This window comes from Castor canadensis, chromosome 5 (assembly GCF_047511655.1).
Source record: "Castor canadensis chromosome 5, mCasCan1.hap1v2, whole genome shotgun sequence".
NCBI lineage: Eukaryota > Metazoa > Chordata > Mammalia > Rodentia > Castoridae > Castor > Castor canadensis.
This window is the reverse complement of record NC_133390.1, coordinates 58,263,154-58,334,770: the sequence shown is the minus strand read 5'-3', so window position 1 is coordinate 58,334,770 and position 71,617 is coordinate 58,263,154. Positions and strand designations below refer to the sequence as shown.

Sequence of the window (71,617 nt, the reverse complement as noted above, 5' to 3'; positions counted from 1 at the left end):
AAGAGCTCTACCCTCCCCTTCCTCTGTCCAAAGCAAAGGCATAAATTTCCCTGGTGAAACTGTCTCCCTAGCCTGCCCTGTACTCAGAAAAGGAAGCAGTTATTCATACTGAAGATGGCACCAACTTCTAAATAACCAACATTACTGAAATAAACCTTACTTTTGATTAGTTCTCCCTATATATTTATCCTTCTGTAATTTACCACTCTTAGAAGCCCAAAACCTTAGTCCTGTCATACTGGATCCTTATCACATGCCATACACAAAAAATAACTCAAAACAGATTAAGAACTTTAATGTAATCATAGAAAACAAAACTCCTAAAAGAAAACATATGGGAAAAGGACCTTGACATTGGTCTTAGCAATGAGATTTTTGTGCATGACTCCAAAAGCACAGACAACAAAAGGAAAAAGATATAACTGGAGTGTGGTTTCCTAACATTTTCAAGTCCCTGGAGCCTATCCCCAACACTGCAAAATTAATAAAGTAAAGTAAGATATGTGTACACACAAATGGGATTATATTGAATTTAAAAAGTTTCTGTACAGCAAAGGAAGTGATCAACAAAATGAAAAGGCAGCCTAAGCTGGGCACCAATAGCTCAGGCTTGTAATCCTAGCTACTCAGAAGACAGAGTAAGAGGACTGAGGTTGGAAGCCAGCCCAGGCAAATAGTTCATGAGAACCTATCTCAAAAAACCCTTCACAAAAAAGGACTGGTGGAGTGGCTCAAGGTGTAGGCCCTGAGTTCAAACCCCAGTACTGCAAAAAAAAAAAAAAAAAAAAAAGGCAGCCTGATACAAAGGGATAAAATTTTCAAAACATGTATCAGAATTGGATGCTCTTTGAAAGACTTGAGGGACTAGAGGAGTGGCTCAAGTGTAGAGTGCTTGCCTAGCAAGCACGAGGCCCTGAGTTCAAACCCCAGTTCTGCCAAAATGAGAAAGCAGTGAGAATAAAATACCATCCTGCATTTAAAAAAAAAAAAAAAAACTTGAGTCCATAGTCCTTCCAATCTCTGCTAGATAGTGGCCAGTCCCCTGGAGAGCCTGCTCTTAGGGGAGTAAGAGATCACCCACTCTCACCTTTATGCCCTCCTTTCCACTCTGAGCTGCTGCTCCCAGCTCACCATGTTCAGTTTCTTTGGGAGCCACATCTCCATGGCCGCCCTGGAGAACTCACTGAGGCACACTTACAGGCTGAGCCCGTGAGGCGGGGAACTATATCTGCCCCTATGAAGAGCTATAACCCCAAAAGGGAATATGGACTGTGAGAGACTTGCCCAGGTTCTAGAGAAGTTGAGGCAGGTACTGAGGGACATAAGGCCACTCCGTGAGGTCCAGATCAATACCTTTGTCTATCCTTTTTGTAAAAGGTACCAATGTTATAGCCTGGAGCCCAGTGGCACCTGGGTAGACAGAGGAGTATCACCCTCCCTCTATTTTTGCTTGTTCTCTTTGTTGGCAAACTTATTGAACAGACTGAGACTTGGGAGAAGGAGTAAAAAATGCTTTAATTTAAATTTACTTGTTTTTCAGTGCTTAGGATCAAACCCAGGGCCTGGTGAGTGTTAAACAGGAGCTCTACCACTGAGCTCCATCCTAGCTTGAGGTTTGTATTTTAAAACCAAAGTGTTAGAAACTGTCACCCAGCCTTCCTTCCAGTCTTCCTAAAGAAGACTCATTTGTCAGAAATAGAATTTGAATCCCACTATTCATTATAAACCAAGTTTGCATTCCTATGTTAATCTGCACCATAACTAGAATTTTTATGTGAAATCTGTAAAAAGAAAAAAAGAATTGGAGTTAATACCCAAAATGTGTAAGGAACCCAAACAACTCAACTGGGAAACACACACACATGCGCAAAAGGAGCTGAATAAATATTTTTATTTAACGAACATAAAAATGAGCAAGAGTGTAAGAAAATGTGCAGCAGAACGAACCATCAGGAAGATGCCAATCAAAACCACAGTGACTTTCTCCTGAGTGCTCTCTTGTCATGTGATGCATCAAGTTATGATGCAACCTCTCCATTTGTACTTCCCCTCTTCCAGAACCAGAAGCCAAATAAACTTCTATTGCTTATTCAAACACATACACGGGCTGGAGGAGTGGCTCGAGTAATAGAGCCGCTGCCTAGCAGGTGTGAGATCCTGAGTTCAAGCCCCAGTACTGCCAAAAAAACCCACAAAACAAAGCAGTTAGTCAAACACACACACACACACACACACACACACACACACACACACACACACTGAGATCTCATCAGACCCTTGTTACGATGGCTATTATCAAAAAGACTAAAGGTGGCAAGTGTTGTTGAAAGGCAAAAATGCATATGCTGTTGGTGGGAATGTAAATTATACTGCAAGCATTATAGAAAACTATAGATTCCTCAAGAAAATAAAAATAGAACCTCTGGATAATCTAGCAATCCAACCACTGGTTAGATATACAAAGGAAATAAAATTTGAATGTCTAAGAAATGATCTGTACTCTTTGTCTCTGCACCTGTTTTTGCAACACTATTCACAATAGACAAAAAATGGAAACACTAAATGTATCACTGGATGGATGGACAAAGAAATTGCAGATCTGCTTAAATCTATAGCCCGTGTCTGCACCCTGAAGACCCCTTGGTTTTCCTTCTCATGCTGATAACTGGCCCATGTGTATTTAACTGCATGTCTCACTTTATCTCCTAAAGTTACATTCCTTTATACAGATCGCCACTGCAAACCATGTCCACAACATATTCAGGCTTCAACAGGAAGAATGCTGCGTTTATATCAAACAGTCCAGGATCATCAGCAACACCATTAAGAGACTTCAGGAACGTGCTGCTGAGCTCCAACAACAAACAATGGACCGCCGGAAGCAGTTGTCTTCCTGGGCTAAGTGGATGTCATGGGTCCTTGTTCTGCTGGACCCTTAATCTCTTTTCCTCATTTTGCTGGGAAAATATATATATGTATGTATGTGTATATATATATATATTTCAAAAGGCAGGAATGTCAGAGTGAACATAGGGCTGCCACTTTAGGACCAAACCCCCTTCCCCTCACAAGTGGCTTACTGGAAACTCTCCACCTGACCCTAAAGAAAAATAAACACCTTTAGCCATTTACTAGAAACCCCCTACCTGGCCTGGAAAAATGATGGGCTCTTAATCCATTATTGTGGGAGGGTGAGAGAGCCGATTGTGACCTCCTCTAACTATCCCACTTTGTAAGGCAATGGGCTCTGGCTCTCTTGCTGGAGACTCCTTCCACAGGTTCCTTCTCCCGAATAAAACCTATACTGACATTAATAAAAAGAAAACGGAAAAGAAAGAGAGATCTTGCTTTTTACAACAACGTGGAGAAAGCTGGAGAACGCTATGCTATGTGAAGTATGCCAGATGCAGAAAGACAAATAGAAATGAACTCATTTATATGTGGAATCTAAAAGCTTAAACTCATGGAATCAGAGAGAGCAATGATAGTTGCAGGGAGGGGGGTGGATATTTGCTGAAGGATGCAAATTTTCAGTTATAAGGTGACCAAATTTTGGAGCTCTGGCTATAGTTGATTATCATAATGTGTGCTTGAAATTTACTAAGAGAATACTGTGTTTTTATGGTAAAGGGTTGAACCCAGGGCTTTGAACTTACCTAGTACGTGCTCTGACTCACTTTGATCTTTAGATTGTTCTGTTGGGGCTCAATGCAGGAACTTAGTCTAAAACAGTGGTCTCCTTATAATCTTTATTTAATAATCTTAAAGCTGTATTTTCAAAATTGCCACAGAAGCTGGGGGTACAGTCAGTGATAGAGTGGGTACTTAGCATTCACAAGGTCTTGAATTCAATCCCCAATACCAAAAGTAAACAAATGAAAATAAAATTTTAAAAATAAAAATCATAATAAAGGATGTCATTGGGACAATGGACAAAATTGAAATATGGACTACAAATGAGGAAAATTATGTCAGCATTTGAATTCGATGACTACATTATATAACGATATGCGATTATATCTAAGAGAACACTCTTAGGAAATACTCCCTGAGAGTAAGGGAGGAAGGGGACATGATCTGTGCATCCTCCCCTCAAATGATTAGGAAGACAATTGCTACATGGGGGCAGAAGAGTAAGAAAGCAAATACAGAGAAATGTTAAAAATTAATGACTCTGAGTAAACAGTGACTATTTGCAATATTTCTGTAAGTTTAAAATTATTCCAAAGTAAAAATGGAGAATACACTTTCTACACTGAAGAAAACATATTTGCTGTGTTCCTTGAAGGGTGCGGTGGCAGATGGAAGCAATTTAAGAACAGATTACATAGGACCTTAGCCAAGGAGTTCACTTAGTTCCATAGGAAATAGGGAATAGCAAATATTTTTCAGCAAGGGAGTGGCTATAGTAAATCTGTGTTTCAGACGGGTGAACGGGAGAGAGTGGGGATGACTGGGTGAGGGGAAGGCAGGAGACCTGATCAGTCAGTGAGCAAAAGCAGTAACTTAGAAGAAAAAGTAGTAAACAGTCTGAATTGAGAAAAAGAGGAAACATATTTACAAATTAAGGGCTGGCCAGGCACTGGTGGCTCACATCTGTAATCCTAGCTGTTCCAGAGGCAGAGATCAGGAGCTTCGAAGACAGCCTAGGCAGATATAATAGTTCATGAGACCCTATCTTGAAACAACCCATCACTTAAAAGAGCTGGTAGAATGGCTCAAATGGTAAGAGTGCCTTTCTAGCAAGTGTGACTCCCTGAGTTCAAGCCCCAGTACTGGAAGGAAGGAGAGAGGGAAGGAAGGAAGCAAGGAAGCAAGCAAGCAAGGAAGCAATCAATTAAGGGCTGGGGGACAGACATGGTTGTTCATGCTTGTGTTCTCAACACTTGGGAGTCTGAGACTCCCAAAAGTTGAGGCAAGCCTAGTACACAGTGAGACTGTCTCAAAACACAAAAGCCAAAACAAGGAAAATAATTATGGATTCGTAATGTAGCTGAGTGGTGCAGTGCTCACCTATTATGTGTGGGGGCTAAATCAGCAGTGCTGCAAGAAAAAAAAGTGGAGCATTATGGTACATGCCTATAATCTCAGCTACATGAGAGGCTGAGCTGGGGAGGATCATGGTTCAAGGCCAGCCCAGGCAAATAGTTTAAGAGACCCCAGCTCCAAAATAACCTAGCAAAATAGACCTGAGGTATGGTTTAAGCGGTAGTGTGCCTGCTTTCCAAGTGTAAAGCCTTGAGTTCAAACCTTAGTCCTTCAAAAAAATCATGCACATAGTAAATTGTTTAACAAAAACTTCCATGTTATTACCTTGTAGGATGTGCTGGGAAGTAATTCAGTTTCCCAAACAGTTTTTGGGTACCTGGCACCATTGAACCCTAGGGCTGTATGGACAGTTGATTCCTGGCTCAGGAATCAACCTCATGTACCTAGGTGAGCCCCACCCTGCCTAGCTGCATCTCAAGCCCTACTGATGTCCACAGCCACCTACATAGCCACCAATCTGGACTCAGTGAATTCCTCTTCTGAATTTAGCTAATAATGTCCTGACTTCTCCCTGATTTCCTACTCCTGCCTTCTCCAATCCTTTCTCTTCACAGTCATTTTATTAAAACCCATTCATAGACTCAGCCTCTAAAGTGTGGCCAACCTACACTTCTTATCTAATCTGCCTTCTTATCCACTCTGCCTTCTTATCTAACCTCAGCTCCTTCTCTCTCTCCTCTCATCTAGCCATAAAAACAAGCCCTTTTTCTTTCTGGGGTCTAGCTTGCTGTTTCTTCTGCTGAGAACTCTTCTTCTACACAAGGAAGAGCTAAAGAGGTAATGGAGATGTCTGAGCTGAATGAAGAGGGAGCAAGCCATGAGGCAATGGAGGAGAAAGGACTCCAAGAAGAAGGAATAGCAGGAAGGAGGCCCTGAAGGAAGGAAGAGTGTGGCTGACATAAGGAGCAGTCAGAATAACTGAATAACTATGCCCTGAAGCAGGATGAGTGGACCAGTGAAAGGTACATGCTAAAATCCATGTAAAATTAGAAGATTTGTAATGTGTTTAGATTTTACTTTAATTTTTTTTTTTTTTTCTGTTCTGGGGATTGAACTCAGGGCCTACACCTTGAGCCATTCTGCCAGCCATTTTTGTGATTTTTTTTTCCAGACAGGGTCTCGCAAACTGTTTGCCGGGGCTGGCTTCAAACCTCAATCCTCCTCCTCCTGATCTCTGCCTCCTGAGTAGCTAGGATTATAAGCATGAGTCACAGGTGTCTGACTTTTACTTTAAATTTTAATGGGGCTTTTTAGAATCTGTATTTTGAAATGTTGGGTGGTTAAATGTTAAGTACTTGCTTAAAATGGTAGACATTGAAACTATCATGAAGACTCAGCTGGTGCACAGAGCTGATAACTGTGCTAGAACTTCTCCCAGAAACACAGACAATTCCCCAGAACTGGGGCGGAAATGCAGAATCCCAAGCTTACATTGGACTTAGGGTATAGCTCCGGGTAAAGTACTTGCCTGACCTGTGAAAGGCCCCAGGTTTGATCACCAGCAGAAAAAAAAAATGATAAGAGAAAAAAGAAAGAAAAGATGCTGTCTTCGGTAGCACATATACTAAAATTATAACAATACAGACAATATTAGCAAGGCCCCTGACAAAGGATGACATAAAAATTTGCGAAGCATTCCATATTTTTAAAAAAGAGAAGGGAAGGGGAAAGGGGAGAGGGAATAAGGGAAGGGACAACCTGTATCTTGATAAATTCCCCAGGTGATTTGTGAACACTAAAGCTTGAGAAGTGCTACCTAAGGCAGGGGGTTGAATTGGCTGCATTCTGGGGAACAATTTAAACAATTTAAAAACAAACAAACAAATGTTAGAAATGCCCTTCCTAAACATTGATCAAAGAAACACGTGGGAGTCGCTCAGCAAGGAAAAAGAGAAGTTTTACTTCTGCAAAAGGGTGCAGCCACAGTCCAGAGTTTGACAGGCAGAACACACTGAGAGTGGAGTCAGCTCAGTTTATCTTTCTCTGTCCCTAACCCTGATGGACGGGTTTGGGTTCACAATCTTTGCAATTGGTTACTTAGAAAAGGGGGCAAGTGGGGTAAGGGGGACCTCAAAGCAGGGATAACAAGAAAATTCTTTTGAGAAATATTCATCTTCAAGCAAGCAGTTTGAAATTAGGACATCTGGTGATAAACAGCTCTTTGTTTGACAGCAAGAATCTTGCAAGGTCAAGCAACGTTTCACAAAACATGTAGACAGCAATTTGGTGAGGTTGGCTGGCATCTACACGGTGATAGTTTTACATTAACTCCTTTGACAGAAAAGACCTAACTTTAGTTGAGTCTCACACAAACAACAGCAATAAGTACAGCCAAGGCAATACTCAGTCAAAAGAACAATACTGGAGATATCACGATGCCCAACTTCAAACTATATTACAAAGCAATAACAATAAAAACAGCATGGTACTGGCACAAAAACAGACATGAAGACCAGTGGAACAGAATAGAGGACCCAGATTTGAAGCCACACAACTATAACCAACTTGCCTTTGACAAAGGAGCTAAAAATATACAATGGAGAAATAGCAGCCTCTTCAACAAAAACTGCTGGGAAAACTGGTTAGCAGTCTGCAAAAAACTGAAACTAGATCCATGTATATTACCCTATACCAAGATTAACTCAAAACGGATCAAGGATCTTAATATCAGATCACAAACTCTAAAGTTGATGCAGGAAAGAGTAGGAAATACTCTGGAATTAGTAGGTATAGGTAAGAACTTTCTCAATGAAACCCCAGCAGCACAGCAACTAAGAGATAGCATAGATAAATGGGACCTCATAAAACTAAAAAAGCTTCTGTTCATCAAAAGAAATGGTCTCTAAACTGAAGAGAACACCCACAGAGTGGGAGAAAATATTTGCCAGCTATACATCAGACAAAGGACTGATAACCAGAATATATAGGGAACTTAAACTAAATTCTCCCAAAACTAATGAACCAATAAAGAAATGGGCAAGTGAACTAAACAGAACTTTCTCAAAAGAAGAAATTCAAATGGCCAAAAAACACATGAAAAAATGCTCACCATCTCTAGCAATAAAGGAAATGCAAATTAAAACCACACTAAGATTCCACCTCACCCCTGTTAGAATAGCCATCATCAGCAACACCACCAACAACAGGTGTTGGCGAGGATGCGGGGAAAAAGGAACCCTCTTACACTGCTGGTGGGAATGTAAACTAGTACAACCACTCTGGAAAAAAATTTGGAGGCTACTTAAAAAGCTAGACATTGATCTACCATTTGATCCAGCAATACCACTCTTGGGAATATACCCAAAAGACTGTGACACAGGTTACTCCAGAGGCACCATGTTTATTGCGGCACTATTCACAATAGCCAAGTTATGGAAACAGCCAAGATGCCCCACCACTGACGAATGGATAAAGAAAATGTGGTATCTACACACAATGGAATTTTATGCAGCCATGAAGAAGAACCAAATGTTATCATTCGCTGGTAAATGAATGGAATTGGAGAACATCATTCTGAGTGAGGTTAGCCTGGCCCAAAAGACCAAAAATCATATGTTCTCCCTCATATGTGGACATTAGATCAAGGGCAAACACAACAAGGGGATTGGACTTTGAGCACATGATAAAAGCTTTAGCACACAAGGGAGGGGTGAGGATGGTAAGACACCTAAAAAACTAGCTAGCATTTGTTGCCCTTAATGCAGAGAAACTAAAGCAGATACCTTAAAAGCAACTGAGGCCAATAGGAAAAGGGGACCAGGAACTAGAGGAAAGGTGAGATCAAAAAGAATTAACCTAGAAGGTAACACCCATGCACAGGAAATTAATGTGAGTCAACTGCCTGTATAGCTATCCTTATCTCAACCAGCAAAAACCCTTGTTCCTTCCTATTATGGCTTATACTCTCTCTACAACAAAATTAGAAATAAGGACAAAATAGTTTCTGCTGGGTATTGAGGGGGTGGGAGGGAGAGGGAGGGGGCGGAGTGGGTGGTAAGGGAGGGGGTGGGGGCAGGGAGGAGAAATGACCCAAGCCTTGTATGCACATATGAATAAAAAAAAAAAATTCCTGTCCAACACCTATGGCTCATGTCCTAGTTTCCTGGCTACTCAGGAGGCAGAAATCAGGAGGAACGAGGTTCAAAGCGAGCCCATGCAAATAGTTCCAGAGACCCTATCTCGAACACAAATATCCAACATGCAAAAGGGCTGATGAGGTGATGCGTGATGAAGCACCTATCTAGCAAGCATGAAGCCCTAAATTCAAACCCCAGTACCACAAAAGGAAAAAAAACCGAAAACAAAAACAACTGCCCCCTGTTGCCTGGGTCACCCCAGGGAGGTTGGCATAGTTTGTTTGTTGTGAGACCTAGTTATCAGGAACTTGGGAAACCACTTCTCTCCCAAAGGTTGGAGAGAACTGTCCTGAAGCTGCAGCAGGTGACTGCTTATTTTCCACATGGCTGTCTTTTTATCCCCTTGCAGTAGTTCCCAGGGACTATCCTTGTTTTCCTTTAGCCACTACAAAAGAGCGCCTCTCCCCAGGGATTCTCTCAGGACTGACCTGCTGAGAAACATTGACTGATTGGCCCTGAAGACAGACACACTGGCTTTTAACGTTGAGCAACAGGCTCTTAGTGCTTGGAAAAATGATATCAAGTAACACCCAACAAGTTACAAAACCCACAGTGTGGGTACTTCATTGACATCCTTTGGGTTTGTTTTATTTGTTTTTTGGATTGTTTAGTTGGCTTTTTGTGGAGCTTGGGATGGAACCCATCACCTTGGTCATGCTAGGCAAGCTTTCTGCCACCCCCCCACCCCCCCACCCCCACCATTGACCTGCATCCCCAGCCCTCCACTGACACCTTCTGGGCAACCTACACTCAGGATGGCTGGAAGAAGACTAAACTTCTTCTCTGGTAAGAACAGTAAACAACATGGAAAGGAAGAGGGAGGGCCGATCAGTTTGGGGGGCAGTCTTACCCCACTTTTAAAAACTACATTCTAGAAATTTTTGAAAAAGAAAGAAGAGAAGGAGGCGAAGGAGAAGAAGGGAAATAAATGAAGGGGAAGGGAGGGGGAGGGGAGGGGAGGGGAGGGAAGGGCCAGATGTGGTCGTGTTTATCTGTAATCCTAGCATTCAGAAAGCTAAAGGCCGAAGAATCATCTGTTTGAGGCCACCCTGGGGAGTGGAGGAGCAAGAACAGTGTTCTTACAGACATCATACAGAGTCTAAATTTCATATTTCCCTATCAAGCAAAGCTTAGAATTAAGGACTCAACTTCTCTGTCAGTCCCAGCTCTTTAAAAATCCATTTGACTTACATTCTGGAAAGACCTGTTCTTCAAACTTACTCTGTAACTGTGGTAGAAAAGTAGGTTGCATGCTGCAGTTAATTTTCGTCTCTGAGGACTTGATTTCTCCCGGGTCCCACCCAGGAGAAGAGCCCCTGAGTGTTTCCGCACTGTATGTCACTTCCTTGGCTGTCTTCTGAAGCAGACAGTAAGGGTCCCATGGGTTCTATGTTCCCTAAATTGCAGGGGGGAAAGTCTATGACAGCTGTTCTTCCCTTAATAAAGTAATTTCTTTTCACATTACACTCCTGATATTGGGGTGAAATGGTGTAGGGGAAAAGGAGACACTCAAATCATCACACTACTATTCTGTGTAGTGCTGCAAAGCTTTTAGTTTAAGGAAAAAACTGAAAATAGCACTTCATTTTCTTTAGGTTTTTCTAAACTTCAGGTTTAGAAACAAGCATTTATTTTAAATCTGCAGCTTGACAACTTGTAAGCAAAAACATGGAAACTATCCAAAAATGATCAGAGTACAATAATAAATAATTTCATGGAAATGCAAACTTCATTCAAAGCTAATCTAAAAATCATTAGATTGGGAGGGAATATAAATTTAAAATTCATTTCTTTTTCTGGGACTGAGGTTTGGACTCAGGGTTTCATGCTTGCAAAGCAGGCGTTTTACTGCTTGAGCCACACCTCCAGCCTCATTTCTTTCATTGTTGATAAGTATTGATATTTACTGGTCAAGGGTGCAGGGTGTTGCTGAGTGGCAAGGGGGATGGCCTAACATGTGTAGGATCTGGGGTTGATCTCCAGCACCACAAAATTATCTTTTGAAAAAAAAAAAAAAAAAAGTCTGGTGCCAGTGGTTCAGGTCTGTTATACCAGCTATTTGGGAGGCTGAAGTCAGGAGGATAACAGTTCAAGACCAGCCAAGGCAAATAGTTTGCAAGACCTCATCTCCAAAATAACCAGAGCAAAATGGACTGGAAAAGTGAACCAAGTAGTACAGAGCCTGCTTTGCAAGCATGAAGCCGTGAGTTCAAACTCCAGTTCCAACAACAAAAAAAAGTATTCACTGATGAATACTGCAAAAGAACTAAGCTGATACTTTATTTCTCTATTTATTTTCACTGTATTCGGGTTTGAACTCTACACCTTGAGCCACTCTACTAGCCCTTTTTTGAAGTGGGTATTTTCAAGATAGGGTCTCGCAGAACTATTTGCCCAGGCTGGCTTTGAACTACAAGTCTCCTGATCTCTGAGTCTTGAATAGCTAAGATTATAGGTGTAAGCCACCTGCACCTTGCTCTAAACTGATACTTTATGAAACAAGTTTGCAGTGCCAAATCATAAAGAGGAGTTTGGAAGCGGACTGGGGTGAGAATTGGATTTTCTACAGCCTATTACCTCTAAACAATGGTGATTTTATTCCTAATGTTCAAACTGTATAAGAATATCCACTGTTTGAGTCCCTTCATGTGATATTCGTATGATGACTTTGTATCCAGGCCAAAGGCTAAGGATATATCTCAGTGGTAGAGCACTTGTGAAAAGGTCCTGAGTTCAATATTCACCCTGCAAAACCAAAATTAAACACACACACACACACAAATGTGAGCAAGTCTAGGCCAAGAGTTGACTCAAGAATTAAGCTCACCCACCCTATAACATCTGGACTTTTGGGAGACTTGCTCTTTTGGTGGTCACATGACAATCATCACCCATTTTTGGAGAGTCTGAATTTAGTCCTGTCCTCAGGATTGTTAGCTTATCTGCTATCCTTGCTATCAGGGCAAGCATATTTAATATGATCAATACCTTCATTACATAGCGATTATATTTTCCATGCCTTGTTCCTAATCAAGTTTACTCCTGCCTTAGGGAGTAAGAGACAGAGTCTGTCCTCTGCTTAGAATCTTGCCTCAGTTCTTAATGTAATTGCCTCCTTGTCATTCAGTTCTTCTTTCATGTTTTCTCCTCGGAAAGTCTTTGCCTAACTTTCCAATCTAATCAGCCCCTAGGACACTCTCTATCAGTCTGTGTTATTTTCCTCCAGCACTGATTCTCTGTAAAATGATTTAGTTTATTTCGTTGTCTCTGCTTCCACTAGAATGAAGTTTCCTGTGCTAGGAGTCCATGTTTGCCTAAGTCTAACATCTATGACTATATCTGAGACAGAGTATGTGCTCAATGAATAGTGCTTTTCAGAGAAATTTTGTGAATTTGCCTTTACCGCCTGATCCTGATTCAATCATTGAAATAAAATCTAAATCTCTATATCTAGTACACTAAAGACAACAGAAATTTTTAGTGTATTATTACTTTCCAAAAAACTTGAGAATTACAATTCTTCAATAATGAAAAATCAGTTATTAAGGTCAATTTGCAAAATGAGGATTTATTTTCCCCCAAAGTCAAAGAATATCAAATAATAGACTGTATCTTTGATACCATTTTAATTTCTATCTCTGTGACTAAAACTCAGATTGGATTCATTGTATCAGAAGATATCCCAGGCACGGTGATATAGAATATAGAGAGTAGATCGGGAAGAGAAATCTTGACATGAAAGTATCCCCAAAATATTGATAACTCATAGAACATTTTACAACTGAGTTTACTTCAAAGTTTTTTTATAGTCACGGATCTATAATTGATTACCAATATCTCTCTGTGTTTTGCATTAGAAAAAGACTTTTTGTTTGGCTTTAGAAGCATGACTGATAATCTGATAAATCATAGCAATTTTAGGAAGAGAACAAATTTGCCATACTTTATGCTAGAATCCAATGGAGTTAATTCATCATTTAGGTTTTCTCTAATACACCTTCTCACATTTCCAATTGCCTCAATTACAACTGCATACTCCACATCTGTTTAAAGGAGGGTTTTATTTTCTAAACTGTGTCTCTTGTTTTCACGTAGAACATGACTCATTTTGGAGCTGTTATGTTCCTGCTCCTTGCAGAGAAATGAAGAAATCATCTGTTACTTGAACTTTTGCTTAGCTTGTTAGGTATTTAAGTTGACTTGAATGTGCCAGATGTTATCCAGTTGGCAAAACAGTGTTTTCTTACCCATCTGTGTGCTGATCTCTTCATTTAATTCTCCAGCTGGATTGCTTTGTGCCTCTTTGTATAAATAACAATATTGAAATTTCCCAAGAAATGTGCTGCTTCTTCTTAGCTTTTACTTCCTGTCCACAAGGACCATGGAGTCCTCTGCACTTGCCTCCCAGGATCTCGTTATTTTTCTCATGTTATTAAAAGCATAACAGTTGCAATACTGATATCCCATCTGTAAGATTAAGACAGTTCTGAAGCTAAATCAACTGGGATGATAGTTTATTTCTAAATTCAGCTAGACATCATGAAGAGCTTTAGCACAGGTGTTTACCTTTCCTGAAGTATGTGCATAGATGAATCGTGCAAACTAAGAGCAAGGCATGTTATTCTGGCATCGGTGAGTGATGAATGTACTTTGCTTTTAAAATTACTTTCCCAAGCCCGCAAGCCTGCTGACTGTATGTCAATTTCATTAATATTCTTTTAAGTATACAAATAAGCTATTGTTTAGACAGTACTCTTACTATTCATTAATATCCCTTCTATAAATGCTTAAACTGAGAGAAAGAAAAAGTAAATAATTCTTGAATCTCTAGAAAAATAGAGAAACAATTACTTATACAATAATAAAAGCTAAAATTTATTGAATGGTTACTATGTATCAGAGATTTTCACTCATTATCCTATTTAATTCTCATATGGGCCCTAAGAAAGGTACTGTTATTAATTCCATTTAACAGAAAAGAAACCTGGATAAGCAATGCAGCCAAGATTATAAAAAGAATTTCAGGACAATAAAACTTCACCTTGGATTCTGTTTTTTGGTTTTTGGTTTTTTTGGCGGGGGAGTGTTGTGGTGCTCTGACCCAGGGCTTCACACATGCTAGGCTGGTGATTTACTACTGAGCTATACCCCCAACTTTACCTCAGATTCTTAAAATTATCATAAATTAGGATTAATAAAAGGACAGCTATAAAAGCTGGGTTACTTTTTCCAGTTTTTTTTTTAATGATATTAACTCTTTTTTTGCTTGTTTTTTTGTTTGCTTGTTTGTATACTGGGGATTGGACTCAGAGTGTCATGCTTGCTAGGTAAGCATTCTACCCCTTGAGTCACATCCTGGGTTATGATGTTTACTCTTAAACACAAACAAACTAGAATATTCTAGCTCGTTATCCAAACACTATGTGTTACTTTCCTTCATTCATCTTCTATCTCTTAGCAAAACTACTTTAAAGCAGATCCTAGATATCATGCTATATCATAGCTACACGTCAGCAAGCATCTCTTAAAAAGGTGGTCATTTGCTCCTTGATTGTAATGTCAACCTAACAAACCCAAGAACAAATGGCACCCAGGCCATGTATTTTTGTTTTAGGAAAGTGTTTTTTTTACATGTGGCTTGTTCACACCGGAATCTGGATAGGGTCCACGTTTCACACGCAGTTGTTACATCTGTTAAGCTCTAAAGCTAGGGTACTCAACTCTAACCCTCCCTCCACGTCACTGATTTGTCCTAGAGAGCATTCCATATTCTTGGATTGTCTGCTTCCTTCCCCATGCCACATCATTTCTTCTCATATTTGCTGCGAGTGAAAATCATCCCTGAAGACTTGATTAGATGTGACTTTTATAGCTTTCCTTTTATCAGCCCTAATTTATGATAATTTCTAATTTCTGAAGAGAATTTTCCTACACTTGTTGAGACTATTGTTTCACCTGACGCATTGTACAATAAAGTTTAATTCTTTCCATTTAATTGTAAGATGTAGAATTAAAAGTTGACGGCTCCAGGCACAGTGTGGCAAGCTTGTAGTTCAACCTAATTGGACAGCTGTGGTAGGAGGATGGCTTGAGCATAGGAGTCCAGGGCAGCCTGGGCAACATAGCAAGACCTTGCCTTTAGGGGTGAATTTAGTTAAAATACACTGTACACATTTTTGGCTTTATCACAGTGAACCCCCTGTCACTATTAATATATAATAATAAAAAATATTTTTTAAAAAGTCCTGTCTCTTAAAAAAGCAAAATGAAATTTAAATTTAAAATTTGAAATTAAATTTTTTAAAATGCTAATGGATTAGCAACTATCAAAGTTTAGTTCTTGAAATGCGATCCCTGCATCAGCAGCCTCAGCCTAACCTGGGAACTTATTAGAAATACAACAAATACTTGCCGGGCGCCAGTGGCTCACAGCTATAATCCTAGCTACTCAGGAGGCAGAGATCAGGATGATCGTGGTTCCAAGCCAGCCCAGGCAAACAGTTAGCGAGACCCTACCCCAAAAAAAACCATCACAAAAAAAGGGCTGGTGGAGTAACTCGAAGTGTAGGTCCTGAGTTCAAGTCCCAGTACTGCAAAAAAATAAAAGAAAAGAAAAAGAAAGGAAGGAAAAACAAAAGACAAATATTCCAGCTCCACTCCACACCTAATAAGTCAGAAGTTCTGGGGATGGGGTAGCAAGGTATGTTTTATAGGCCTTTAAGGAGAACCACAGGGCTAGAGCATACGATCGGGCACTCATTAATTGCTGCTATTATAACTGCATCTCATGCCTTTCCAGCTCCTCTGCTTCACTTTGGAATGGAGAACTTGTTTCATATCCCTTTTCCAGTGGGCCCATGTACTGACTGTGGGAAATAAGTTTTGTTTCTGTCTTCAACTTCAGTGAGTTCATCACAAGGTTAGCAAATCTCAAGGGGTGTTTTTATTATTATTTTTCTTGCATAATTTCTAAGAAATTGGCAGTAACTTATTAACAGTTTATATAACAATAATATATTAGCAGTAAACTATTCAAAAGAACCATAAAATATAAGGACCCAGGCTGGAGATGTGGCTTAATAGTATAAGAACTTATTTAGTATAGGTGAGGCCCAGGCTTTATTTCCCAGCAACACACACACACACACACACACACACACACACACACACACACAAATGAAGATAAAAGTGATACATTTCTTTCTCAAACAGAAAGACATTGATAAGGGACAAGAAAGATGAAGAGAGTTTATTTGTGACTACTGCTTTATTTATCAGTGTGTTTTAAAAAAATATTGCTCCTCCAAGCAACAAGAATAGTGCATGCACTATATATATACACACATATATACATATATATACATACATATATAGATATATACACAGGAAATCAATACACATATATAGATATATGCACAGGAAGTCAATGTGAGTCAGTGCCCTGTATAGCTATCCTTATCTCAACCAGCAAAAACCCTTGTTCCTTCCTATTATTGCTTATACTCTCTCTACAACAAAATTAGAAATAAGGGCAAAATAGTTTCTGCTGGGTATTGAGGGGGGGGAGAGGGAGGGGGGAGTGGGTGGTAAGGGAGGGGGTGGGGGCAGGGGGGAGAAATGACCCAAGCCTTGTATGCACATATGCATAGTAAAAGAAAAAGGAAAAAATAAAACAAAAACCAAAAACCAAACAAACAAAAAAAATATTGCTCCTCCAAGCAACAAGAATAGTGCACGCACTATATATATACACACATATATACATATATATACATACATATATAGATATATACACATACACATAATTTTTGTGGTGCCTGGGCTCAAACCAGAGCCTTGCATGTACAAAAAGTATTCTACCAGAATTTGAGATCATCACCATATCCAGAGCAGATACTGGTCAGCATTAGAATCACTGAGTCTTACTTTAAAAAATTAAACATTAGCTGGGCGTCTGTGGCTCACACTTGTTAGCCTAGCTACTTGGAAGCTGAAAATGGGAGGATGGTGGTTCAAAGCCATCCTGGGAAAATAATTCATAAGATTCACTCGCCAAAATAACCAGAGCAAAATAGACTTGAGGTGTGGCTCAAGCGTCACCTTCTTTATAAGCATGAAGCCATGAGTTTCAATCTCACTCCCACAAAAAAAGAGAAAGAGAGAGAGAGAGAGAGAGAGAGAGTTGGGATCAGCTTTTCCCAAAACAGTTGGAACAGCTCTCTATCCTAGTGAGACTCCTGTTCTCTTTCCCCTTCCTGCTTATGCGCTTATGCATACCTCATTCTCTTGGCAGGATGGCACTACAGTTAGCATTTCACAATCAGTAGCTTCTGTGGGTATGCTAAAGAGCATCTGATCTGTCATGTTAAACCCAAATCTTTTTTTTTTTTTTTTTTTTTGGCAGTACTGGGGTTTAAACTCAGGGTCTTGCATTGCCAAGCAGGTGATCTACCACTTGAGCCATGCACTTAGCCCTATTAGCTTTAGTTATTTTGGGGATAGGGTCTTGCTTTTGGCCCAGGCCAGCCTGGGCAATAATCTTCCTACTTAAGCTTCCCACATAGCTGAGATTGGGCTGGGTGCTTAGCTCAGTGGTAGAACTTTTGTCTAGGATGTGTGAAGCCTTGGATTCAACTTCCAGTACTGCAAAAAAAAAAAAGAACACAGGGCACTGGTGGCTCACACTTGTAATTCTAGCTACTTGAGAGATAGAGATCAAAAGGAGTAAAGTTCAGGACAAATAGTTCACAAGACTCTATCTAGAGTGGCTTAAGTGGTAGAGTGCCTGCCTTACAAGTTTGAGGCCTAGGTTCAAACCCCACTACTGTCAAAAGAAAAAATTGTACAAGTTTTAAAAGTACTCTGCAAAAACCAAGGATGGAGTTATTTAGTGGGGCTGAAATAATTTCTCAGATCAAAGAAATATATACATATTATGACTCTTTTCTGTGCTGTCATGAAAAACTTGGCAAAAGCCTTAAAGATTCTCTTTTCTTTCCTTTTTCTAATTACACATCTTTGGACTCATTTTGTGTCAGGGTGAGTCATGGTGGAAACAATACCCACCAATAGTTGTTAGTGCTGTGATCACTGAAGCACATCTCCACATCTCTGATTCAAATGTGGTATTATAATCTTCCTAGTACCCAAACTTAACAATCACTCTAGTAACAATGTTCAATCCCTTATAACTAGTAAATTGTTTCCCTTGGGATTTTACCTGTGCAATGCTTCACATACCCTTTTCTGTTTTTGCAGTCCCTAGCAGGGAATCTCATTCTGATAGCCCTTTATCAGACTGAATTTCCTAACTGCAACTTCCACCATGCATCTTGGGAACACAGCTGTGCTCATCATTAAATTCCCATCAGCGCTGGCCCATAGGAGCCAGTGTATGTTTGTTGGAGATGACCCTGGCTCCTGCTAATGGACTTCTCCACATAGTGCTTGGGGAGAGAGGGGTTGATATGCTTAGTGTCTGTTTCACTGTGGTATCAAGAATGTGAATGCAGGGCATTCACATGCCCTGCTACTTGAGAAGCTGAGATCAGGAGGATCAAGGTTCAAGGCCAGCCCAAATATAAGAGTTCTCAAGACCCCATCTTCAAAATAACCAGAGCATGACATCCACTAACTGGAGTTTCTCTCTTCTTTAGATTGTCGTAAGCGAAGTAAAACAGAATATACAGCAGACCCTTGGTTTATCTGTGGGTGTGTGGTTGCAAGGAGCCTGCCATTAAGGGAAAACCACAAATGCTTTGGATGCACAGAGTTCAGTACTCTAAAATTACTCAAATTTACCTCCACTGTATGAACAGCAGGTCTGAGTAGCATAAGTTGAAATCTCATGGAGTTGTTGCAGGAGGGCTCAGACAGAGACTGAGAGGACACCAAAGCTTTCAGGAAGCAAGTTTATTAAGCAGGCCTGCAGCGACTCAGCAGACTCTCCAGTCCAAAGGCTGAGCCCTGAGAACAAAGGGGGCTTCCTTACACACCATTTAGAGCAGGTCACAGAAATGGCAAAGGTGGGGTGGGGAGGGACGGTTTGTCCCGTACATAATCACATGTCATTTCATTGGCCACTCTGACCTCTGGGGCGAAATGACCCTTCCTCTGGTCTCCAGGTAACATTCCCCAACTCTGGTTTTTCTTTGTTTCTCTGTAGCACTCATCTCCCTTCCCCCTCCCTGCTTTCCTGCTACAGAGTAGCATTTTGTGACATTACTGTCACAAAAATTACTCTTCTACATATAATACTGCTCACCCAAAACTAGATCTTATTTCATGCTCTTAATTTAAATACAACCCATGATAACAGGGGCCTGACTGAGAACTTCTGCACATCAACTTGCTAAAAAAGAAAAAAAAAAAATTCTTTTTTTGTATTTATTATGTTTTTGTCAGCCTTGGTCAAAACTATGTATAATAAATCTATGGGTAAGGCAGGCTTACTGTACCCTTTTTCTCCACCTATTGTTCAGTTTATACTTTTCTTCATTTCCATCTGTTTATGTCAATCTTATTACCTGTTTATTTATTTTAAGTGGACAATGAAAGTTGTATGTATTTATGGTATACAAAGTGATGTTTGATATATTTATACATTGCGTCTCTACATCTTTCAAACCAGTTTATATTTATGAAGTCTTAGTCTTTTATATTCACAGAATTTCAGTAGCAAAAAGGGCCAAATTTTGTCAGAAAATTGCCTCCAAATCACATCAAATGAGTTATGACACCTGTATATCTTTACATGCTTTAAAAAATGTATTCCATGGGTGGAGAGGGGGAGGTGGCACAAACAATGTATGCACATGTAAGTAAATGTAAAACAATAAAAGAAAAAGGAGAAAAGAAAAAATATATATATCCCTCAGCTGGACACAGGGTTGAAATGGCAGTGAGCCCGCCTAGCAAGTGGGAAGCCCAGCACCACCACCACCAAAAAAATGTATTCCGTGAGCTATTTGACCTTTTACCTAGTCGTCTTTACCAAAACATGGTATTTGTGGAGTTCATTTTACTTGTGCATCACAAGCATTTTTCACCATCTATATAGGATGTTCAGTCTGTGTAAATGACTTGATCACTACGTCTAGTGCTGTGTAGACTGATGTAAGTGTCATACGGATTCATGATGTCTCGCTTTGAATGTGTCCCCAAAATTCATGTGTTGGAAACTTAATCCCTATTGCAAAAGTACAGAGGGGTGAGCTTTAGAGGAGATGTTTATCTCTCCTCCAATGCCATTTGTCAAAGGGCTTGATGGAGAGCATTTTTCTACATTTTGTCCCCTCTCCCACGTGAGAGCACAGTGATCCTCCTTTTTTAGAGGATGTGGCAACAAGGTGCCATCTTGGAAGCAGAGAAACTAGGTCCTTGGCATCTAGTGTCCTGATTTTGGACTTCCCAGTATACTAAGAAAAAAGTTTCTGTTATTTAAAAATTACTGAGAGCCTGGAAGTGTAGCTCAGTGGGAGAGTGGGGTGCTTAGCACGTATGAGGCCCTAGGTCCAATCTCTAGCACCGAAAGAAAAGTTTAAAATTACCCAGTGTGAGGCATTTTGTGACAGAAACACAAACTGACTAAGACAAATGGTCTCATCTTTTCCTTTGAAAACGCACTCCACCCATGGACAAGCTGCAAAGCTTCCTGGATAATGAATTCTACACAAGACCGCACTTATTCCAGTATCATTTCAACAACCACCCTTTATTGTGGTCAATGGATTACATTAGTAGTGCTCCTTAGGGTTGAGAGATGATCTAAAAAGAATCATAAACCACAAGCAGGTGGCTCAGACCAGTAATACTTAGCCACTCAGGAGGCTGACATCAGGAGGATCAAGGTTCAAAGCCACCCTGGGCAAATAGTTCACAAGACCCTGTTTTAAAAAATACTCAACACAAGGGCTGGAGGAGTGGCTCAAGGGTAGATTGCCTGCTTTGCAAGTGTGAAGCCCTGAGTTCAAACCCAGTACCAAAATACATATATATATATATATATATATATATATATCCAACACAAAACAGGGCTGGAGGAGTGGCTCAAGTGGTAGAGCAACTGCCTAGAGTTCAAACCCCAGTACCAAAAAAAAAAAAACAAATGAAATCTTTTATCACAGGAAAAAGCTAATTCTTTTTAATGTCTTTTTCCTCAATTACAAAAAAATGATGCATGCTAATTGCAAAACTGTCACATATTGCAGAAATATCTGACATAGTGCTGGAATGTCCTTCAGTGGTAAAATGCTCAAGTAGCATATGTAGTCACAGCACCAAAAGAAACCAAAAATCTGACACAGAATAATTATACCTAACACTCAATAATCCCTTTGTCCATTCTCCATAACATTAGTGTACAAAATAGTTTAATAGCACACACTGCTAAAAACACACCTAGCATTTCTTTATCGTGTGAGGATACAGCTTTCTATTTCATTATGTTTAGGAGCTGAAAAGCATTGCACTCTAAGTAGCTAACTCTAATTTACCTACCACATATTTACCTATCCAGTTATCTATGGCTGACTATCTGGAATAATTGAAATTTTTCTTTCTTTCAAACAACAGGTTTTATTTCATATTTTCTAAAGAATTTTCATGTTCTAGAACATTTTTATATATTGTAACTTATTTTCTTTCACTAAAGCACTTTGTTTTACTCTTATTACATTTTATATCTTGGTGGTGTATTACATTGAAAATACACTAATTTTCTTAGATACATTCTGTTCTTAAGACATTGGTCCATTAAACTGATGTTGGTCAATAATTCTAAGCAAATGTGTGAGAAGTGGGAAGGAGAGTGAGGAAAGGGAGGTTGGACTTTCACACAATGGCAGATTTCTAGACCTTAACTCTAGCTTGCCAACTTAGAGATCTATGCCCTTTGCCACTACATAAATAATTTTTTTGAGGTCCTGGGATTTGAACTCAAGGCCTTGTGCTTCCTAAGCAGATATGCTACCTTTTGAACCATGCCCCAAGCCCCCCTTTTTAAAATTAATTTCATTATTCTGTTTTCATACTTGCATAGTACTTCAATGATATTCATCACCCTCTCCTTTCATCCTTTCCTTCTCCCCCTTCTACTGGTCCTCCCCTCAGTAGTCCCACTTTTAAATTCATGTCTTCTTTTCCCTCTCTCTTTTTTTTTAGGCCTAGATTCTGCATATGAAAAAAAATGTAATATTTTTCTCTCTGGGTCTGGATTATTTCACTTTATTTTCTTTTCTTTTGATGGTACTGGGATTTGAATTCACAATTTTGCACTTACTAAGCAGATACTCTATTGCTTGAGCCACATCTCCAGCCCAAACTTTTTTTTTTTGACAAAAGTTCTTACTGGATAATCCAGGCTGGCCTGGAACTTGCAATTCTCCTACCTCAGCCTCCCAAGTAGCAAGGGTTATAGGCATGTACCACCATGCCCAGCTGCTACTGGAATTTTCAGTGTATACATTAAGGAAGTCAAACAATACAGAAATATTTATAAGTTAATGCTGGAGTCTTTTGTCACTATTCCTCTTTTTCTTGTGGGTGTTTCCTTGTTCTCTGCTCTTTTTGTGTTTACATTCCTCCTTGAAATTTTCATTTTGGGCCTCTTTTTTTTTCCTATTTTGTTTCTCTTGCTCACCACTTCTTCTCTTTATCTTTCCCTCCCCTCTTTTTAGTCACAACATACCATTGAAGTATATCTTGTAATAATGGTTGTACTCAAGAATCCTCAGAGTTTGAAAATGAGAAAATACTTTCATTTTTTTGAGGCTCTGTTGTATATTTGAAGAAATAGGGCGGGAGATGTAGCTCAATAGAAGAGTATTTGCCTAGCATTTTGTGAGGTCCTGGGTTTGATCCCCAGCACCACAAAAAAAATAAAAAGAGGAAGGAAGGAAGAAAGGAAGGAAGGAAGAAAAAAGAGGTGATAACAAATTTATGGAAAATTGTGTATAGTTGTGAAAAGTCTTTACTTCTAACAATTTTAATTGTTAAAAGTACACAAGTATCTTCCCTGTCCCCCTTTTGCAGTGCCAGGGATCAAATCCAGGGCCTCAAAAATGCTAGGCAAGGGCTCTGCCACTGAGTGGTACCCCCAACATATTTCTCTTTCAGTTCTGAGAGTGTTTCTCAATTTGGCAGCCTTGTGGACCACATCTAGGGCCTTTGCATGGTTAGGCACTCTGCCACTGGGATACATTCCTAGTCTCATATGAGCATGTTAAAGTTACCAAGAGGAAATAGGCAAAGGGCATCAATATCAGTGTATTACAGATTTCTAAACTTACCATCTGTAACTCAGAGCTCTAATGGAAACAATTCCCATTAATGCCACTGACCACATTCTGTAAGTCTTGTGTTTGTTTCAGTAGAGTGGACAGGCCAGTTCTGTGACACATTCCTGAAGTGTTTCCTTTGTGGGGGCGGGGTTGGGAGGGTACTGAGGTTTGAACTCAGGGACTCTCTCTGCACTGTGATTAAATTGATTGTGGGAATGCAGAGAATATTCTATCCATCTTTGTCTCAGGGTGTTTGCACCTCAGCCTCGGAACAGTTGTCATTATGTTTTCCCTAATGACAGCAAGTGCTTGAAAACCACAAACAGCTGGTCCATCAATGCCGTCACAGCTCGAGTTTGATATTAGAAGAGTAGAAAATAAGAGAGAAAAATCCTGTGTTCAAAATCAATACGCATTGAATCCTAGAGCTGCTTTAACTCAGTATCATATTTGAGAGGAATAAGGAAATTGCACGGTTGTAATTTTCAACCGTAACACAGCTTCAGCCACATTTTGCCATCCTTTGAGATCTCAGATGAAAGGCAAGCTTGCATGAATGCAAAGTGTTATTATCTATCTTCTCTTTGAAGCTGTGTTATTTAGTAATCATTCTCATTCAAGTTTGTCTTACTGTTCTATGCATGGTTATGCTTCTAGCTCAGGAGGATAACAATTCTTATCTTAAAAGCCACCTTATTTCAGAGCAGGGTAACATTTAAAGCCAGAAGAAAGTGGATTATATTTAACAAGAGTTGAGGGTTTTGAGCAAAAATGCAAACATGCTGCAAAATTAAATTAGCCTGCTTTTTATGAATTCTCACTCCTAAATTCCTGGGGGTAGTTATCTGTGCAAAAAGACTTCATATAATCACGTTCTGTAGTCCCCAAGTCATTGGTACACTGGAGCTGAAAGGACTCCAGGGAGTTTCACTCACATCGGAGGCACGTACCCTGGAAACAGAGGACTCAGCCTTACACAACAGGCCTCATGTGGAGAGTGGCTGGGAAGGAGTAAGTCTGCATGATGAGCCCCTCAAGGTAGTGTGCACCTGTAATCCCAGCACTAGGGAGGCTGGGGCACGAGGATGATGAGTTGGAGGCCAGTGTGGGCAATATAGGGGTCTTGTCTAAAAAAAATTTTTTTTTTAAATTTGAATGAGCCTTAAGTAGAATGTTTAAAATAAACTAGGTACACAGGGGTTGTACAGGCTGTGGTATCCTTGAAGGGTGATTTGTGGAAAGGACAAGAACTGGGGCTGAGCCTGCACTGGTGGCTCACACCTGTAATCCTAGCTACTCAGGAAGGAGAGATCAGGAGGATCTAGGTTCAAAGCCAGTCCAGGCAAATAGTTCAAGAGGTCGTATCTCAAAAATACCCAACACAAAACAGGACTGGTGGAGTGGCTCAAGTGGTAGAGTTGCTGTCTAGCAATCATGAGGCCCTGAGTTCAAGCCCCAGTACTGCCAAAAAAAATAAGGAATTGTTGCTGAAATGAAACTCACAAGCCACTGGTCCGTCTGGTGCCCTCTGTCAGAGCTGTATCAGCCAGGGGGAAGTGGCAGCTTTTTTTAATTGTAACACTAAGTTTTTTTGCAATTTGTTACCTTGTGGAACATATATCAAAAACTTTACATGTGCTAATGATGGCCCCAGGACACACAGTTACTTTAGCACTGAGCACAGACTGAGATCAGAAAGTGAAAACCTGAGAAGCAAGGAATGACTCCCCAAGAGCACAATTCATTGGGAAGTCCAGAGATGCTAATAGGGGAAGTAAAAAGGAGGCATAGCTGGGCTTGTCGCTCACAGTTTTGATCCAACCTACTGTGAAGTAATTACGAGCCAGAACCACTGGTGCTTAAGATATGATGGAAGGAAGAAAAGAAGGATGGGAGAAAAGATTCGGGGAATCTTGTGTGTGTGCACAGGGGAGGGTGGACCAGTGCTAGGGCATTGCTCTTATTAGGAAAGCACTCTATCACTTGATCCACACCCCTAGGCAACTTTTCCCTTTTTATTTTTTTCTTCTTTTTTGGTGTTGGGATCGAACCCAGGGTCTCACGCATGCTAGGCAAGCACTCTACCACTGAGCTACATCCCAGCCTTTCACTTTTCTTTTTTTCTGGCAGTACTAGATTTAAATGCAGGGCCTTCACTTTGAGCCACTTCACCAGCCCTTTTTTGTGATGGTTTTTTTTTCAAGATAGGCTCTCTCGAGCTATTTGCCCAGGCTGGCTTAGAACCACAATCCTCCTGGTTTCTGCCTCCTGAGTAGCTAGGATTACAGATATGAGCCACCAGTGCCTCATAGGACCTCACTCTTACTGGCTAGATATTCTACCACCTGAGCCACTCCATTAAGCCTTTTTAGTTTTAGGTATTTTTGAGAGAAGATCTCTCAAACTCCAACTGGCTTCCAACCTCGATCCTCCTGACTTCTGCCTCCCAAGTAGCTAGGTTACAGGAGGGAGTGTGTCCAGTGCCCAGCCAAATTTTTTCCAATTTTAAGAAAAGTTATTAATAGTGGGCTACTTACCTAGTTTAATTCTAAATGCTCCCTAAAGTAAAATAATTCTAAAAGAGTCACGATGCCCTTTTGCTCCCTCCATTCCTTTCCCCATTTTCACCCCTACCATTTATTCTCTTGATGCCCTTCTTCTCTCCCACCCAATTTTCCCTTTTAAAAAAATAAAAACTAAACTAAAATAAAACCCAAAAAGAAGGTGGGTGCTCAATTCATGGCAAGTTTATTATGTAAAAACATGTTCTCTCATTAAATTCTTATTTCTGGTTTTTCAAAATTATTTGGATTATAGTTAGCCTCTAGCTTTGTTTTTCCTATTGTGGTGTTTATTCAATTTAGTAAAAAAAATAAAATTAAAAAAAAAAAAAAGAAGAAGCTGGGCTCTGGTATCAGGAGGATTGAGATTCAAGGCCAGCTGGGACAAACAGTTTGCAAGATCCTATCTCGAAAATATCCAACATATAAAGGTCTGGATGAGTGGCTTAAATGGTAGAGTGCCTGCTTATAAGCATGAAGCCCTGTGTTCAAACCCCAGTACTGCCAAAAAGAAAACCCTAGCAAGATGTGGTGGTATATAACAGTAATCTTAAAACTCCAATGACTGAGAGATGAGGAGCACAAGTTCAGGCTCAGCCTGGGCTCAACAGCAAGATCCTGTCTCAAAAATCAACACCAAACAACCTTTTTTTAAAATTAAAATGAAGTAAATCAGACACCAGTGGCTCACACTTGTAATCCTACCTACTCAGGAGGCAGAGATCATAGAATTGAGGTTCAAAGCCAGCCCAGGGAAATAGTTCTCAAGACCCTAGCTCAGAAAAAAACCTTCACAAAGAAGGGCTGGTGGAGTGGCTTAAGGTGTAGGCCCTGAGTTCAAACCCCAGCACTGCCAAAAAACAAAACAAAAAAACATAAATAAGAAGTAAAAGAAGTCTGGTGAAGTGGCTCAAATGGTAGAGTGCCTACCTAACAAGCATGAAATCCTGAGTTCAAACCCCAGCACTGCAAAAATAAATAAATCAATAAAATAAAATAAAACAAAAAGAAGTAAAAGTACAATGATTTCCTTCTCTAGAAGATATTAAAAGGTAGAATTTTAATGAACTGGGTATGTCAAGTTCTAGAGTACTTATTAAAATGCCAGTCTCTTGGATATGAAGAAAGAGGTGTTCTCATACAGTTTTGTAAATCAATGAAATCTTTCTGCTCTTTAACTGAACTCTGAAGAAATATTAAATAAGCCTTACTCTTGGCCTAGGGCTGCTAGGAATGCACAGCACAGAAATTGAGACAGGGACCTGCCCTCCATTAAAGATAAAGTGGTGCTTCCCCATGACCCTGTGAGTGCAGATTAATGACTTTGGAAGATTCTTCCCGCTAGGGAAACAAAAGGCCTCGTTAACTGAGCTCATTTTATTCAATTAACTGTTTTAAGCCAGGTGTGGTGGCTCACAGCTATAATCCCAGCTACTCCAGAGGTAGAAATTGGGAGGAACATGATGGGAGGCTAGCCTGGGCGTAAGTTAATGCTGTGGATTTAGGGAGCCGTGGGTTGGTAAAAGAATTTACCTGAGAGTAGACGAAAACAAAGATGTATTAGGACACCATTGAAAGGCATAGAATAATGGGCAGCTATGCAAAGAGCATAGTCCCCAAACCAAGACTGAAAATAGGTTTTATACCATGGGTTAGGCCAATTTTGATTGACTGTCTCCCTTTTTTGTGGCCTTTACTGATTGGTTATCTCTTTTTGGGTCATGGTTTGAATTTCACCTGCTCAGGAAATTCAGAAATATCTCTTCAAGCTCAACTTCTAGTTCTATATCTCACCTGGGCCCCCAGCAGCCCTGATATACAGCCCCTTCCGCATTCTATCTGCTCCTTTGCATTTGTTTGGCCACCATGTCTCTTTGAAATGGGGTTCTCCTCTACATTTAGTGAGACTCCCATCTCAACAAATAAGCCCAGCATTGTGGTGCACATTTGTGGTTCCAGCTACTAGGAGGCCATAAGTGTGTGGATCACAGTCTGAGCTCCAATCCAAGCAAAAACTGAGATCCCACCTGAAAAATACCTAAAGCAAAAATGGAAAAGGGCTGAGGGCCTAGGCAAAGTGGTAGAACATCTTCCTAGCAGGTGTGAGGACCTGAGTTCAAACCCCAATACCACACACACACACAAAATGTCAGTCATGATGATGGTGCATATGTATAACCCCAGCACTTGGGAGGGAAGATCAAGAGTGAAAGCCAGTGGTTCTATCTCAAAAAAAAAAAAAAAAACAAAGAACAAAAGAAAACCCCACAGGAATTTCCAAATCTGGATTCCTCCACAAAACTCTGATATAAACATTTACTATTAATCAAGCATGTACTACTACTCCAGGAGCTATTTTATTGTTGCTTGTTTGCTTGGTTTTATTTGTTTGCTTGTTTGTTTGTATGTAGTGCAGACTGACTTCAAACTCTTGATCCTTCAACCTTACCCTCCCCAGTGCTGTATTTAAGGTGCATGTCATCAAGACACCATGTTCTTAGGACATGTCCAGGCCCTCTTAGGAAGGGGTGTCTTTGTCACCTCCAATTTGCAGGTAAGGGGAGGCCTAAAGGCATCATAGACCTTTCTCGGGCCACACATCGGGTAAAGGGGAAGGTGAGCCTTGGCATGTGTGCTAACCAAGATCTCCCCTACCTCCTCCATCACTAGCAGTTTCGCCTCACCTGCCTGAATGACCTTCTGGTTGACTCTGATACACTGCCTCTTTCACCTCATTGCAGTTGAGAGATCTTTCCTTGCTCATTTGAGTCAGGATTTTTCTATAGCTCCCCATTGCTTTGTGGCTTATGTTTGTTTGTTTGGTGGTACTGAGGTTTCATAGGGTCTTGTGAACTATTTGCCCAGGCTGGTTTCGAACCTCAATCCTTCTGATCTCTGCCTCTCAAGTAACTAGAATTACAGGCATGAGCCACCCAGCTCCCAACTTCCGGCTTCCCGCTGCTCTTAACCTAAGGAGCCAAAGCCTACCTAATCAAACCCAGGGCATGCTTTCCTGCTCTTCTGAGCTCCAGTCAAAGGTCTCTCCTTTCAGTTTCTAAAGCTTGTTGGGCCAGGAGTGTACAACTTTTCCTCCAAGCAAATCCTTCCCTTCCCCATTTCAAACGGCTTCTTTCTTCAAATCTGAAGTTCTAACCTCAAAGTCCTATTGCTGTGCTCCTCTCAGCAGCTCGTATACAAAAACTGGTGAAATACAGAGATTATCATAGCCCTTCTACAAGGATAACATGCAAATCTGTGAAGTAGTCCATATTAAAAAAAAAACCAAAAAACTCTGGTACCTGTGGCTCACATCTAAAATCCTAGCTACTTAGAAGGCAGAGATCAAGTGGATTACAATTGGAAACCAGCCCTGGACAAATAGTTCGTGAAACCCTATCTTGAGAAAAATCCATCACAAAAAAAGGGCTGGCAGAGGGATTCAAGTGTTAGGAGTGCCTGCCTAGCAAGTGTAACGTCCTGAGTTCAAACCCCAGTACCTCACAAAAACAAAGCCCTATTGCAATTGAACATGGTGATACATGCATGTAATCCCAGTACTTGGGAAGCCAAAGCAGAAGGATCCAAAAAGACAAATAAACCAGCCAGAGACAGGAATCAGGAGGATGGTGGGGGAGGGGGAGATAAAGGAGAACAGTGGAGGGTGTGAATTCAAGTATGATATATTTGATATATTGTAAGAAATTTTATAAATGCCACAATGTACCCCAACCTAGCACAACAATAAATAAATGTATAAATAAATAAATTAAATAAATAGAATCAGGAGGATGGTGGTTTGAAGCCAGCCCAGCCAAATAGTTTGGGAGCTCCTATCTCAAAAAAATCCAACACAAAACAGGGCTGTTTGAGTGGCTCAAGTGGTAGAGCACTGAACTAGCAAGTCTGAGCCTTGAATTCAAACCCCAGGACCACAAAAAGGAAAAAAAAAAAAATCCAAATAAAACAAACCAAAATCTATAACATGTGTCATACACAGGAAAATTTCATGCTTCTCAGGTGTCATAATTGATAGTTTGTACTTGGTTTGATACATACATGTAAATAAATGTATCTTACATTTTGAAATTGTTTTATTATTTGCACAGATTCATTGTACAAGGCAATAGAGTTCATACATACGTATAATGTACTTGGATCAGATTCACCCCCATTGCCCTCTCTTACTCCCCTCTCTGCTTTCCCAATGCATATATTAAAACCACACAAAAGAACATCTGCTTATTTTATTAGCCACTGATAGCATTTGCCATCTGCTTTTCCTACCACGGTATAAACCTGTGAGGGCAGTGTCCTTTCCTTTTATCTTTTTTTTTGTTAGCACTGGGGTTTGAAATCAGGGCCTCATGCTTGCTAGTTCAGTGCTCTACCACTTGAGCCATTCAGCCACTCCTGTTTTGTGTTGCGTTTTTCAAGATTGGGGCTTCTGAACCACTCCACCACTCCTGCGCCACTCTGCCAGCCTGAGGGCAATGTCCCTGTTTGCTTTTGTCCTCTACAGTCTCCTATGCTGACCACATAATAGCCCTCAATATATTTTTTTTTCAGTACTGGGGTTTGAACTCAGGGCTAACAGCCTGAGCCACTCCACCAGCCCTTTTTTTGAAGGGCTTTTGCAAGATAGGATCCTTCGAACTACTTGCCCAGGCTGGCTTTGAACCGTGATCCTCCTGATCTCTGCCACTTGAGTAACTAGGGTTACAGGCGTGAGCCATCACTGGTACCAGGCTACCTCAGTCCATTTTTATTCCATAAATGAACGGGAGATTAAGTTATGATTATTTTTCAAACTTAAGCTAGATGGAACTTAAAGCACTAGAATGGTAACATCACAAAAGCAGTAAGCAGGGTTTTTTTTGACTACTAAATATTTATGAGAAATTTTAGAAAAATTGTATTAGGTATTCCAGCCCCAAAAGGAAAAAAAAAAAAAAAACTTGGTTACTCCATTTTATATTTGAGAAAACAAAACCCAAATTAATTGTACTTTACTCAAGGTTGCTTATAAATAATCAGAACTCCAGTCAGCTTGACAAAGATATATTTGGCATTTTGCAGCATTCAAGACCTCGGTAATATCATTTCTGATTCTCCTCAAATATTTTAAATTAAATTGTACTAATCCATTTAGAATGTCAGCTAGACTATTTTTTTTTTTAATAGTCTGTGTAAATCTTTTAAAAAATGTGTGCCCTAAGCCAGATGACGCAGGTAGTCCCAGCGTCAGGGAGACTGAGGCAGGAGGATCTTGAGTTTCAGGCCAGCCTAGGCTATATAGGGAGACCCTACCTCAAGGGGAAAAAAAAGGGGGGTTGACAGAGTTACTCAAGTGGTAGAGCACGTGTCTCGCAAGCTGGAGGCACTGAGTTCAAACCCCAGTACAACCAAAAAAAGAAATACTAAGGAGACTGAAAATTCATAAATCACAAACCCATTGTATATTCAGGATTAGATATCTCAGTGCTACAGTTTGCACTTAATTTAGAACTCCAATTTCATTGAGAAAAGAAAGATGATTCAATATGCACTTTCATTTTTTGAACCTCTACCTTTTTTTTTTTTTCTGCCGTACTGGGGATTGAAATCAGGGCCTTCACCTTGAGCCACTCCACCAGCCCTTTTTTGTGAAGCGTTTTTGAGATAGGGTCTCATGAACTATTTGCCCAGACTGGCTTCTGATCTCTGCTTCCCGAGTAGCTAGGATTATAGGCATGAGCCACCAGCGCCTGTCTGAACATGCACTTTATGTATAAACCTCAACTCCTAAGTCTTCTAAGAGCGAGGTAAAGAACTGAAAAGTCATTGGCTGGCAGTGTGGCTTAAGTGGTAGAGCTCCTGTCTACCAAGCATGAGGCCCTGAGTTCAAACCCCAGTACCCTATTGATCAATAAATAAAATATTTAAAAAAAAATTGAAAAGTCATACTGGGTGCCGGCTGCTCACGACTGTAACACCTAGATACTTGGGAAAGGCTGAGATCTGGAAATCACAGCCAGCCTGGGCAAATAGTGAGACTCCAACTGCAAAATAACCAGAGCAAAATGCACTGGAGGTGTGGCTCAAGTGGTAGAAGGCCTGCATGAAGCTGAGTCCAAACCTCAGTCCCACCTCCCTGCCCTCCCCCACCCCCCCAAAAAAAAAAGAAAGAAGAAGAATTGAAAAGTCAAAGCCAATAGTCCTGCTGAGGATCTCAGTCCTCATTTCTGAGACCCACGTTCCTTCTTTGTCCAGTGGGCCTGCTGAAAAATGACCTGAACTTTCTTCTCTACTTCTAGGTCCCATTTACTTCCTTCTTCTGTCCTTGTATTTCTACCTAGTGAGCAGATTACCACCACCTTTCCGGATGAGGATCATCTCTTATTCATCATTTTAGGGCAAGTAATGTAGGAAACAAAATAAACAAAAGAACATGGGAAGACTGAGGTAGGAGGATTAGAGCTGGAGGCCAGACTAGGCTACGTAGTGACACCTGCCTGAAAAACAAGAAGGGCACCAGTGTCTCACAGCTATAATCCTAGCTACTCAGGAGGATCACAGTTCAAAACCAGACCGGGCTCTCGAAAAACCCATCATTAAAAAAGGGCTGGTGCAGTAGCTCAAGGTGTAGGCCCTGATTCAAACCCAGTACCAAAGAAAACAAAAACACACTACTTATTTATCTTTTTTGCAGTGCCTTGGTATTGAATGTCTTGTCCATGCCAGGCACCCTACCACTGAGCTACATTTCTAGCACTGGATATTTTTTGAGAAAGGGTCTCACTAAGTATCCCAGGCTGGTCTTGAACTTAACATCCTCCTGTCTCAGTTTCCAAAGTGATTACAGACACCCAGCAAAAATACAGGATAAAGGAAAGTTTGAATCCCACAATCACTGCTAAACATAGGAAATCCTTTCCTTTCACAGCCCTGATTGGATAGATTGACAGGGAGGAGTGATCTGAAGTGGGCCTTTCAAATTACTGTATATTAGAGAGATTCTTGAACATGTTTGGAAGTCACTATGTTAGGTGCTCACTTAACTGTGAATTCACACAAGTAGCCAGTAAAATTTTGTACAAACTTTTGTCACTTGCAAAATGGGTAAAAATAATGACTGAATTTTAACCTAGAATTCGGTGCATAACGAATACCTTAATTTTTTTTTTTGCAGCACCATTGTACAAACTCAAGGCCTCACACTTGCTAGGTAGAGGCCCTTACTGCTTGAGCCACTCCACCAGCTCTTTCCTGGGATGAGTTTTTTTTCCAAGATAGGGTCTTGTAAACTAGTATTTGTTCAGGCTGGCTTCAAACCTCAATCTTCCTGATCTCTGCCTCCTGAGACTCTAGGATTATAGATATGAGCCACCAGCCTGGCCATAAAAAATACTTTAAAAAACTATTATTAGGGGCTGGGGATGAAGCTCAGTGGTAGAGCACTTGCCTAGCATGGGCAAGGTCCTGGGTTTGATCCCCAGCACCACAAAAAAAAAAAAATAATAATAAGAAAACAAAGACAACAAAAAAGGGAATTATTATCAGTGCAGATAGAAAGCTGAAATTTTTTTTTCTTCCTTTGCCAGTACTGGGGTTTCAACTCAGGGCCTTGTGCTTACTAAGCAAGCTCTCTACCACTTGAGCCATGTTCCCAGTCCCAAAAGTTGGAGTTTAATGGACAGAGAGCATAGTTTAGTGGTAAAGCACCTTCCTAGCATGTGGAAGTGAGGCCCTAGATTCTATCTCCTGAACCACAAGAACTTAAAAAAAAGAAAAAAAAGTTTTCTTTCATCAAGTTCTAGTCCTTGAATTCTACAGTTTCCACAGATTTCATTAAATTCACTCATACATCCTGTTCAGAAGTTTCTAGCAACTTTTGCTTTTCCATTAAAAATATTGTGAAAGCACTGGAAGCATGGCTCAAGCAGTAGAGCACCTTCTTTGTAAACTCAAAGCCCTGAGTTCAAACCTAAGTTCCACCAAAAAACAAAAACAAACAAAAATATTTTCAGTTTCCCAATGCATTCTTGAGCCATACTTTGAATATGAGTTAAAAGTTCACAGAAAAAAGACCAGGAATCACATTACTAATTCAACCATACAACCATCCCCTCATCAGTAAGCAAACAACACAATTTTAACATTCACAAATTGTGGGGGAGGGAAGAAAAGGGGAGGGGAAAGGAAGAGGGCCTTTGTTTTACAGGAAGTGGGAGGAGATTTCTCAGTGCTCTTGGGCCAGAGGCCATTTTGGGAGCCAGAAGAGATTTGTCAGTTTCAAGTTCCTTTCCTGAGCATGGAGAATGCAAGAGGCAAAGAGGTAAATACAGTTTTAGTAGGTTTGTTTTCTGTCTGTGGGTCTGCTGTTTGTCTCTCTTGAGCACATTTGGTCCTTCTTTTGGGAGGAAAAAAAAATGTGGTATAGAATTTCTTCTCTTGTTTAAAAAAACAAAAAGATCTCGGGTTGTAGCTCAGTGGTAGAGCACCTGCCTAGCATGCGTAAGGCCCTTCGTTCACTTCTGAGCACTTGGGGGGAAAAAACAGATGTAAATTAGAAATTGGCTTTTTCTCCTTTAAAACCTCCATAATGGGTTTGAAGTCAAGGAGTTGAGCTTCCTAGATGGACACTCTACCACTTGAGCTACAACCCCAGCCCTAGATGTAAATTTAAGATTACAAGGAATGAGGGTCCATGTTGTCATTTTGAACGGAAGCTTTGTCTTGTCAGAAAGAAATCTCAACTATCAGGACTGAAGGGAAGTGGTCATAGAAGAGGGGAGAGAAAAGGTGGGGCAAGTTAAAGATCTTAGGAGATAATTGAGTTGAGGCTGGGAAAGAACAACCCCTTAAAGAATCAGAGCCAAAGAAGCTGCAGTGTCGGTTCTCCTTTCTGTCTCCCAGGGTCCTCAGACCTGAGAAATGACAGGAAGCCAGACCTTGTGACAAGCAATCTTAGCTCTGGCTACCAAGGCTCAGGAAACCTGAGCACTGCCTGGGCCTCTTTCCCAGAATCCTCCATTTTTGGCTTTCCCAGTTTGAAGACTTGAGAGGCCCAAAAGGTGAATAGTTTTGTGAAAGTTATGCAAATGTAAAGTTTGAATATAAATGTGAAAGTGATACAGAGATGTAAAAGTGTCATACAAATGTTAATTTGTCCTATACCCCCGCCCTTGGGGGTGACTGGAAGGAACTTGGATTTGGGAGTAAATTGACCTAGGGTTTAGTTTATCTCTAGTGTGCCCTTAACCTGTATGTCCTTAGCCATGTAACCGCTGAGCTCCAGCTTTGACATTTTAAAAATAAAGTAACTTTAGTTGTGAGATTGCTATAAGGATTAAATGAATGAAAGCAAGGAACATGTCAAACTCGATACCTGCTATAAGATAGAAGCCCAATACATATCACTATCCCTTTGTTCCTTTTGATTAAATTAACCAGTATTTATTGGGTGCCTACAATGCAAGGGAAAGAAATTCCACCTTGTGGAGTTTACTGATCAAATAGCAGGAGCACGTATGAGATTGCACCCGACAAGTATTGGGAACAAGGCAATCTATGGTAGACTTGACTCTCTGCCTGAAAGAACTGGAAAGCCTTCTCAGCAAAACAACACTTGATGTGAGACTGAAGGAGGAGTAAGACCTAAGGCTATGAGTAGAAGTGGGTGGAGGCTCAGGGATGTTACTGCAGGCCATGTTGATAACTTTGGAAAGAAAAGGAATTGAGTGACCCTGTGACAAACTTGGGTGATGGAAAGCAATATGAGATGAAGGGGGGGGAGGGTAGAGGCTAGTAGGTCATGTTTTTCATGCTAAGAGCAATCAAATTATGGGAAAATAATTTATTTGGAAGGGGTAAAGAAAAAAAGAAGGGGGGAAAACCTTCCAGGTGAAAGATGATAGATGTGGTGGGTGGTAGAAGGGCATCTTCCCCCAAGACAGACTGTTTTCTTCTACTTTTGTTTATGTCTATACTTTCTTTTATTATTATTATTTTTTTTAATTTATTCATATGTGCATACATTGTTTGGGCCATCCCCCTCCCTGGCCCCCCGCCCTGTATCTGTACTTTCTATCTTTACTTGCACATTTTTTGGTTTGTTTGTGTGTGTGTTGAGACAGGATCCTTTTACGTAGCCCAGGCTGCTCAGCCTCCCAAGTGTTGAGATTACAGGTGTGCACCACCACACCTGGCTTTTCTTATACTTACATATTGTCATCTTTCCATATCCCCATCATTGCTTCCCTGTCTTATTAAGATGATACCCAGAGGAGAATTCACACTGCCAGCCAGGTGCAGAGGTGCTTGGGGGCCTTTTATATGTTAGCTTAAAGCAAGTAGGATAAGTGCTATTCAGAAACCAGAGCAATGAGTAACCAGCTCCTCTGTCCCCAGTGGAGCTGCTCAGAGAAGTCGAAGGAAGAAGAGGAACAAGGGCCTGCTCAACCAAGCACATCTTCTACAAAAGCCTCAGCGAAGGGGAAAAAACGAGCAAAACCAGTGGGAAATGACAAGGGTAAGAGGTTTACAAATCCTCTAATCCTACTTCCTCAGATCTAACCAATCTGAGGAATTTTTCTGAAGGTATAGAGAAAGCAGAGAAGAAATTTCCATTCTGATTCTGCTAATCCTAAACTTCCTGTGGGGGTGGGGGATCACCTGCAAAAACTGATTCCTTACTGTCACCAAACTCCCACAACACACTTGGTTCTTTCTGCTAATAATTTTGCCTTCACTTGCTGCTTGGAGTTGAAGGTCTTAATATACAATGATCTGGGGACACACAGCTCTAAATCTGAAATCCCATCCTTGAAACTCCACTTCCTATTCTAAAAATAAGTGAGGATAACCTAACCTTGACCAGAGATGGGGATGGGGTGGTATGGACAGTCATTGGTAATTTGCATAGAATAACTTAGTAAACTCTAGTGATGCTTAGTGTCCTGACAGTGGCCTGTTTTGGAGGTGTGTTCAGGGAATCTTTACTGCTGTGTGAGGCACAGCAGTAGTAGGATAGACAGGTGAGACAGCTAGCTACAGTGAGACAAGAGAGCTACCCTGACTGGGGTGGGCCTGCAGAATTAATTGGTATTAGTGGTTGTGTATATAACATTGTGGGGTGGGCATTTTATTCTGTGGTGAGAGAACAAGGTGCCAATGAGGTGTTTTTTTTGTTTTGTTTTGTTTTTTTGTGGGGGGGCAATGTCTTATATAGCCCCGGCTGGCCTCAAACTCACAATCCTCCTACCTCAGCTTCTTCAATGCTGGGATTACATGTATATATCACCACACTGGACCTAAGATTTGTTTGTGATGGGATGGGAGTGTGGCTCAAGTAGTAGAAAACCTACTTTAAAAGCTTGAAGCCCTGAATTCAAATTCCAGTCCCTCCAAAAAAACCAAAAAATTGTGTGTGGTTGTAGGATTGAACTCAGGACCCCACGCATATTAGGCACTCTGTGATCAAGCTCTAGCCCAATACCACTGAGTACTTATGACCTTAAGTCTAAGAGTTCAGTTATTCCCTGAGATGAAATATAACCACCCGGATCGTGTGAGTGGAAGGCCCCAGTGTGTGTGAGGAGTGGGGAGCTTCAGGAAGTTAAACTGAGCATTTTGAAGTAGTGAGTCCTAGGTTTGAAGTTCTGTCCCTTGTAGGCTGTGCGGTCTTTGGACATTTAATTGAACAATGGGGAAGTGGTCTGTAAGAACTGAAGGTGATTATACTTTTGAAATTCTGAAAAGCCACACAAAAGTTAATTATTACTAATTTTATTCCATTCTCCTTCAGGTTCCTGTTCAAAGGAAAATGCACAAGGTAGTGAGATACCAAAACCCCCTAAAAAGATACCAATTCCTCCCCTACCTTCTGAACTGCCACCTGTCAACTTGATTCATAGGGACATTTTGCGGGCCTGGTGCCAACAGCTGAAGCTAAGCAGCAAAGGCCAGGTGAGACCCACACGGAGCACTGCTGCTGGGAGGAAGAAGAGCAGAAGCCTTCCTTTCACTAACAACTCCTTTCTTTTGTCTTAGAAATTAGAGGCATACAAGCGACTCTGTGAACATGCTTACCCACAGCAAAAGGTAAGTAACTTTTCATTCCAGAGTGGGAGGTTTGGTTCTAATTACTTATTTTAACCTCAGAAAATGAGTAGAGGAATTATCTTAGTCCCTCCTTCCGCCTCCTCTCCTAGTTCTAACAGAAAACAATCTTCCTCTGTCCCCACTTCTACCCAACCCTACAAAGGATAATAAAAATTGAGGTCCTTTCACTGGGGGAGGGGAGGTTCTGGAAAAATAAGCCTAGGGGTTTGTGCCTGTAAAGTACCAGCTCCATCCCTGAGATCCACCCCCAGCCCATTTTTGTTTTAACTGACAAATTTGGGGGGTTTTTCCCAGTAACTTTTAAAATTAGGTTATGTTAGTTGTATAGGGGGGACTCATTGTGACAATTCCATATAGGCTTACATTGTACATTGGTTAGACCACCCCCACTGCCTTTTCCCCTTGACCTCCTAACTGCTCCATTTAAAATATTGCAAGAAGACTGGCTGAGTGGCTCAAGCAGTAGAGCACTTGCCTAACAAGCATGAGGTCCTGAGGTTAAACCCCAATACTACCAAAAAAATCAAGTTTAGCCAGGCACCAGTGGCTCACACCTGTAATGCTAACTACTTAGGAGGCAGAGATCAGGAGGGTTGTGGTTTGAAGCCAACCCCAGGCAAATAGTTCTCAAGACCCTATCTCAAAAAAAAAACCCTTCACAAAAAAGTAGGGGAAGGGGGGGACTTGTGGAGCAGTGGAAGGTATAGTCCCTAAGTTCAAACCCCAGTATGGCAAAACAAAAAAACCCCCACAATTGCAAGAGGTTTCTTTGTTCTATTTCGTATATGAAGCCTACCAACCATATACCCTCACCTTAATCTCCTCCATTCACTCTCTCCACTTCTACTAGTACCCCTCCCACACTGTACCTATTTAATAGTCCTGTCTTTCATTGTTAATATTTAAGTCAATGTTCAAAGGGGTTTCTCAGTGTGTCCCCTCTGTGAATCTACTTTACTTTGGTCTGATCAACCCCTTCCATTACTCTCCCTTACCACTTTACCTCCCACCCCCATTTTTCAACAGTTTTCAATATCCATCCTTATAGCCTCTACCTTCACAGATGTGATGTTTTATGATATTGTTGATATTGTATTTTTTTTTCTTTCTCTCTTTCCCTGAGTTCCATAGAGTAGTTCCTCTATTTCACATGTGAGTCAATGTTTGGGTCATTTCTCCCTGTGTATATGTTTATCTTTTGGATCTATCTTCTGCCTATGAGAGAAAACATGCAGCCTTTGTTAACTGACAAGTTTTTTATACCTATTCTTGTGAAATAGGCTTACATTGTGGAATGACTAAATTGAGCTAATTAACATATGCATTGCATACTTTTGTGGGGAGAACACTTAAAAATCTTTTTTTAAATTTTTATTTATTTATTTATTTATTTATTTATTTATTGGCAGCACTGAGGATATTTTTAAGGTGAGGACTCATTAATGTTGCCTCAGTTCGTTTCCAACTCGTGCGCTCAAGTGATTCTCCTTTAGCCTCCTGAGTAGCTGGGACTATAAGCATGTCTCATCCTGTGAGAATGGTTAAAATTTATTAGCAGTTTTCCAGAATACAGAAACTGTATCCTGTCACTGGGTCCTTCTCCTAGCTTCTGAGCACTCAGTACCCCCATCGCCCCCTTTTGTTTTTTGACAGTACTGGGGTTTGAACTCGAGGTCACTCCACCAACCCTTTTTTGTGATGGATATTTTTGAGATAGGGTCTCACAAACTATTTGCCCAGGGTTGGCTTTGAGCCACAATCCTCCTGATCTCTGCCTCCTGAGTAGTTAGGATTATAGGCGTGAGCCACTGGGACCCCACCCACCAGTCCTGTTTTGTGTTGGGATTTTTTTCCGAGATAGAGTCTCTCAAACTGTTTGCCTGGGTTGGCTTCAAACTGTGATCTTCCTGATCTATGCCTCCTGAGTAGCTAGGATTGGAAGAGTGAGTGGAGGCCCACTTCTAATAGCATCTTAATCTCGCTCATTATCTCTTAACATTTCAGCACTGCTTGCAGAATATTCCTACCTCAGCAAAAGAGGCCAGGATGAAGACACCAGGTCAAAGAAAATCAAAGGCAGGCCAGGGGGAACCATCCCAAAAAAGCTCTAAGAAAAAGCTACCTTCTGAGGTGACTGCCCCGCCTGAGGTGGCCCCTGTACCTGAGGAGCAGTTGTCTGTTCTTGAAGACCCCCCTGTTCTCTATGAAGAAGTCAGTACTACTGTGGTGACCACATCTGCCCCTGAAGCAGTGTTGGCTTCCTGGGGTAGAATTGCAGCCAATGCTGGGAATATGGAGGCCCGGGAGACAGAGTTGCCACGAGTGGCCTATGGTAAGGAAGCCCAATGTAAAGAGATTGTTCTGGTTCAGTGAGCACATAAGCTCAATTTAAACTGACCTGTAATGATGTTAGCATGTATCAAAATCACCTCAAGGACTGGTGATTCCTGGACCCCTCTGGATGTTTTTTCTGATTCCTGTCTGGTGTCTGAGGATCCTCAGGCAATGCTGAGGGTACTGGTCCATGGACCACAGTTTGAGAAACACTGTTCTAAGTATGGATGGCATCAAGAGGGATAGATAGGTGTTTGGCTTCATTTCTTCCTCTTTTGAAGTAAAGGCAAGGTCTAAATTCAACTATATGGGTTTGAGCCCTACATCTCCTGTCATCTGTTGTGACATTAAGAAGTTCTTTAAAATAGTGCCCAGTTTCTTCATTGTAAAATAGATATAAAACTAATGATGTTTTATTAGCTGATAGGTGGCTCAAGCAGCAAGAGCAGGTGTGAGGCTCAGTTCAAACCCCAGTACCACCAAAAAAAAAAGAAAAGAAAAAATCATATATTATAAGAATTACAGGAAATGCTTAGGCCTTTAAGTTTGTGGTATTTGTGTGTGTGTGTTTAAGAGAGAGATGCTAGGGATTGAACTCAGGACCTCTACCACTGAGCCACATCCACAAATCTAAGGCCTTCTAAGTTTTAGTTCAAACTATTTTGCATACCCTTTTAGAAGGAAACAACAAGGATGAAGTTAACATCCAAGACTCATGTCTTGGGGCTGGCATTTGAGGAAGGTAGTAGGATCAAGAGTAGCAGGCCATGATATGTCTGAAGCCTAAGCACGTGGTCCTAGTGTATTCATATTAAATCTCTTTCCTTCTGTAGGTGACAGGTGGTGTGTGGTCCATGGGAGAAGTCTTCCTGCAAACACTGACGGTTGGGTTCAACTGCAGTTTCACGCTGGACAAGCCTGGGTACCTGAGAAGAAAGGGAGAGTTAGTGCTCTGTTCTTGCTTCCTGCCTGCACTTTTCCACCCCCGAACCTGGAGGACAATATGTTGTGTCCCAAATGTGTTCACAGGTAATTACCTGGTGCTTTTCTACCAACTAAAATTGGGCATCTCACTTAGGAAATATACACATTAATCTTTATTAATTTGCCTTTTTTTTCCCTTTCTTGAAGTTTTAACTTGTGCCAGGAACTGGTGGCTCATACCTGTAATCCTAGCTACTCAGGAGGCAGAAAACAGGAGGATCCTGGTTCAAGCAAGCTGGGAAAAAGTTCCCTAGATCCTATCTTGAAAAAAATCCATCACAAAAAAAGGGCTGGTGGAGTGGTACAAGTTGTAGACCCTGAGTCCAAGCCCCAGTACTGCAAAAAAAAAAAAAAATTAAGAAGTTACAGGGTTGGGGGTGTGGCTTAAGTGGTAGAGCACCTCTCTAGCAAGGATGGGGCCTTGAATTTAAGCGCCAGCACTGCTGCATTCATACATATATACACACATACATACATAAAACATTTTTTAAAAACACATAAAATTAAGACCTTAGGGGCTGGCCAAGTGGCTCCAGTGGTTAATAGCTCCTGCCTAGCAAGCACAAGGCCTGAATTCAATCCCTAGTACTGCCTAAACAAACAAAAGTAAACTAAGAATTTACCAGGCCAAGCATGGTGGCTCAGACTTACAATCCTAGCCATGAGGCCCTGAGTTCAAGCCCAATATCATCAAAAACTAAAAAGTAGTTACCAGAAATTTTATAAAGCCTGTAAAGATTTTATTTTATTCCAGAGTGCTCCTTTATTTAGTTTTTTGTTATTGTTTAGATTTATAGAAAACTAATTGAGGAAACTCATGTGGTGTCAAAGAAAACACACATAAGCAGAATTTTTCAGGAGAGGCCAAGGGAGACAGCTTAATGTTAGGCAGCTGTTTGTTTCTGGGTGATGGGCCACTAAGGAATATTAAATTGGGGCACTAAGGGTCGGGAGGGGTGGCTCGAAAGGAAGAGCTCTTGCCTAGCATGTTCAAGGCCTGGGTTCAATCCCCAGTACCACAGAAAAATTAAGCTGGCTATATAGGTCAATTGTCCTAGTGTGCAGTATGCCTGAGTGTGATCCCGGAAACAAACTGATATTAAAATTCTCTCTTTTTTTTTTTTTAAATTTTATTGTGTGGTGATAGAGCTTGAACTCAGGCCTTCACCTTGAGCCACTCCACCAGCCTGTTTTTTGTGATGGGTTTGTTCCAGAGAGGGTTTCGTGAACCATTTGCCGAGGCTGGCTTTGAACCACAATCCTCCTGATGATCTCTGCCTCCTGAGTAGCTAGGTTTGCAGGAGTGAGCCACCGGCACCCAGCTCTCTTCACCCTTCTCAAGTTTTATAGGAACCATCTTGGGTTTTGTGCCAAGCACTCTCTCTCTCTCTCTCTCTCTCTCTCTCTCTCTCTCTCGGTTGGCCCTCTTTTGGTCTCCAGATTACTGAACACCAGAGGTATAGGACATCTGGCAGAGGATAGGAACCAGAAGTGACTGAGGGAGACACAGTACTGTGGGTTCTGGCAGTTACAGTGTCCTTTGGAGGGAGCACCTGCATCTTTTCCTTCTTTTGGCTGTGATATATCAGGCCACTACAATTACATTGACATTCTAATGCCAAGAAAGGTGAATAGAAGGCTAAAGGCATGGCCCATGTGGTAGAGCACCTGTCAAGTAATCACAAGGCCCTGAGTTCAAAACCTCAGTATCACCAAAAAAAAAAAAAAAGAAAGAAAAAGAATTGAATAGAACTAAGGTCACTTTGAATAACCATTTAACTAAGACTTGGGCACCTGATAAAGACATGTTCTACTTTTGGGCTGCTTCTGCCCTTCACTTGATAGCAAGGATGAAATTCGAAATTTTGATTCTCCTATTACTAAAAATAAACATTTTATTTGTTTTATAGGAACAAGGTCTTAATTAAAAGCCTCCAGTGAGGTTACTATTCCAGAAAAAAGGGAACATCCTTCTCTGATGTCATCTGCTCTTGGAGAGTGGCTTATGGAACTACAGTTATGACCAAGATCTATGGAAATCCAAACGTCTGTGCCCTCACAGATGCCCACCTCACCAAGAAACTACTGGACTTTGTTCAGTCATGCAATTAGCAGTGGCTTCAGAAAGAAGCCAGTGAGGCCACCAAAACTCAATAAGGGCACCTCTGAGTTCACTGTGGCTGTGGACACATAGACCCTGGAAAAACCTGCAGCTCCCACTGCTCTATGAAGACCAGAATATTTATGTGTTCCATGCAGGCCCTGGGGTAGGGCTGTGAGGTCTTCTGTCATCGCCTGTTCTGTCACCATTACACAAGGCTCACAGCTAAAGCAACAGGTCCAGTCCAATCAGCCAGCGGTCCATTGAAAAGCTTAATTGAGGGGTCTGTGCTCCCTGCCACACTCCCACTGTTTCGTGTCTCTGAGTTGTTTCTTATTGTCCATGTTAGCATGTAGTGTTTGCATTTGCTTTCTGTTGTTATAAAACATTGTACCAAATGTGGTTTCTGGGTTTTTATATTGTTTCTGTTTTGTTTTATAGGGTTGCTTTTCCCCTGCATCCCCTTCTACCCTCTTTTTGCCATGCTTTTATTCTGCCTTTGGGAAAATGACCTAGTAGTTAACAGCAGACAGAAGCAGAGTGGTGGCACGAAGAGCCAGGAGAGAGGTCTGGTTCCATCTTTCATCCACAAACTCCCTAGTGTGCAGGATGGGGTGGGCATAAACACAGGCCACTTTCTCTGTCCCTTGTGCCAGGTATATAGAATCCATGAAGAAGTTAAAATGATCCAGGGCTCTCTAGTGGATTATGTATCATTTGTGTCCTGTGAGATTGTTAGGCTCTTGTTCAAGTGTCATTTAGTAATGTACACCTACTATTTGCTTTTGGTGATGTGATGTGCTGTCCATCCAGCCCCTGCTCCCCTTGTCTTCCTCCTTTGCTCTGAAAAGGAGGAGTTGGAGCGATCTGTCCCGTGTTCTTCAGATAATTTATTTCCATGGCAGAGGGAAGATCTTGCTGTTCAGAGAGAAGAGATTTGCACTCTCGTTTCCCATCTGGATCCTAAAGCCACAGCCATGTAGATAGGTCTATGCCCACAAGTATGTGTAGTGGCGCTGGATGTGAGGTGCGGTAGGAATGATAATGTGTGGGATCTGGCACCAGCCCTCCAGTTTCTCGAGGCTCCAGAGAGTTGTAAATGGTTCCAAGAATAGGTGCTAAAGGCACAGCTGAAGTTGGAGAGCCCGCCAGTTAAGTCACTGCTGGCAGAAGCAAATGGATCTGCATGAAGAAAGCCTATGAGCTCCCCGACAGCAATGAAAAGTGGATGTGAATGTGTCTCCAAGCAGTCCCAGCCAAAGAAGGTGGAGGGGAGGGGACATGGGGAAAAATTTTAAATCCCAATTCACTGAATTGGAACTAATTTATCTAAAAATGTGCCAAGTAAATTTCTACATTTTGGTAAGAGGGGGCTTTTCCAATAAAAACTGAAATTTGGTTATGTACCTGTCCCCTTATGTGATGATGATTATTGATGATTATAATAGAAACTGGAATGTGTCTTGATAAGCTACAATCACTAATAATATCTTTGCCAGAAAGATTGAATGTAGATCTAATCATGAGGAAGCCATCAGTCCTCATATTTGTTGTCTCAGTATAATTATTAAGGTGAGTCTCATACACGTAAGTGTGGCTGTTCTATTTCTGATACTCTTAAATAAGCTTAAATTTCTCTATACAAAATAATAATCCTAGCTACTGAGCAGATCAGGAGGATAATAGTTCAAAGCCAGCCTGGGTACAAGGTATAGGCCTTGAGTTCAAACCTCAGTACCACTAAATCAATCAATCAATAGAATAAAGGTTTAGTCTATCACTTAAGTCAGTTCATCTATCCTTACACAAACTCCCTGCTATACTTCCATTATTATTAAGTGAGTATTGTTTTAGGTGCCAATCTCTTGGGCATATACATACATAAAAAAAAACACAAAGCACCAGCCACAGATGATTACGCCTATAATCCTAGCTACTTAGGATGCTGGGATTGGAAGAATCACAATTAGAGGCCAGCTAAGGGGGGGGGTAGCAAAATGGGCTGGAGATGTGGCTCAAGCAGTAGAGCCCTGAGTCCCACAAAAAAAAAAATCATAGTTACACATTTAAAATGTGTATGTTTTACCATATTTATTATGAATTTTTAAAAAGTTTTGATGTAGGTGATTAGTGTTCTAGTTAAAAGGATTTTTTAGAGAAATGTGTGGAGTATCACATGGTGCTATAGTAAAGTGCAATTTCTTGGTTGTCCAATTAGGGTTATAATATATCTAAACATGGAAATATCACAAAGAAACTCCCTATGTAGCTACCTTTATCTCAAACAAAAATGTCATTTTTTTTTTTTTTTCTTCTACAAAATTAGAATAGGAAGGCAGAACAGGTCCTGCCTGGGGCGGGGAGAGGAGTTGGTACCACTGGGAGGGGGAGGTAGCAGGGAAAGGGTGCAAATACTGCATACACATGTATGTAAAGGCAAAAAATTATACCTGTTGAAACTACTACAAGAACTGGGGTAAGGGGGAGATAAAAGAGAGTAGTGGAGGGAGTGAATTCAAGCACAATATATTTGATACATTTTAAGAACTTTTGTAAATGTCACAATGTACCTCCACACAGCACAATGATAAAAAAAAATTCTTGGTTGTGAAAACTTGTGGATATATAGAATATATGTATATAAGTGCAGAGAGAATATTGCAGAAATATTAGCAATTGATTAATGAGATACAAAGTATGTACAGGTAGCCCAAGTTTTGATTTGAACATTTTAAAAGTTTGAGAAAAATTTGGTTGACTATATGACAAGATCTACTAGAAATGCAAATCCATCAAATCCCATGCACTGGCATAGACATTCCCACTCATTTGATCCAGAGGAAAAGCCAGAGTTCTGTTTCCTTCCCATCCCATGTCATCCATGCACAGTGCAGACCAGGCACAGGGCCTGGATTGAACTGTATATGGGATAGGTTTACTTTTCCTCCTCTTTATCTATACAGTCAGTGTAAGACCACAACCTGTGATAAGCACCAGGAGGCAAGCCAGAGTTCTTGTGGTGACTTCCAAGGCTTTTCCTAAAGTGTGTGATCTTTTTCCCCTTATCTCTTGACCTTCCAACTATGCTGCCCTTCCCTTTCTGAACCTGTCAAACGTCCTCCCACCCTAGGTAGGGCCTTACTTGGCTGGAATGCTTGTCTGTCTTCAAATGTCACCTTGCCAGAGAGGTGTACCCTACTTTTGTAATCATAAGCTATTTCTCAACCTCTACTGGCTCTGTTCAGCCTTTATACTCCTTCACTTTCTGTTTTCTTATAACGTCCATCTCCTCTAACATAATATGTAATTTTGTCCTAATTATCTTCTACTAGCAGTATAAAGGGATTCTGTGTATTATGCACTGAGGTATCACAATCTTCTTTTGAGGCTTTTTTTTTTCTTTGTTGGCAGTACTGGGGTTTGAACTCAGGGCCTCATGCTTGCTAAGCAGGTGCTCTACCACTTGAGCCATGCCCCAGCCCAGTTTTTGTGTTGGATTTCTTTCAAGATAAGGTCTTGAACTAAATTATTTGCCTGGCCTGACTTCCAACCATGATCAACCTGATCTCTGTCTCCTGAGTAGGTAGGATTACATGCATGAGGCATCAAAACCCATCGGCTTGTCTGTTTTTGTTCTTTTTTTTTTCCAGGACTTTGTGCATGCTAGGCAAACACTACCACTGAGCCATATACCCAGCCTAGTGTTGACAGCCTGGAACAGAGACCGACACAGAGTTGGTGTTTAATCAGTGTGTGTTCAATGGATGATGAAAAATGTTCCAAAAGCATTTAGAAGATAGGTTATAAGATGGGATTCTGAACTGACTCATTTGCCTTCCAGGGAACACCAAATACACCACTGTGAGTGCTATGAGGGGCATAGGCAGTTCCTGGCATACAATATGATCCAGTCACTGAAGACTTCCATGGAAGTGATCTGGAAAAATGTCCTGATAGTGAGGAATGTTCTCACATGTGCAACAGTTCAGGCATTTTGGAAAGTATAAGTGTAAAAGCATCTACAAAGACAGTGAGTTGGCTGTTTACTAAGTTCTGTTGATGTCCCTGGACAGAATAGTGAAAAACTCACATTGAAAATGTGAGTTGTGACCCAGTTATCAGGGCTCCTAGCTACTGAGGAGGCAGAGATCAGGAAGACTGCATTGCGGTTTGAGGCCAGTCCAGGAAAATATTTCACAAGACCTTATCTCGAAAATACCAAACACAAAACTTGGACTGATGGAGTGGCTCAAGTGATAGAATGCCTGCCTAACTAGCATGAGGTCCTGAGTTCAAACCCCAGTACTACCAAATAAAATAAATAAATGCGGAAAAAAGTGTGAATTGTGAGAACCAGAATCTTTAGTTACTAACAGAGAGTTCCACATTGTATGTCTTTAGAGGAATGAGCACAGCTGAACAGCAAACAGAATTTCTTTTTGTTTTTTTTTCAGTGCTGGGGCTCTACCAGCCCTTTTTTGTGATGGATTTTTTCGAGATAGGATCTTGTGAACTATTTGCTAGGGCTGGCTTCCAACCGTGATCCTCCTGATCTCTGCCTCCTGAGTGGCTAGGATTATAGGTATGAGCTACTGGCACCCACCTAGCAGCAAACAGTATTTACTAGAGATGTTTAAAGTTGCAAGGCTATGGAGTTCTAAATTTTCAGCAAACACAGGTCTGCTACACTAAAGTCAGTAATCTGATCAGGAAAATCCAGAACCATGAAACATGGAGTGAGGACATTAGATGGATGCCCCTGAGAGTGTTGGCTTGCTGTGGGGACTGCTGTTAGTGGTTCACATTTCTCTAGCAAGAGCTGGCATTCCTCTGTACTGGAAGATGCTATACAGTCCCCTCCTCTCAAGACAACAGATGCTACTCACAAAAACTCCTTCCAACTCCTCTTTCAGCCTAGGCCAATATCTTAGAATTAAATTCCAGTGGAGGAAGTTATGGGCTGTCAAGAGAGGAAAGAAAATATTCTCCAAAGGAGTGGCAGACTTTGGCCAGTATGTACTGGTTGAATTTAGGAGAGGAATCCCCAATAGATTTTGAGAACAGTTGTTAAGGTGCTAGAATATAATGAATAAATAAGAATTCATCCTGTTGGGATGCTTGCTCCTGGCACAGGATATAACATCCTAGCAAGGATTCCAGAAGATGGGACAAATTCTGTTAGGATGACTCTTAGATGCCCAAAGTGACAGCCAATACTGAGTCAAGTAGAATCACCCAAGTTGTCATGGCAGAGACTCAAGGAAGGAATAAGTAGCCTGTGGACGTGGACATGTTATGGGAGATCACACAACCACAAGTCGGGCTGTTCCTAGGGAGGGCACATGGACCCAGTGTTCAGAAAGGCCACCAGGAATGTGCTGGAGAGGTGCACCAGCATTGTTGAGTAGGTCCTCTGTTAGACAGGGCTGATGATAGATAAGACTGTCGTAGAGTTGGGTTGTAATGTCATTTGGGGGATGATGGACCCTGAAGTAATAACCCAGGAGATGGGTTAACCATCTCCCTGAAAGTCAGGAGGCTGCAATTATCAGGAAAACTGGAGGGCAGTTAAAGGACCTTAACCCATGAGGGGTGATGGAGATGGTTAACAGAGCATGGTGTCTCTAGGGGTTTCAAAATAGATGAGCAGTCACAGGACACTGCTTAACATCTACAAGCAAAAGAAGGCAAGGACTGAGGAGCGGGAGGCTGAGAGCAGTCATCCTAACAAAAAGTCATATCATGCTAGGTGTGGTGGTGCAGATCTGAATGCACTGAGCACTCAGGAGGCTGAGGCAGAAGGATAGTGAGTTCCTGCCAGCCTGCCCTACACAGAAAGACCCTGCCTGCTGGGTACCAGTGGCTCACACCTGTAATCCTAACTACTTGGGAGGCAGAGATCAGGAGGATCACATTTCTAAGCCAGGCTGGGAAAACTCTTTGTGAGACCCTGTCTCAAAAATATCCTGTCTAGCAAGTATGAGGCCTTGAGTTCAAACCCCAGTACCACCAAAACAAAAGGAGACAGAAAAAGGATTCTCTATCTAGCCTAGCCTAGGTTGACCTCAAACTCACTATTGGTGCAGGTTGACCTTGAGCTCAATCCTATCTGTGCCAGCCTCAAGTGCTAAAATAGCTAGCATGCACCACCAAGCTGGCTTTCAAATCAGATTTTTTTTTTCTTTTGGTGGTACTAGAGATTGAACTCAGGGTCCTGTACTTGCTATGCTTACCACCTTCAAACAGATTTTAAAAAAAAATGAGAAGAGAAAAATATATGAAATAATTAGAGTTTTGAATATTGCTGAACATAAAAATTGAATAAATTAATAATAATAAATAATTATTTTTATTTTTAGATATGAAAAAGGTATTGTAGTTATGGTAGGGGGAAAAAACCTTTTTTTTCCCTAAGCCTATAAATGAAATAGGAGATCTAGCATTTTTTTCAAAATCACTTGAGGTAGGAGGAATGGGTAGAGGTTCAGATGAAACCAGATTGGCTGAAAGTCAATAAATAACTGAAACTGTTCTATGACAAAGAGATGGGACTTCATGATATTATTGCTTTGTTTTCTACACTCTTGGGTTTTCCCACAAAATGCCATTCTTACAATGCAGAGAGAAAATAAACAGGAAAACAAACAAAATACTTACATTGTTACAAATGATAAGAAGTGAAGAAAATATGTTAATGAAACTTCCAGGTTGTCCCTGGAAGTCCAGTCCCAACCTCAGACACTAGGATCACCTCAGGCCACCATTTGGTCTCTGTAAATCACCCAGACAAAGCAGAGGGTCACACCCAAGGTAGGTGGGGTACTTTCTTGCTGAGTCTTTTAGGACTATATTCATTTTCTATCCTGGAAGGGAGGATTCGCGATTTCAAGCTTTATCTACCATAATCTTCCTATCTCCGAAGCTGTTTGGTCAAATCCCGATATTATACAATGCATGTGGACTTTGGGAGCACAAGAATCACCTGGAGGGCTTGGGGAAGCTCGGATTCCCGCGACCCACCCTGGAAGGACTGATTTAAGACGACTAAGGTAGGGCCTTATAATTTAGAGCTGAAGCTGAGCCTTTGCATATATTTCAGCTATATTGTATTACTAAATTAAATTGACCTTAGCCCACTCGGTTCTAAAACTAATGGATGAAATCAGTTTCGTCCACCGTGAGCATACTGAACTCCGGGCTGCAAAGTTGTACGTGAGTGACAGTTCCTTTCAGTAGCACCAGCGCCTAGGATGACCTTGAAAGCAGCTGCTTCACGCGCTGCGTGAGGCCTCCAAGGTCAAGCGTCAGCAACCCCAAGTGCTCACCGTTCCTTCTGCGCAGTTCCTTATTCCAGCACTCGCCTTTGTGTTTTGGCTCTGCTCCTATTCTGAACAGCCCAACCTTTCCCTTCCCAATATTATTCAGGCTACATATTTGTGTTTAGAACTAAACCCTCCCAATTCAAATATAGTGCTCGAAACATCCATGGGCACAAATCAATTACAAAAAATTTCCCAAAAGTCTTCTGAATGACTTTTCTATTCATAGTAAATCCTTTATTCTAGCACCAAATATTGTCTTAGAACCACTCTAAAATAATTCATTCCTTTATTTGGAACTTATCAGCAACAATTTGCTAGTTTTCTCCCAAGTCATACCTTAAAGGAATAAAGGCAAAAATCTAATTTCTTAAAAAAGATATTTGGAATTACACTAATTACTTAATAATTAGTTACTAGTGGGCAAGACAGGGTCCTGAGGCTGATTATCTCATCGTCAAAATTACCACGTTGTGAAAAGAGGAGGAGGGGAAGCAGCTCCCGGTAACCGGAAGTGGAAGGAGACATTTGCCTATAAAAGGAGAAGTGAGGAACCTGCAGTTTCGAAGCAGTGAACTGCAGGTGGCTTTAGCATTGCTGGGCAGTCCTGAAAATGTCAGATTCCCACAGTGTCGGCGAGGAGAACGTAAGTTCTGTTTCTAATAGAATTAATTCTCTCATAGAGTCGCTTTTCAAAGTCTTCTAGCTCTCACTTCTATTTCCTTTTCGCAGGGGATCAGTTTCTGGCCCTTCTCCTCTTTGCTAGTGACGCGCTGTATGTGTTTAGGTGAGCGTAAAAATAAATAGTTTCCTACTCCTAGTCCAAAGGAAAGTATTTACTTTGTAGGAAACAAGTGCTGTAGCTGGGCAGGCCAGGAATGGTGAAGACATGGAGAGTTAAGACTGGAAAAAAAAAAAGGGAGAAATGGGTAATTTTTGGATTTTTTTTCCTCTAGGAGTAAGAATTATACACCTTCCAACACCCTTGATAACAGATGGATTTCTAGACTAGGCTTGAGATAACCCGGACAGGAGAAACTAAACTAAGAAAATATTAGTGGCTGGCAGAGTGGTTCAAGCTGTAAGAGCACCTGCCTAGCAAGCCTGAGGCCCTGAGTGAGGCCCTGAGTTCAAACCCCAGTACTGCAAAAAAAAAAAAAAAAAAAGGTCACTGAACCTGGACAGAGGACTACTGAATTGACCTAGTTAGCTACAGTCTGGAGTAATGTTCTACAAACTTTTTTTTTAAATTGTTGTTGTTTAAGTGAATCTGTGGGGAGTACTTTGAAACAGTGAAATACAAATGCAAAATTCACTAATTGCTAGCCAAGAGTTTGGGAGTAGGGAAGCCATTGAAGAGATTTAAATAGTGGAAGGGGAGGAGCCTCAGGTCTGTGAGAGAGCTACAATAGCAATGGGAGGGAGATTTACTCTCCTTTGGTTTCAGAGGAAAAGCTTTGATCTGGGCAGTACTCAAGGACGAATTACTCTATGTCATTTTTTATTTAATTTCCGAGATCTGCCTTATCATTTGTAAAACAGAAGCTAATAAATTGCTACAAAGTATACCATGAAGATTAAGTAGGAGAAATACAGAAACATTCATAACAGTTTGTCCTTGTACTGGTGAAAACCAGTAAATGTTTTTTCCTACTCCTATGTTTTTCCACCCTTTCCCTCATTCATTGGGCCATTAAAACAACAGTGATGGTAAATTATCATTGAATGCCTGCTTGGTGTCAGGCTCTGTGTGGTTACTGTGAATGTAACAGAGTAAAACAGATACTTTCATTCTGGCTCCTCTGTTCAGGAACTTGTAGGCTACACAAATTTTAGGCTGCCTTTGAGTTTGTCTTTACCCTGAATAGCAATGACAAGCCATTGAAGACTGTTCCAGAAACAGGAGAGCAATCTGCAGAGTGAAGAAGTCAATGGGTTCTGGAATAACTGGAGTTACTGCTTGTGTGGAAGAGAGTGGATGAAATAGCTTGAATGGAAAATCTTATGATAGAAGATGTAAAGGCGAGAATGCTTCCATATAGATTTAAGAGATAAATGAAAGGATTTGATGGTGTAGTTCATGGTGAGGGAAGGACAGGGGATATCCTCCAAACCCAAGTCCATATTCTATTTTCTCTTTCTTTGTCCACTTATAACTTGGCTTTTGCTCATTTTCTTATCTAATAAAATTTCTGCTAATCGACATCACACTCATAAATCTCAGTAACTCTTGTCTGTCAACCTCTGTGTGTCCTTGCTTTCTTAGTCATTAGTTGTGAGTTGAAAGTAAGCAATTTCAAATGAAAATCAGTGACTGACACTTCTCCTTGCAGAATTCAGTTGTGGAAGGGTTAGAAGAGGAAAATGTGGTTTTTACACTTGTTCCAGTCATAGAGGAGCTGAACCAAGAACATCTAATGGAACCCAGTGTTTCTTCATCAGCAGATATCAAACATGCAGGTATCGAGCCTAAAAAGGCTGGGAAAAGCAATAAAGGTCTGACAGGGATTGCTCAGTTAGCAGCTTTGGAAAGTGAGGAAAAGTAAGTTTTTTTTTCTTCCCTATTGTCTATGCAACATTCATCTTAAATCTCACCTCTATTGCCTGTGGTAAGAGCTTTCTCAGACATTTTTGCTAAGCCCCACATACTGCCTTTTAAGATGCAAAACTTATAGGGCATGAATTCAAATCCCTTCTATAAAAATGAGGTTAAGTGGCTAGGGATGTAACTCAGTGGTCAAATGCTTGCCTCCTATGCAGGAGTCCTTGGGTTCCATCCTCAACACTTAAAGTTAATAATACTTGCCTTGCATAAAGTTTAAATAATTTGGAAAACATCCAGTATTTTGCTTGGTGAGTAACTACTGGTAAATATCTAGCAGCTTTTAAAATCGTGACCTCTCGTACATTTCTTAGTGCTTCATAGAAAGGCATCAAATATCTCCTGAATGATTTTATTTTCTGGGTCAAAAATGGGCTTCAAGATGAATAAGAATTAAGCAGAGTGAGATAAGATGGTGGTACAGAGAAAATGTGGTGGGCTAACACAATTGTGACACAGTGTTGATTGAGGTAGAGTTTAGAGGTGGTTTCTTTGATTTCTGTATAGACAACTAATACTTTGTAGTTACTATCTGGTTCAAAACCTAGATATTTTCGAGAAAAAAATCCAATATAATCTTCTATCCAGATGGTTGTTCAAGTCTGCAAATAGCCATGCTGGTATATGTAGTATATAAAACACGGAATTTAGAATCAAGGTGTAGGATTGAGTATCAGGTCTGCTATTTATAGCTCTGGTCAGGTCTTGGGTAAGTCCTTTACTTCCTGAATCTGTTGTCATATGAAAAAAATTGATATGTATATGTGCAAACTAGTTTGTGAAAAATGTGAGAAAATCTTAAAATAATCATACAAATATTAAATTATTACGACTATGGTTCTATTCTTTTTACAGTTTACTTTCCAGAAACAAATAAACAATTCAAAGCATGCCCCAAACCTCAGAATAATAAACCATTCCTTCCCCTGCCGACTATTTTGCCTCCAATTAATGAGGTGTCTCGGAACACTCTGAGGAACTGGTGCCAGCAATTTAACTTGAGTACCGATGGCCAGGTTAGTGCACTGGTGGGAATAGTTGATGCTTGAAAGAAGTATGGGAACCTTTGTCAATTTTTAACTTTTATTTCCCTTTAATTTCCTTAGAAAATAGAGGTTTACGTGAGACTCCAGAAACATGCATATCCTGAACAGAAATATGTGAGTAATGAGTGCAGGCTGCCATTGTGGGCTCTCATTCCTTTATGTGTTCTACCTTTCGTGTGTGTGTGTGTGTGTGTGTGTGTGTGTGTGTGTGTGTGTGTGATACTGGGATTTGAACTCACAGCCTACACCTTGAGACCACTCTGATAGACTTTATTTTTTTTTAATCTTCCCAGACTTTTAAAGCTCATTTGATTTTTATTGTAATGTGACATTTTAAGTTACAGTATACTAAAACCAAAGTTGACTGAATTATGGCTTTTTCTATACCATGCAACTCTCCTATAGCTAAAATATTACAATATAAATTCAGTGAACACTTTCCATTTCCAACAGCCTGAGAGATGAATTCAGCTTTTTAAAAATCAATTAAATTAAACCACACCAGCCCTTTTTTGTGATTTTTTTTTTTTTTTTTTGAGGTAGGGTCTCCAACTGTTTGCCTGGGCTGGCTTCGAGCCATGATCTTCCTGATCTCTAGAGACCTCCTGAGTCGCTAGGATTACAGGTGCAAGCCGCTAGCGCTGGCTAGTACCTTTAAGTCAGGGTTTCTCAACTGTAGTTGTTGACATTTGGGAGCCAAATAATGTTTTGTATGTTGGAGGCTGCCCTGTACATTGCAGGATGTTTAGAAACCGCCTTTACCTCTGCCCACTAGAAGGCAATAGGAACACCTCCTTCCCCCCACCCAGTTATTTGTCCTTGTTTACTTTTGTTTTCAAGGCAGGGTCTCTCTTTGTAACCCAGGCTGGCCTGGAACTTATTATGTAGCCCCGGCTGGTCTCAAACTCATGGTCCTCCTGCCTCAGCCTCCTGAGTGCTGAGATTCCATACAGTTTTATGGAATCTCAAAAATTTCTCCCAGTTGAGAACCACTACTCCTAATCCTCCCCACACTGACATACACATTCAGGTCAGTATAAAGAATGATAAAATTCACACAAAAGTCCTTGACAAAAAGCATATTTGAACACTGATTATGAATTTCATTTGCAGGATATTCCTCAAACATCACTGGAAGCCAGATTGCACCCTGGTACAAGGAAACGCAAGGGAATACAGCTTCAGAAAACTAGGAGAGAGACGTCTAAGAGAAAGGAGACTAACACAGTTGAAGTGATCACTTCCGCTCAGGAGTCCATGTTGGCATCTTGGGCGAGAATTGCTGCAAGAGCTACCCAGCCCCAGGTTATGGATTTTCATTTCTCTCCTACTTCCATGGAGGCCTTTTTGCTCCAAGCCTCTGGTAAGATCAACCTTAAAAGTATGAATGTTATTCTAGAGAAATAGGCTTACCATTTATTACTACAAGGCTGAAAGATAAAAGAGAAGTATCTGTTCATTCGAAATTGCATTCACTAGTCGTTATCTCTTCCACTGCTGATGATTAGCGAAGTTTTGATTGGGTGGATCTCTAAGCCAAGTGATTGGCTGGTGAAACCTTTCTCATCACCAAACAGAACACCAAAGTGGGAAGAAAACATAATCTAATACTGTGGTTGCCTGTGGCCTGACTGAGGTCTCTTTTTATTCTTTTTTTTTTGTGGTACTGGGGCTGGAACTCAGAGCCTATGCCTTGAGCCACTCCCAACAGCAGTTTTTTGTAATGGGTATCTTCAAAATAAAGTCTTGAGAACTATTTGCCAGGGCTGGCTTTGAACTGCGATCTTCCTCATCTGTGCCTCCTGAGTAGCTATGATTGCAGGTGTGAGCCTCCAGTGCCCGGCTTCTTCCTTATACTTTTAAGCAAAGACTCATGCCTGTTTTCTATAGGTGAAGCAGTCCATTGCAGTGGTTAAGCAAATAAGGTATAGCTCAGGATACCTGTAAGACTCATGCCTGTTTTCTATAGGTGAAGCAGTCCATTGCAGTGGTTAAGCAAATAAGGTATAGCTCAGGATACCTGTATCCCTGTCTTGGCACTGGGAGAGGTAATATTTAATGCCATAAGCTGCAGTTAGCACTCCTGTTAGAAGAGCAGAAGGATGAATGTGTAGCTCAGTAGGAGAGCTCTTATCTGACGTGCATGCATGAGGGCCTGGGTTCAAACCTTATCACTGGGAAAAAAAGGGAAAGATAATAGAAAATGAATATTAATATAATTAAAAGTAAATATATTAAGCTAGGTTTCTGGCACATGCCATGATCCTAGCACTCAGGAGGCAGAGGCAGGAGGCTCTAGAGTTTAAGGTCAGCCTGGGCTACATAACAAGTCCATGGCTAACCTGAGCTACATGACATGACTCTCAAAATGCTAAGGACTATGAGGGCTGGTAGAGTGGCTAAAGTGATAGAGTGCCTGCCTAGCAAGCATGAGGCCTGAGTTCAAACCCCATGCCACCAAAAAAACCTAAGAACTATGAATATAACAGTGGTAGAGCACTTATAAGGTAGGTCTTGGATTCAATCTCCAGCACTGCAAAAAAAAAAAAAAAGTATTCATACATGTAAATGACTTAACAAAATCTAGCATTCCAAAAAGGTAGCTTATTTGCTTGTGATATGTTATTTGTGAATTAGACTATAGTGACTTTTGGTGTATGTTTGTTTCACACATTTTATTTGATCTGTGAGCAGAATACAAGACAGTAACATCAAGAGTGACTTTCTAAGAGGTTGTGTTAGATGGTTATCTTGACCCCCGTTGCTTATATTTGCTTCTCTTTCCCCATCTTCAGGTGTCAGGTGGTGTGTGGTCCATGGCAGACTTCTCTCTGCAGATGTAGCAGGGTGGGTTCGTCTGCAGTTTCATGCAGGGCAGACTTGGGTTCCTGACACACACAAGACAATGATTTCTCTCTTCCTATTACCAGCCTGTGTTTTTCCATCCCTGGCATTCGAAGATAATATGTTGTGCCCTCAATGTGTTATAAGGTAAACCTTAAGTATTTTTCTAAGCGCAGAAGATAGAAAAGGAGATATGTAGGTGTATTTTTGAATAATTTAATAGAAAATAGAGGGCAAACATACTGTTTCCTTAATTTGCTGAAAATAACTTAGAATTCAGATAAATTGGCTTTAACAAAATATGTGAGAAGTCAGGACCTTATCTTGCCCTCAATTTTAGGAATCTGTTCTAAGGGAAAGAACATTGAGTTCCTATTACATGTCAGATACTCACTTGGGGATTCAAAAAATAGTGAGAAATCGAGAAAGCCGTGGTGACTGAACCATCTGGAGCATGATGCAGAATCACACACTAAGGCACTAGAGAAGCTGTGACTGTCACCACCATTTTTCAGTGACCCAATTCTCTGACTTGGCTATTCCTCCTGCCACCTTAAAGTTGTAATCCATGGTTTCCAGGGATTCAGCAAGAATGGAAGAGATGGGTGATAGATGAAACACAGGAAATAAGGGTGGCAAACCCATCCTATATGATACTACAATGGTGACAGAGCCGTATAACAGAGTAAACCTTAATGTAAACTATGAAGTTTAGTTTATAAAGATCAATATTGGTACAATTTTTTTTTAAAATCCAAAATTGGTGAGAAAATTTATGTAGCATACTCAAGGCAAATAAAAGTAGCTGTGACAATATGTGAGTATGTTGTAGTGGCTTATGGGAACCTTCAGAAGAGGTCACATGCACTGAGAATGAACTTACCAACAGGAAAGTAATAACTTGGGCCTTTTTGTTGTGGAAATACCTAGTACAAACATATGGAAATAAGAGAATATGACATACTTAGAAACTGCAAGTAGGGCTATATGGTTGATGTTCATATTGACAGGTGGGTCTAGGGAGGGGGCAGCAGACCAGGAAAGATATATGTTATGTATTATCCAAGAAGTCCCTATTTCTCACTCACTTCTCTTAGAGTTTAATGATGGCTATAGAGCCACCAATAAATATCCATTGTACTTAGAAACACTGCTTAGGTTTTATAAAAAACATAGAACTAATGGCTGTCTATGAGTACAGACTCCATCTTTGTGTTGTTTGAAACCAATTGTAATAAACAGAACATGAGCCCTGAAAATAAATGGGCAGTCCTGACCACATAAGGGCTTTTTACTTCCTGTCCATAGGTGTTAGCAAGAAGCTCAGTAACTCTAGAGGTAGATTCCTTATTTTATCAGTCATTTCCAAGAGGTTTGTGTGAATTGTTATCTTATTCTAGCATTTTAAACTATTATTTTCTAACTTATCTTATAGGAATAAGAAGATTATGAAAAAATTAATTGTAAAGGAAAAGAAAAAACAACACATTGTAGAAGACCAGAATATGTCATTCCAAAATATGCCACCTTAAATAATGTTAAAGTGATATTTTGATCTTAAGGAAATGAAAAGCAAACAAAAGCTTTCTGCCTTCTCACATTGGCCAAAACAAAACAGGACACAGAAGTCCCTTCTTCCCTGTCTACCAGCAAATGGTGGAGAGCTTATAGATACACCCATGTACTGATAATTGCTGTGCTCTGTCTTAACCATCCTCACTGTCTTCTAATGCCTTGAGTCTGACTTAGTAAGTATTTAGCTGTATAGAAAATGATGATTATTTTAATCAATAGATTTTTTTTGAAGCAATTTCAAGTTTACAGAAAAATTGAACAGAAAGTAGAATTTCCATATACTGCCCTCCCCTCAAGATTCTTCTCTTCTTAAACTCTTATGTTACTTACGTTACTGCCGCGCATTTCTTATAATCAATGAGTCAATACTGACACATTGACTAAGGTCTTCAGTTTAGTCTGGCATGGTGATGTGCAGCTGCAATCCCAATGCTTAGGAGGGGGGTGTAGAAGGATCCTGACTTGCAGGCCAGCCTGGGCTGCATAGTGAGATCCTTGTCTCAAAAATAAAGAAAAAAATGTTTATAGTTTACTGTCCCCATAGCTTTGTCTTTTCTAGAGTGCCATCCATTTGGGATCATACAGCATGTAGCCTTTCAGATTGACTTTTCCCCAGCAACATGCACTTATTTTTCATGTTCTTTCATAAATTTCTGTTTAGTGCTAAATAATACTGTGCTGGCAAGATGTGCCACAGTTTGTGTTCATTCAGGTACTGAAAGACCCTGGCTGCTTCCAAGTGTTGGCAATTTCACTGGGGCTTGAACTCAGGTCCTACACCCTGAGCTACTCCACTAGCCCTTTTTTTGTGATAGTTTTTTTCGAGATAGGGTCTCGTGAATTATTTGCCCGGGCTGGCTTCAATTGTGACCCTCCAATCTCTGCCTCTTGAGTAGCAGGATTACAGTCATGTGCCACCAGCACCCGGTGGCAATTTCATTTTTATTTTGCTTATCTTTTTGTTTTGGCTTTTGAGATACTCTTAGTATGTAGCACACTGGCTTCAAACTCATAATCCTCCTGCCTTAGCCTCCCCAATGCTGGGATTACAGGTGTGAGCCACCATTTTTGTTATTCTCTGGCAATTATGAATAAAGCTGCTATAAACATAGCAATTTTGAGAGGTCACACAAACTCCCAACATGTTTGAGTGAATGGCAGGAAGATGTTGCTGGATCATATGGTAAAATCACGTTTAGCTTGTATAACAGTAAACTCTTCCAAAGTGGCAGTAGCAATGCATGGGTTCTCGTCAGCATTTGCCTTTGTCGGTGTTTGGGACTTTAAGATATAGTGGTGTCATTGTTGTAAATTGTAATTTCCTAATGACATGAAGTTGAATACTGCTTTTCATATGCTTATTTGCCACCTATATCTTTTATTTTCGGTACTAGGGACTGAACTGAGGCCTTTGCACTTGCTAGTGCTCTTTCACTGAGCTAAATTCCCAACCCTACTGTCTATCTTCTTTTTTTTGTGGTACAGAGACTTGAACTCAGGGTCTCACAATTGCTGGGCAGACACTCTACCACTTGAGCCACTCTCAATGGCCCCCCACCATCTGTATCTTTTAATGAAGTGATGAAGTGTCTATTCAGTCTTTTGCACATTTTTAAATTAAAACAATGAGATTAGGAGATGTTGAGTGAATTTCAACTGGTCTTTTTGTATAGCGCATAGCAGTCCTTTATCAGATAAATCTTTTGCAATTTTTTTTTTTCATTTTTTGTTGGGACTGGGGTTTAAACTCAGGATTTTGTGCTTGCAAAGCAAGCACTACCGTTTGAACCACACATCCGGTCCATTTTGCTCTGGCTATTTTTTTTGGAGATGGAGTCTCACAAACTGTTTGCCCAGATGTCTTTGACCTCCCAAGTAACAAGGATTACAGGTGTGAGCCACCAGCACCCAGCTCTTTTGGAATTTAAAAAGAAATAATTGTGGTGCTGGGGCTCAAACCAGGACCTCACCCACACTAGACAAGAACTGTACCACTGACTTACATCCCCAACCCCTCATTTCCTTCTCAATGTCTCCCAGTCTTCCTGGCTTGCATGGTTTCAGAAGAGTAGTCCAATGTAATCATCCTTGCTCTTTAGTTTGAAGATGGGTTTTCCTCCAACTTCAAGATTTTTTCTTCATTTTTGATTTCCTACAGTTTGAATGTAATATGCTCAAGGTGTGTGTGTGTGTGTGTGTGTGTGTGTGTGTGTGTATGCTCTTTTATTTTTTTTCAATGTAATGCAAGTCACAAAATAGTAATAAACTAGCTTGGGCATCAGTGACTCATACCTGTAATCCTAGCTGCTCTGGAGGCCCAAGCAAATAGTTCTTGAAACCCTTTCTTGAAAAAAATCCATCTGTTACCCATCTGTTCTTGTATCTTCACTTTTTTCATCAGAACCCTTAGCATATTAATCAAAGTTATATTAAATTCTTGGTCTGATAATTTCAAATTTGTCAGTTTGTTTTTTGTTGTAGTTTGTTTTGGCCATATTGGGGTTTGAACTAAGGGCCTCATGTTTACTAGGCAGGAGCTCTACCACTTGAACCATGCTGCCAATCCTTTTGTGTTGGGTGTTTTTTTTTAAGAAACAGGGCCTTATTGTGTTGCCCAGGTTGGCTTTGAACTCCTTGGGTCCAAGCCATCCTTCTGCCTCAACTTCCCAAGTAGATACAGGTGCATACACACTACTGCATCCAACTCCAGCTCTTCTTTAAATAAAACATAATTCTAAAACCAGGTGGTTTTGTTTTCTAAGATCACAAAACAGTACAATTTAAGCAAAACTTTTTTACTACCACCGAGTGCTGGTGGCTCACACCTATAATCCTAACTACTTGGGAGACAGAGATTGGAAGGATCACCCACCATTCAAGACCAGTTTGGGCAAAAAAGTTTGCAAGACCCAATCTCCCAAATAACCAGAGCAAAAGGACTGGAGGTGTGGCTCAAGTGGTAGAGTCCTGCTTTGCAAGTACAAAGCTCTGAGTTCAAACCCCAGTCCCACCAAAAAAAAAAATTATATATATAAAACCAAGTGACAAAAGTGAGTTGTTACTGAAAACACAACAAATGTTCTTTAGTGATAATTTCTCATATAATAAGAATTCTCAATTTGAATTCACTTTGGCAATATCTCAAAACTTGCATAATTTCAAAACCTGATGAATGGTTTTCTACAGAGCTTTGTCAAGTAACTATAAATGCTTAGACCTTGGACTCTAGGCAAAAAAGCTACAGAGTATCATAATGTGAGATTAAGCTGAATCTTAACTGTACAGCTTCTTCATTAACAAAGTCAACGTGTGCAATGCAATGTTCACAAGATTGACAAAAGAACGCTTTTGAGCAACATGTAATAGTGTGAAAAAGCCCAGGAATAAGAAAGCATTTCCTAGCATTTTTTGGGGGAGGAGGGAAGGTTATGAGGACTTGAATCCAGAGTCTCAACCTGCTATGAAAGCTACTCCATCCCTCACGGTGGATGAACTTACCAGGGCACCTCAAACTGACCATTCTCAAGGTCATGTACTGCCAAAGCCCACTTTGAGATGTTCGTAGAATTGGGTCTTTTGTTTCTATGTCACATCTCCCCTACTTTTTATTATGAGAACATTCAAACACAGAACAGTTGGAAACAGTGTAATGAATGCCTGAGGACCCACCCCACCCCCACATGGATTCAGTGTGTTGAAATATTTTATATTGGATTTATATTACTACAATACATAATTTTTTTTTGCTAGCTCATTTAAAAGTTGTAGAGATCATATTTCACCAAAATGTTTCTGCATGTATGTTGTAAGAATTTTCACATGAGCATAATACAATTTTTACACTTTAGAAAATGATTTATGTCAGGCAGGTGTGGTGTTAAATAGCTATAATTCTAGTACTTGGTAGGTGGAGGCAGGAGAATAGCAAGTTCGAGGCCAGCCTGGGTTACCTGGTAAGACCCTGTCTCTTAAGCAAAACAATGTAGTTTATACAGAATATCTAAAAGCCCAGAACATTTTCAAAGTTTCACAGTTGTCTAAAATTTTTCTGAATAATGTTAACACATTCAATAACTAAGGAACAGAAGGGAATTTTCTCAACATGAGTGGCAAAGTTTTTCCCCTGATGCCAGGAGCAAGATAAGGATGCCTGTTTCATACCATGTTGTCCAGGCTGGTCTAAAATTCCTGGGCTCAAGTGACCTTGGATCACCTCTTGAGTTGGGTCTACAATTATGTACCACAGTGCCTGGTTTTAATAAAGATTGTATGGGAGGCTCAAGCAGTAACCTCCTGACCCTGAGTTTAAATCCTAGTCCCACAAAAAAAATAAACAAACAAACAAATAAAACATTCTGGCAATGGTTTGTATTAAGGGAGAATGTACCTGTTTATCATTTCAGTTTTTCTTTTTTGTTTTGGTGGGACTGGGGTTTGAACCCATGACTTTGCAATTGCAAAACAAGTGGTCTGTTGCTTGAAACACACCTGTCCATTTTGCTCTGTTTATTTTGGAGATGGGGTCTTGTGAACTATTTGCCTGAACTGGCCCTGAACCACAATCCTCCTGATCTCAGCCTCCAGAGTAACTAGGATTACAGGCGTGAGCACCCAGCTTCAATTTCTTTGATTATTGGTTTATTCAAGTTTTTATTTATTTTTGTTCTATTTATTTTATCTGATATTTCCAAGGTATCACGGCATTTTTAATTTTTTTGTCTATTGTGTCAATAGCTATTTTCTCTTAGATTCCATGTTGTGGTTTTGAGTTTTCTCGTTTAGTCTTAGCCTTTCCAAAGAACAATGTTCAGGAAGCATTCTTCAGGAAGCTGGCCTTTAGATAGAGGCAGGATTTTGGGGAGAGTTATTTGACATCTAGAGAAAGGAGGGAAGAAAGCAGAATTACCGAAAGGGAGAAGTAAGACTGTTGACAGTCTGGCCAACCATCAAGCAATGTTCTGGAGCTAAAATTTTAGAGTTCTCCTGCCCTGTTCCCTCGATTAGTCAGTCATTGGCTGTGGGCTGTTCCACCAAGACTGTAGTATTGGGCAATGGTGTTCTGTACACTGGGGACCCCAGGGCTCAGAGCTGGAGGCTGTCTCCTGACAATACATTTGTAGAAATCCACTTGAGTTGTGCCTATTCCTAATTTTGATCTTTCTCTACCTTCTTGTTTTGTCTTCATCTTTCTCCTTTCTTCTCGGTCTTTTATTTTATTTATTTTTTTTAATGTGGTGGTACTTGGGTTTGAACTCAGGGCCTCATGCTTACCAGGCGAGTGCTCTACTACTTGAGCCACTCTGCCAGCCCCCTCCTTCAACTGTATTCTGTTCTTTCCAGCTTCTTGGCTCATTTGTACTCATTCCTCATGTTTTCTGATCAACTTTTTCTTTTTTCATGTCAAGATCCTTTCTTTTTTTCTTTTTTTTGCAGTACTGGGGCTTGAACTGAGGGCTTACACCTTGAGCCACTCCACCAGCCCTTTCTTGTGAAGGGTTTTTTTGAGATAGGGTCTTGAGAAACTAGTTGCCTGAGTTGGCTTCAAACTGCGATCCTCTTGATCTCTGCCTCCTAAGTAGCTAGGATTACAGGCGTGAATGCCTGGCTCTTTTTTCTTATGTATTTGTACAACATAGTGTGTTTCTCTGCTCACTTTTTTATTTTATTTTTGAATTAGCATCATTAATAATACGAGGAATTTCACTGTGGTAATCCCGTGTAGTGTATAATGCTCCTTGAACAGTTCACCTCTCCATTATTTCCATTTCCACCTTCTTCCCCCTTTTTGAAACAGCATGTGGTGGCTTTCATTATGCTGATTTCAACTTATTTTTACTGGCTGTACTGGGGTTTGAATTCAGTGCTGTACACTTGGTAGGCAGGTGTTCTACCACTTGAGCCATGCCCCAGAAAAACTTTATTTTTAAATTTTTTTTAATTGTTTTATTATTCATATGTGCATACAAGGCTTGGGTCATTTCTCCCCCTTGCCCCCACCACCTCCCTTACCACCCACTCTGCCTCCTCCCTCTCCCCCCCACCCCCTCAATACCCAGCAGAAACTATTTTGCCCTTATCTCTAATTTTGTTGTAGAGAGAGTATAAGCTATAATAGGAAGGAACAAGGGTTTTTGCTGGTTGAGATAAGGATAGCTATACAGGGCATTGACTCACATTGATTTCCTGTGCGTGGGTGTTGCCTTCTAGGTTAATTCTTTTTGATCTAACCTTTTCTCTAGTTCCTGGTCCCCTCCAAAAAACAATTTTTTTTGAGACAGATCTCTCTGTAGCTTCAAACTTGATCCCTCTGCCTCTCCCTTCCAAGTGCTGGGATTACAGGAGTGAACCACCACACTTAGCTTTGCTTTTATTTCATCATTTTATCTAGGGTTTGGGTTTGGAAGAGTGGTAAGTCAGGAGAAGTCCTGAGCAAGGAGTTCCTGGGTTCTCCTCTTTCTTGCCAAACTAATCTTTCATGCTACTGTGAAAGGCAGTAGTTCTCAGCAAGCCAGCATGAGCCTGTCACCTCCAATATCTCTCTACAGGGAGAAGTCGGTACAGTCTCTTACCTACTTGGCACTTATTTTTCATTGAATAACATTTAATCATCCAACAGAATCAAAGGCTTCAGACTTTTTTTTTTTTTTTTTTTTTGGCAGAACTGGTGTTTGAACTCAGGATCTCACAATTGGTAGGCAAGCATTCTTAACACTTGAAACCCTCTGCCAGTCCTTTTTTTGTGTGTGATTTTTTTTTTTTTCCAAGATACGGTGTCATGAACTATTTGGCTTCAAATCATGATCCTCCTGATATCTGCCTCCTGGGTAACTAGGGCCACAGGCCTGAGCCTCCATCACCCCAGCCAAAGGCTTCTGTTTTTATATTCTTTCTAAGAGCAATATTCTCAAATGAATGGCTTTGAAATATAAAAATTTCTTGACCAAAGGCTGGCCTAAGGACCAGCACAGGATTGAAAAACATGATATCATCAGTCTTTGAGAAGAAGTCTAACTGAGTAACTCAAAAGAAAATCCTCTCTAGCTATGTTATTTATTACCTAGTATTTCAGTCTAACATTCTTTCTTCATAACAAGTTCTATTCATCTATTATTTTCCCTATCGTAGTGCACAAAAACCCCTATCCTTGACCTCAAAATCAATGTGCCTCACTAGAAGCTGTTCTTGATTTGTATTTACAATTTCAGTTTTGCCTATAGGTACCACAGAAAGAGGGATGGACTTTCAGACTTTGCCACCTAAAATAAAGGAATGGAAGGAAGTTAATTTGAGTCTTTCTGATTTGCAAGATAGTCAGTAGTGATTAAAATTCTACTGTGAAGATAGTTAACTAAGTGACACAGTGACACAGTCTCACCCAAAAAGAACTTTTTTTTTTGCCATACTGGGGATTGAACCCAGGGCCTCATAGGCAAGCACTATACCACTTAAGCCATGCCTTTGGCCCTGTTTATTTTTTGTGCTGCTAGGGATCAAACCCAGAACCTTGCACATGCTAGACAAGCACTGTTACACCCCCAGCCCCTAGGTAGGTAACTTTCTAGCTCGCTCTCTCTGTTTCTTTTTCTCTCTCCATCTCTTTTGGTCATTGAATTCAGGACCTTGTACTTGCTAAACAAGGACTACCGTTGAGCTGTGCTCCCAGTCTGGTCTTATATTTGATCAAAGGGTGTTAAGAGTTCTTAAAGGAGCCAGTGTCTGTGTCTGTCATGGTAAAAAGTGACTAGAACACTGTTTGTACTGATATTGTGGGTGGGGATACAGATAAATGAAAGACACAGCATTGAAGACTGAACAGATGAGAGAAAGCTGCCTAAGTCAAGCAAGGAAGGGAAACAAATAACTGTCTTTTGATCCCAGGGGCAGTAGTAACTTCTATGTGCCAGGGACTGTTTTAGGACCCTGGTGAAAAGAATAGGTAGGTCCCTGGCCCTTACATAGCTCTTGTACATTGTAAGGAATATAGGTAATGAACAAATAGAGATCCAACTTGTACAAAGAACAGGGACCCACAAGAGTCAGTGCTAGAGGGAATCTGTCATTATAAGGTGAGGGAGAGACTTCCAAACTAAGTCACATCTGGACCCAAAGAAGGGTCCTTCAGAAAACCAAGGCTCAAAGGGGCTACTTTGCCTGAAGAAACAGAACTAATATTTCTAGGACCCAGATTCAAATCAAGTTGACCTGACAATGAAAATCATAATTTGTTTATTTTATCTCATTTATTTTGCAGTACTGGGGTTTGCTAGACAAGTGCTGTACCACTTGAGCCACATGCCCAGCCTTATCATTTATTTAATTACTCAGTGGTTCCCCATTAAGTTCTTGAAGGCAGAGGATGTATCTTTATTACTCATTCTTAAATCTAATGCATAGTAGATAATTAATGAATTACTTTTGAATAAATTATCTTGAAATGTTTAGTTTTTTTAAGTGAAAGTATAGAACATTAAAAACACTATAAAAATCATATAACAGAAGGAAAGAGAAGTTTGCTGTCATATTTTTGACAAATACACTAAGTTTTTTGAGTTAGAAAATAAACTACTGGTGAAAGAATTGAGTTTAAATATGACATCATCAGGTGTTTTTCTGGAGGGAATATTATTAAAAGTATCACTAAAAGTAAATATTGAAAGATCAAAGCCATGTATGGTGGTACATACTCATACCAGCACTGGGAGGAAGAGGCATGAGGATCACGAGTTCTAGGCCAGTCTGGGCTACATAGTGAGATGCCGCCTCAAATAATTAAAAAGAAATAAAAAGCCAGGCTCCAGTGGCTCATGCCTGTAATCCTAGCTACTCAGGAGGCAGAGATCAGAAGGATCACAATTTGACACCAACCAAGGCACATAGTTCCACAGACCCTATCTCTAAAATACCCAACACAAAAAGGACTGGCAGAATGGCTCACGTGGTAGAGAGCCTGCCTAACAAGCACACAGCCTTTTTATTGTTCTTTGTGGTCATCTCAAGGCAATTCAGCTGTCATAGTGGCATGTAGCATGCAGATGGAATTATAATGAAGTTGGAGGGTCTCTGGCATCGTTCTGGCAGCCACCTTAGATCTAACTGGCCTCTGCTAACCCCCTAAAGAGGAGCTCTCAGTCAACTGGCATTCTGTCCTCAGAGATGAGCAAGATTAGGGTGGAGTGGAAATTCAGCTAGGTCAGAAGGCTGCACAAGGTTAGGCCGGGGTAGAAAAAGTAAGTGGCTCTTTAAAAGTTAAATAGGGGAGGCATGGTTCAAGCAGTGGAGTGCCTGCTTTGTAAATGTGAAGCCCTGAGTTCAAATTCCATCTCCCACACACGAAAGTTAAACAGGATATTTCCATTTCCCACCATGCCATCTCTTGTCATAGCCCTTTAGTCCTTCCACGTTTCCTTTTCCTTCTCCTTCTTTTGCTTTTTGCTGTACTAGGGACACTCAGGGTCTTGGGCATGGCAGACAAGCACTCTTCCACTGAGTCATACCCCCAGCCCCTTTCTCCATTGTTCTCCCCAGTGAACTCCCTCTACCAGGTGCTGCAGGGCCAGAATTTCACCTGTGCCTTTAGGATCTCCTCTATGCTCGTCCTTGCTCTCCAATCTTCAGAGAAATTGGCTTTCTTTTCTTTCCTCTGTGCTCACCAGCCTTCTCATCCTCCAATGGCTGAATGCTCATTCTACCTAACTCCTTTGTCTGCTTAAAGTTTACTAGTTAAAGTTCAGATATTAAATCAAACACTACCTCCTTGCAGAAAGGACCACAATCTATCATTTTTCTTAATACATCCTTCTGTCACTTGAGACATATCTTCAGTGCCCAGGCTGGGCTCACACCATGTTCCTTCTAATCTCAGCCTCCCAAGTAGCTAGGATTACAGGTGTGAGCCACAGACTTCCAGTTTCTTAATCTATCCTTATTGTTTTCCTGTTTCTTCCAAAGGATCATGAGAGTTAAAATAGATTATTTCTTTTGGGCATGGTGTGCATGCCTATAATCTCAGCACATTCTAATTAGACAAAGGAGTTAGGAAAGAACATTTGATTAAATTTTTAATCAATTAAGGTAGGTACTTAATTTAGTCCTTGTTTTTCTTTTGGTGCTGGAGATTGAGTCCAGGCTCCTCTGTGTGTTAAGCAAGAGCTCTACCACTGAGCTACATTCCCAGCCTTAGTTTTTCTTCTGGTTTTTTTAAAATTTTTTTTTTAGTGAGACTGGGGTTTGAACTCAGTATTTCACACTTGCAAAGCATGCACAGTATCTCTTGAGCCACACCTCCAGTCCATTTTGCTCTGTTTTTTTTGGAGATGGGGTCTTGTGCACTATTTGCCTGGGCTGACCTGGAGCCTCAATCTTCTTCCTCTAAGCTTCCCAAATAGCTAGAATTACAGGCATGAGCCACCGTGCCTGGCATTAGTTTTTCTTTTGAGACAGGGTCTCACTATATAGCCCAGGCTGAACTTGAAACAGAGACCCTCCTGCCTCAGATTATAGTCATGTACCACCACACCTGACAACTAAAGTGGGCAACTGACATGGTTTGAACGTTAACCTCTCTCAGCTTTAGAAAGAAATTTTTCCAGGAGAAAGTTTACTTATTTTGAATTCAGACATTTTTTTCAAACTGGGGTTTGAACTCAATCTTACTACTTGAGCCATTCCACCAGCCCTCTTTTTGTGGTGGGTTTTTTTGAGATAGGATCTCAAACTGTTTACCCTGGGCTGGCTTCGAACTGCAATCCTCCTGATCTCTGCCTCCTAAGTAGCTAGGATTACAAGCGTGAGTCACCAGAGCCTGGTTTGAACTCAGTTCTTTACTGAGATCTGAAATACCAGGATAAACAAGTGCGTTAGTTCTTTTTGCTACTGCAATAAATTACCACAACCTTTGTGTAGTATAACTGTCAAGGGGAAAAAAACCCAGCCGGGCTCTGGTGGCTCACACCAGTAATCCTAGCTACTCAGCAGGCAGAGATAGAAGGATCTTGGTTTGAAGCCAGCCTGGCAAATAGTTCATGAGACCCTGTCTCAAAAATGCCCAACACAAAATGGGCTGGCAGAGTGGCTCAAGTATAGTGTATCTGCAAGCATGAGTCCCTGAGTTCAAACCCCAGTACTACCAAAAAAAAAAAAAAAAAAAAACCCAAATTGAGAATCATTCATTTAAGGCACTTAATATGAAGCCAGGAGGCCATTTTTAATCAGATCTCTGACAAACCTGCAGCTGAACCTTTGAACTGGACTGAAGACACACCCATTTCTCCCATACCTGCCTTATGTAAGTTGATCTTTGGAGCACTGTTAATGTCTGCTGAACTTATGTGCAATGGATCCCTTTCCCTAAACTACTCAGACTGAGACAGCACCCAAACCCTTTCTAACCCTAATGATATCAGGCATGCTGGGATAGTTTAGGGTATCTTTCCCATTTCAAGATCCCCAATTTAGTCACATCTTCAAAGTCCCTTTGGTTATGTAAAATAACATTGTCCCAGGGTTCAGAGATTAGGGCTTAAAACAATTTGGGTTGGAAGGTGGTCTATCACACCAAAATACAATCTGTCTTCAAACAACTCACAGTCTCAGAGAACATGTTCATAGATTTGTCTGTAGATAGATATAGTTATAGATACCTATGAGAATCCACAGAAAGTACCTGAATGAACTTCAAACACCAGACAGGAAATTCCCCACAAGTAAGATGCTGAAACCAAGGAATGGAAAGAAAAATTGGAAGTGTTGTTTTGTTTTATTTTTGTGGTACTGGAGCTTGAACTCAGGGCCTACACCTTGAAGTCCACCAGCCCTTTTTGGTGAAGGGTTTTTTTTTTCTATTTGTCCAGGCTGGCTTTGAAACACGATCTTCCTGATCTCTGCCTCCTGAGTAGCTAGGATTACAGGTGTGAGCCACCGGCACCCGGCTTTGAAGGTGTTTTGATTCAAGGAACAGTGCAATATGAAACACAAAAGAAAAATGTGGTTCATTTCAGTTCATTTTAGCAACTCTAATAAGATCAGAGCCTGTTATATAGAATATGGTAGTGGATGAGCGCAGACTGTTTTTTGGCAGTGCTGGGGTTTCAACCCAGGGAGTCTTGAGCATGCTAGGCAATCATTGTACTACTGAGCTACATCCCAGTCCTTCAGGCAAATTTTAAATTGTTTCTGGGACCTAGGCCTCTTTTGAGGGGTGGTGGTATGGTCCAAGTGGTAGAGCACCTGCTTTGTAAGGACAAGGCCCTGAGTTCAAACTCCAGTACTACCAAAACCCAAAAAATCCCCAATAACTTCTTTTGATTACTCTTGAACTTTATATACCTTCTTGCTAGGAAAACTCTAATGTACTTATATATAAAATTTCACAGATCTATAGAACTCTTGAAGAATTCTGCCTCCCTGGCTGTGAAACTCACAGGTACTGAAGGGTTAGACATTTGTAAGGAGTGGACTGATTTGACTTGCCTTCCATAGAAGGCTACAAGAAAATAAGAAAATCAGTTAGGAGACAGGATTTCAAGGGAGGAATAATTTAGAGACTTACCAAAAGCAGTGCTAGAGGGATTAAATGCTACAAGCCCAAGAGGATGTGAGAAGGTAGAAGAATCACTGGACTTTTGAAGCATTGACTATAATTATTTTTGTCTGTTTGTTTTGACTTTACTGGAGTTTGAACTCAGGG

At 40.7% G+C, this 71,617-nt stretch overlaps 2 protein-coding genes and 2 non-coding genes across 4 annotated transcripts; 3 read left to right on the top strand and 1 right to left on the bottom strand.

Annotated features, from left to right (window-relative positions):
• Positions 1–6,589: 6,589 nt before the first annotated feature.
• Positions 6,590–6,696, top strand: LOC141423597 (U6 spliceosomal RNA). The gene has a single exon (XR_012448442.1). It is a non-coding gene; the product is annotated as a U6 spliceosomal RNA (small nuclear RNA).
• Positions 6,697–34,268: 27,572 nt separating this feature from the next.
• Positions 34,269–43,557, top strand: Dppa4 (developmental pluripotency associated 4). Its single transcript, XM_074075224.1, has 7 exons — positions 34,269–34,339; positions 36,415–36,535; positions 37,811–37,971; positions 38,056–38,106; positions 40,132–40,459; positions 41,295–41,490; positions 43,443–43,557. The coding sequence occupies exons 1-7, from the start codon at positions 34,316–34,318 to the stop codon at positions 43,555–43,557; spliced, it is 996 nt and encodes a 331-aa protein (XP_073931325.1). The 5' UTR covers positions 34,269–34,315.
• A 2,859-nt stretch (positions 43,558–46,416) lies between these two features.
• Positions 46,417–46,549, bottom strand: LOC141423748 (small nucleolar RNA SNORA51). The gene has a single exon (XR_012448566.1). It is a non-coding gene; the product is annotated as a small nucleolar RNA SNORA51 (small nucleolar RNA).
• Positions 46,550–51,478: 4,929 nt separating this feature from the next.
• Dppa2 (developmental pluripotency associated 2) lies at positions 51,479–58,973 on the top strand. The gene is made up of 7 exons (XM_020152200.2): positions 51,479–51,511; positions 53,199–53,361; positions 54,323–54,483; positions 54,574–54,627; positions 55,627–55,876; positions 57,309–57,504; positions 58,793–58,973. The coding sequence occupies exons 1-7, from the start codon at positions 51,479–51,481 to the stop codon at positions 58,887–58,889; spliced, it is 954 nt and encodes a 317-aa protein (XP_020007789.1). The 3' UTR covers positions 58,890–58,973.
• Positions 58,974–71,617: the final 12,644 nt, after the last annotated feature.

Bases quoted from the DNA above. Each gene is read 5' to 3' on its own strand.
- Dppa4 (XM_074075224.1), top strand. From the start codon at position 34,316: ATGGAGAATGCAAGAGGCAAAGAG. The intron at 40,460-41,294 runs GTAAGGAAGCCC...TTCCTTCTGTAG, and splicing joins GTTGCCACGAGTGGCCTATG to GTGACAGGTGGTGTGTGGTC. The intron at 41,491-43,442 runs GTAATTACCTGG...CTGCTCTTGGAG, and splicing joins TGTCCCAAATGTGTTCACAG to AGTGGCTTATGGAACTACAG.
- Dppa2 (XM_020152200.2), top strand. From the start codon at position 51,479: ATGTCAGATTCCCACAGTGTCGGCGAGGAGAAC. The intron at 55,877-57,308 runs GTAAGATCAACC...CCCCATCTTCAG, and splicing joins CTTTTTGCTCCAAGCCTCTG to GTGTCAGGTGGTGTGTGGTC. The intron at 57,505-58,792 runs GTAAACCTTAAG...CTTATCTTATAG, and splicing joins TGCCCTCAATGTGTTATAAG to GAATAAGAAGATTATGAAAA.